The sequence below is a fragment of the Nasonia vitripennis genome (genome assembly GCF_009193385.2).
Source record: "Nasonia vitripennis strain AsymCx chromosome 3 unlocalized genomic scaffold, Nvit_psr_1.1 chr3_random0005, whole genome shotgun sequence".
In the NCBI taxonomy this organism is placed as follows: domain Eukaryota; kingdom Metazoa; phylum Arthropoda; class Insecta; order Hymenoptera; family Pteromalidae; genus Nasonia; species Nasonia vitripennis.
Genome location: NW_022279624.1, coordinates 3,121,033 through 3,193,121, shown reverse-complemented (window position 1 = coordinate 3,193,121; position 72,089 = coordinate 3,121,033). Strand labels below are relative to the sequence as shown.

General features: G+C 34.8%; 7 protein-coding genes and 1 long non-coding RNA gene across 9 annotated transcripts in view; 1 reads left to right on the top strand and 7 right to left on the bottom strand.

Annotated features, from left to right (window-relative positions):
* Positions 1–5,836: 5,836 nt before the first annotated feature.
* LOC116416717 (cell wall integrity and stress response component 3-like) lies at positions 5,837–7,237 on the bottom strand. Its single transcript, XM_031925933.1, has one exon. The coding sequence runs from the start codon at positions 7,235–7,237 to the stop codon at positions 5,837–5,839; it is 1,401 nt and encodes a 466-aa protein (XP_031781793.1).
* A 23,839-nt stretch (positions 7,238–31,076) lies between these two features.
* On the top strand, positions 31,077–32,784 carry LOC103315822 (protein ANTAGONIST OF LIKE HETEROCHROMATIN PROTEIN 1-like). Of its 2 annotated transcripts, none has more exons than XM_008206498.3 (3): positions 31,077–31,740; positions 31,817–31,954; positions 32,135–32,784. In XM_008206498.3, the coding sequence occupies exons 1-3, from the start codon at positions 31,538–31,540 to the stop codon at positions 32,337–32,339; spliced, it is 546 nt and encodes a 181-aa protein (XP_008204720.1). In that variant the 5' UTR covers positions 31,077–31,537; the 3' UTR covers positions 32,340–32,784. The 2 variants fall into 2 exon arrangements, with proteins under 2 accessions (XP_008204720.1, XP_016842997.1); XM_016987508.2 differs by having other exon boundaries at positions 32,029–32,784.
* Positions 32,785–32,909: 125 nt separating this feature from the next.
* On the bottom strand, positions 32,910–33,538 carry LOC116416700. Its single transcript, XR_004227044.1, has 2 exons — positions 33,431–33,538; positions 32,910–33,359 (listed from the first exon to the last, which is right to left on the bottom strand). It is a non-coding gene; the product is annotated as an uncharacterized LOC116416700 (long non-coding RNA).
* A 167-nt stretch (positions 33,539–33,705) lies between these two features.
* Positions 33,706–34,521, bottom strand: LOC107981497. Its single transcript, XM_031925862.1, has 3 exons — positions 34,378–34,521; positions 34,031–34,252; positions 33,706–33,959 (listed from the first exon to the last, which is right to left on the bottom strand). The coding sequence occupies exons 2-3, from the start codon at positions 34,248–34,250 to the stop codon at positions 33,736–33,738; spliced, it is 444 nt and encodes a 147-aa protein (XP_031781722.1). The 5' UTR covers positions 34,251–34,252; positions 34,378–34,521; the 3' UTR covers positions 33,706–33,735.
* A 414-nt stretch (positions 34,522–34,935) lies between these two features.
* Positions 34,936–45,182, bottom strand: LOC103315820. Its single transcript, XM_008206495.3, has 3 exons — positions 44,991–45,182; positions 44,582–44,920; positions 34,936–36,032 (listed from the first exon to the last, which is right to left on the bottom strand). Exons 2-3 carry the CDS (start codon positions 44,594–44,596, stop codon positions 35,688–35,690), a joined length of 360 nt encoding a protein of 119 aa, XP_008204717.1. The 5' UTR covers positions 44,597–44,920; positions 44,991–45,182; the 3' UTR covers positions 34,936–35,687.
* A 2,196-nt stretch (positions 45,183–47,378) lies between these two features.
* On the bottom strand, positions 47,379–50,465 carry LOC103315819. Its single transcript, XM_016987515.2, has 3 exons — positions 49,632–50,465; positions 47,734–49,496; positions 47,379–47,479 (listed from the first exon to the last, which is right to left on the bottom strand). Exon 2 carries the CDS (start codon positions 49,345–49,347, stop codon positions 47,779–47,781), a length of 1,569 nt encoding a protein of 522 aa, XP_016843004.1. The 5' UTR covers positions 49,348–49,496; positions 49,632–50,465; the 3' UTR covers positions 47,379–47,479; positions 47,734–47,778.
* Positions 50,466–52,607: 2,142 nt separating this feature from the next.
* Positions 52,608–57,149, bottom strand: LOC116416716. Its single transcript, XM_031925932.1, has 3 exons — positions 56,920–57,149; positions 52,903–53,100; positions 52,608–52,822 (listed from the first exon to the last, which is right to left on the bottom strand). The coding sequence occupies exons 1-3, from the start codon at positions 57,056–57,058 to the stop codon at positions 52,608–52,610; spliced, it is 552 nt and encodes a 183-aa protein (XP_031781792.1). The 5' UTR covers positions 57,059–57,149.
* Positions 57,150–65,186: 8,037 nt separating this feature from the next.
* The window catches only part of LOC107981500 (neuropeptide CCHamide-2), a 22,898-nt gene continuing 15,995 nt past the window's right edge, over positions 65,187–72,089 (bottom strand). The window contains exons 3-4 of the mRNA XM_031925835.1: positions 65,764–66,014; positions 65,187–65,326 (exon numbers count right to left, since the gene is read on the bottom strand). Coding sequence (XP_031781695.1) covers positions 65,276–65,326; positions 65,764–66,014 — 302 coding nt within the window. The 3' untranslated portion in view covers positions 65,187–65,275. The remainder of the gene's footprint in view (positions 65,327–65,763; positions 66,015–72,089) is intronic.

The window sequence follows — 72,089 nt, the reverse complement described above, 5'->3', positions numbered from 1 at the left end:
GAAACTTGATAGAAACGAATTCGGAGGTGTTTAGTGTTTGAATCATATGTTTTTAGAAAAATGTCCATGCAGAAGGCTGTGTGTGTATGCACGTATACCGTCATAATTCTGGAACTACGCAACCGATCGTAATAAAATTTGACATGCATATAGGTTTTCTGATTCTTAAATTAGGGAAATTTTATTTTTATGATTCTGACTATTACATGGCCCTATTATAGCCATTTTTCGCTTTTTGAAAAAATATTTTTGATTTTTTAATGATATAATTCATACAATATATTTAACAATAGTGTATCTATAAGAGCATAACATTGTCTAATTTTTCGTTTTTAGTCTGCGGCAGCTGAAAAATAGAAATTCTGAATTTTGGCCTTCAAAGATATGTCATACCTGATAATATGCTACATATAAACATTGTTTTACGTTTCTTACATTATACCTGAATATATGCAATAGTTTAATTCATTTTTTAAACCTTTTAGGAAAAATATAAACGAAAAATTGGATTTTTCATTTTTTGACAATTTAAGGTATATCCTTCCCCTTAAGCAGGCATTTGTCATTTGTATTGCCCGCCGGTCTATTTGCACGCTGTTTACTTTTTTCCCGCTGACAACTATTTTGTTCGCTGCCAACTTTTTTCGCCCGCCGGTAAAAAAACTGGTACCTTAACCGCTTAATAGGTATGAAAAACGCGAAAATCGGGCATGTGTTATAAGAGCATAACATTGTCTATTTTTTCCTGCAAGATTTTCTAGATTAATTGTTCCGTTCAATTTTTGGGAAAAAATGTATGACAATAAAAAATGATTACCAGAGAAAAAAGGCTTTATTTAAGTTAAAATTTTGGGAAAATATAGATCATTTGAACCCCGTTGTTGTGTAAGGAGTGAAGTTGCCTTAGATTACTAATAGTTTTATTCTGTAGTTATATTTATGTAGTTGATGAGTCGAATCGTTTGTCCAATTTTGTTAGTACTTATTTTAGATTTTAGTTTGTTTTGACTTTTTAATTTTAAATTGTAAATTATATTGCATATATTGTTGGTACATAATAATATTGTTTGATAGTTATTATTTTCCCTAATTATTAGTGATATATGTGCGTGTATGTATATCATTTGTTGAATTGCACAAGTGTTGCATGTATGCGTATCCTGCCTTCGATAAAGTGCTTCAATGGAATTATTAGATAAGTGATTTAATATGAATTAAAAACAAAATTTATTGTTTAAAACTTGTTCTATTCAGCATTTACTTTGTGGAAATTATTTTATTGTTGCAGGTTCTTCAATGTTTATGATGTTTGTAGCAGATGAATTTTTCTATCAGCCACTTGACTAGTAAAGTATATTATTTTTAATTTATTAAAATTATTATTTATCTTGTATATAAATGATTTTGTTGCATTTTATTGCAAAGTATAATGTCATTGATATTTCATTATAGTCAAAAATTGCATAAAAATTTGTTTACGGTTAAAATTATGATTAAAATTATGTTCTTATTTTAATTTTAACTATTATTATTCTTTTTTCAGTGCAATAATTATTGTTATTTATGATTGTTATAATTTGCTATGTATAATCTAGTTACAATTTAATTAATGTATACAATGCATAAATTACAATTTAGTAAAAGTATCTTGTTCAATATTTGTTTAAGAAGTCGATTCTCTGACGCAGTAACCATATAGCATTGAGTTAATGATATACATTTTTATTATTTATATGTATTTCTATAATTATGAGGCATAGTGTTACGTTCAGAGCAAGCAAGATTAAAGATGTATCGCTTTAGACTTTGTGCTTATATTATGCGGCAATGGTATATATGTGTGTTATACACATCTACACTTATGTCAGTGTTTAGGGGACGCAAGAGTATAATAAAAAATTCACCAATTCAAGATTTTAAGTTACATGCAAATATTAAATGTATATACATATATACATCCATGGTAATAAAAGCAATATAAGCGACTTGCTGTTGTCAGCCATAACAGGGCAGCACAAATTTCGTGTACGACATAACAAAGTAGTGGTTGACAAAGACAAGCCTCTACCGTTCACAAGCTTACAGAATACGGGCTATGCAATAATATATTGTAATGATGCGTGTGCTTTAAAAAAAAGGAGTGATAAGAAAGTATCAGGATTACATGATTCACGAACACAGAAGAAAGAGAAGGTTTAGTCAGAAGAGAGATAAAGGAAGTAGGAGAAAAAACTAAAAATTTAGTGTAGGCATGGTGTAGAGTTTAAGTGAAAAAAGTTTAGTCAAGCAAGTATGACATGTAATATGAGGTTTTTTCAAAAATTTAGGCTAGGCGTAGTGTAGAATATAGAATATTCAATATATATATATATATATATATATATATATATATATATATATATATATATATATAGTGAGATTGAGTGCAAAAAGTTCGTTCAATAGAGTATGAAGTGTAATATAAGATTATCTTGAAAATTTAGTCTAGGTGTTGTGCAGAATATCGTAGATTCAGTATATATAGTGAGTTTATGTGAGAAAAGTTGATTCAAGCAAGTATGACATGTAATATAAGGTTTTTTAAGAAATTTAGGCTAGGCGTAGTGTAGAATATTGTATATTCAGTACATATAGTGAGTGTAAGTGCAAAAAGTACGTTCAAGAAAGTATGAAATGTAATATAAGGTCACTTCGTATAAAAATTAGTAAAAGTATGCGTATATATACATGTTGATGAGTATGATAATATACAGTTACAGTGCAAGTGTTTAGTATAGTTAGAATGAAAACAATTAATATTTTCTTAAGATTTAAGGTTATGCGTTTTCTTAGAATATAGTATATTGAACATATATAGTCTTTCCACAAGTATTTCATAGAAGCGAGTGTGAGAAGTTTAGTTTTTCAAGAATTTAGTATGGGTATAGTAAAAAAATGTCAGTTTCTACCTTTATTGTTCTACAAAAGTATGTCTAAAAAGTTGCATATACATGTTGATCATGTAGAATATGGTATAGTTAATATACATAGTGATTTTGACTGATAAAAGTTGTTTTGAGCAAGTATGTTGTGTAATATAACGACACTTCTTATGAACATCAGGTCCTGCGCACGGACAAAATGTCAATTTTCGGAGAATGAGGCTTCGCTACTAGAAAGACTTTTTTCAATTCGGTATTTAGAATTTTCAAATAATGTGAATTTGTTCAGAATTTAATTTTCTACAAAATAGCCAGAATACTTTTATGAAAAAACCTTTTTATAAAAAATGGCTCAAAAAGAATTGAAAAAAATACACATTTTTGGTCAAATACAATAAGCGTTCGCCCTGGGTATAAGACGTTTCTTCGAAACTCTTTATACGGGGCGAGTGCCTGAAAAGTAACAAATTTTATATTAATATCCAGACAAATTTTTAAAATTATAGTTGTTTGTAAAATCCTACATTCATCTGGAAACTATATATGTTTAAAGCATATCTATCATGATAAAAGTGCCCTATGAGGCCCAAATCATAAGTAAGTCTGCGGTAGCTGAAAAATAGAAATTCTGAATTTTGGCCTTCAAAGATATGTCATACCTGATAATATGCTACATATAAACATTGTTTTACGTTTCTTACATTATACCTGAATATATGCAATAGTTTAATTCATTTTTTAAACCATTTAGGAAAAATATAAACAAAAAATTGGATTTTTCATTTTTTGACAATTTAAGGTATATCCTTCCCCTTAAGCAGGCATTTGTCATTTTTATTGCCCGCCGGTCTATTTGCACTCTGTTTACTTTTTTCCCGCTGACAACTATTTTGTTCGCTGCCAACTTTTTTCGCCCGCCGGTAAAAAAACTGGTACCTTAACCGCTTAATAGGTATGAAAAACGCGAAAATCGGGCATGTGTTACAAAAATACTACAGTGTGCGCCGAGGGCTAAGCAGGCATTTCGACCTCATGTAGATAGTAGCCTTTTTCTTTACTATTAACTAGTGGCCTTCAAGTCAGATGTGAAATAATAGTACATTATGCAACAAGTGAGTATAGTCGATGATTATTCCCGCGGGTGAGAGTTTACTGCCCGAGCGAAGCGAAAGCATTAAATTACCCGAGGAAATCATTGACTTTACTCTCGTGTTGCATATAGTGTATTATTCACGACTGAACTGTGTAGCCACTTTATTTCTTGAAAAGTGGGACCTACAAGAGCTAAATTGAATTAATCAATACAACTATTTTTAAATATTCAAAATTTTTTATTTTTTTTTATAATTTTTTACTTTTTAACGTTTTTCAAAATTTTTTTCAAATTTACAAAATTTTCCAAAATTTTGCAGGAATGAAGAATTGATTTCTCGCATTTTAAGGGGAAAAAAATAGGAGGAAATGAAATGCAACTTTAGTCCTGCTTTTCAGGAAATAAAGTGGCTATTATAGTTCAGTCGTGGACGGAGCGAAAATATTTTTCCCTCGGGTGATTACTGCTTTAAAAAATCTGATTCTTTCATCCCTTGTTCTATTATTGAATATTAATACTGAAACGGTCCATATGTATCTTTGTAGCCTTCTAAAATGCAGAAAACAGTACATGCGTTGCAAAATGTATAGTGTGCACCAGGGAGTCTAAGCGAGGTAGCACGAGCCAAAGACGAGTACTGCAAATTCCGCACTCGGTCTAAAAAAGCCCATTTTACGTCCTCGGTACACAATAAACTATTGATTGATAGTTTATTAGAGATTAGAAAATTTTTACATTTTTAAATTGAAAATCTCGACCAATTGCTTAAAATTCTTTTGAATTTTTTTAATAACATCTGCACCACAAATCAAAAGTTATTGATATGTACCCTCTTTTTGGAAATGCCAAAAACTGATAAACAAGTTACAATAAAAATTATTATATTATTTTGTTTGGCTGATTTAATATTTAGATCAAAAAGACCAATGCCAAGCATAACTTATAATGTATTTATTTATATTACTTAATAATGTTTACATTTTGCACTATTGTCATGTTAATATAACAATACGTATGAATTTATTTAAACATATAGCATAAAATAATGTAATAATAATTGATGACTTGGGTCGGTTATGTGGAATGAAGTGTAGGTAGTGTATACATCATTTTTTGTAAGAGGTTGCAGGGTAGGGCTATTTTAAATAAAGAAAATTAGAATACTAATGAAATTGAACTGATTTATAAGCAGAAATTATTAATAACTGTAAGCTTTGATTTGTAAGCAAACAAATATGTCGAAAATAGTACGTATTACTTTTCATGTTGATCAAAATTAAAATAAATATACGTAGCAAATGTGAGAGAGGTAATCCTTGTAAAAAAATCCATAAAATTCACGTTAACTGACGACGTTTCGTTGGTGTGGTATTCAACCTCATCAGATCTTTATTGACGAAAAAAATTATTACAATATATAAATAACATTGCACAAAGATTACAATAAATATAGTCATAGTTCTTAACCTCCTAACTATGAATTGCCTTCCTCTACTTCGCCAGAATTTTCACCAGCATTCTGTCCGAAAATGTTTCCACACTTCAAAGTATTCTGGAAAATTTCTGTCATAGATTCTGCTAATCCACCAGGAAATTTTACTGATTTCGGGCAATACAGCCTCAGCTTTCTATCAGAGCAATTTTGGAACGTTAACCGATGGTTTTAAAGAAATGTGTCAAGCGCTTTTTTAAACAGGATCTACAAATAGATTTAATTGTTATTAGATACTTTTTAATTTATAGACTGAATTGATACAATAAAATAAGAAAATATTGCCATGTTGCCAAACTTACCTAGGCATATTCAACACCTCTCCTTGACTCAATTGGAAATTTCCTTATAATAAAGTCCATGGATTAGTTGCATCCTGGATGTCACAACATTTTGGGGCGCAATGACTTGGGTGGGGACTATGGTCTTTGTAGTTCTTATTCCTCTTGACAATGGATTCATTACCACACGGCCCCTCCTGGCTACCGTATTTTTCCTATTATTAGCTTTGAGGGTGTTTGAAGCTACCGGGTGTTGTATCTTCTTTAAAGTTATAGGCTCACATGGTGATTTTGGAATGTCTTGTATCAATGTTTGCGCTTTCTCGACAATAGTCTTCCTGGTTCTTATTCCTCTCGCCAATGGATTTAATACCGCACGGCCCCGCCTGGCTACCGTGCTTTTCCTAATATTAGAGTTGAGGGTTTTTGAAGCTACCGGGTCTTGTATCTTCTTTATAGTTATAGGCTCACATGGTGGTTTTGGAATGTCTGGTATTGATGTTGGCGCTTTCTCGTCATCGCTCGAGCTAGAGTTACTACTATTTGAAGACTCGGAATCGTCGCTGCTTGAGTTCGAGCTAGAAGTCTTAGAACTGCTGCTACTGCTATTTGATGATGATGATGACGACGACGTAGAACAGGTGGAACATGTTGAACACGATGAACTCTTTGAACTGGTTGAACTGGTTGACCTGTTTGAACTGGTCGAACTGGTTGAACAGGTAGACACGTTCAAAGGGTCCTCGTGAGCTTCTTCGCTGTCAATCGTTCGACCACCGATAATAGACAACGGAAGGTCAACAGGCTCGGATGCTGGCTGCAGGATGACTTGTGCTGGTGAATTGTTGGCCATTGGTTGTTCGTCATGCTCTAACTGCTGAAGATCGTCACTGTCACTTGAAGATGCAGATAGGTTGAGTGGCTTGAACGGCGACTTTGCGATTTCACCGATTGATTTTGCTTCATTTTTCGGCAGCTCCAAGAAGTTAAAAAGTTTATCCGACTCCTTGTCTATCAATCTCCGTGCCAATTCCTTTTCCGGGTTCTTGTATACAAGCGCATCGAAATAATCAAGCGAGTGCTTGTCATCGGCGTCAACTTCCAAATAGCAGGGTGTAGGCGGCCGAATTACGTTATTTTCGCTGTCGACGTACCTTCCTCGTGGAATGCTCTTTTTGGAAGTGCTAGATCTAGAAGTTTCAGGAACAATTTCTCGAGGTCGTTTTGCCTTTGCCTCTACTTCTAATGAATTCCTCTTTCTCTTCTGACCTCCTTTTTTTATCGGCAATATTGGCGAAGATGAACGTTTCACTTCGACTTTTATTCCGCACTTATCTGGGCGTTTAGAAGATGTTAAACGTTTAAAGATGTTCGTGACCGCCAGATTTTTTGTGTTGTCCGGACCTGGCTGCTTAGGAAGGTGGTCGCTGTCCTGCTGAACTAATGCCATTTTATCTTCTCGATGATCGGTTGATTCAACTGAAAAAAAACTTTAGTGCAAATTAATAATCCTTAAAGCTAAACCTACCTAAAAAACTCCTACGTTAGGAAATCAACACTAAATTGATAATGAATATAACGACACTGTTTTGAATTGACTTGGCGTATCGTGCAGAGACTCGCTGTTACAAGTGTGTAGAGACGCTGTGCGCGTGAACTTAATCGGATGCACCTTTAGATTGTTGGAAACGAATTGATATACTCTGAACTTTTCTATAACAAGCTGACGACTATACTTTATTCTTCGAAAATGTGTACAGAAGCGTAGAGAACTACTGCTCAGCTTGACCGTTCGAATATAACTAACTTGAGCTAAAAATCGCCCAAGCTTGGTAAAAGTAGCCCTCTGGTGGAAGAGAGATGGATTACATGGCTTGCGCATGCGTTCAGTGTCGCCATCTGGAATAAGAGTGGGGGTATTCAGAGGGTACGCCTCAGATCGGCATACCTGCGTAAGGGACGCTAATGGCTGAGGGCGGAGTCGTTTGACTGATTGTTTTTATTTTGTAATGGGATACGGTACTAGGAATATTGTTGTAAATACTATAATAAAATTGTCTAGACATACGTCATAAGCTTCGAGATGCACAGATTATTAGGATAGTTTCGATAAGCTTAGGATTTTACCTCTGTAATTTTGCACGTGTATAAGTACTGAATGGAAATAGATACGAATAATCATAAACAAGCTTTCAAATTTCAACAGACTTTACTACTCGAATAAGCTAAAAATTTAAATATCTTTAGAAAATTATTGTTTTTACTTGCGCTAGTTAACAATTTTGTATTAAATACCTATGACACGTGTATGATTATAAAGTACGACTGAGTGATACTTACCAGACGAATCCTGGATAAGGTCTGAACGACTAGTTAGACACTAATCGGTCTTAAAAAGCTTTCTAGTATTAGGTCTACTGTAAATAAACAGGAAAGAGGCAAAAGACATGGACAGATAGCGCTGTAACGTCTTTGGCTTTTAAAGGAAAATCCAAAATTTAGAATTTTAATTCGCGTATTTAATATAAGTAAAAGATTATATAAAGTTTTTAAAGATTTCGATTGCTAATTTCAGACAATTTTTTTATTACATTATCTTATATATCATTTGATTAAATCATTTATTGATAGCTTTAATTTATAAAATTAGATTAAAATCTGAACAGTCCCGTTTTATTTGTATCACGTTCCTAATTGTTCTAACTCCACAGTTTAAAAGACGTCGTATTCTGACTATGATATGTATAACTATGTTTGATATCTTGGAATATACGATGATTTGTAAGCGACGGTCAGAGGAGCATCCGAACGACGCCGCCGCAACATTTAAGTGCCGCTGTAGTCAGGTCGCACACCGGGGATGTTAACAAAGCTTGCACGTGTATAGTATTTGTAGTATTTGTGGTATCAACAATTTTATTTCCTCCTAGGTAAATCTTTGTAATAGTAAAGTTTTCAGTTTAGATGAAACTTGATAGAAACGAATTCGGAGGTGTTTAGTGTTTGAATCATATGTTTTTAGAAAAATGTCCATGCAGAAGGCTGTGTGTGTATGCACGTATACCGTCATAATTCTGGAACTACGCAACCGATCGTAATAAAATTTGACATGCATATAGGTTTTCTGATTCTTAAATTAGGGAAATTTTATTTTTATGATTCTGACTATTACATGGCCCTATTATAGCCATTTTTCGCTTTTTGAAAAAATATTTTTGATTTTTTAATGATATAATTCATACAATATATTTAACAATAGTGTATCTATAAGAGCATAACATTGTCTAATTTTTCGTTTTTAGTCTGCGGCAGCTGAAAAATAGAAATTCTGAATTTTGGCCTTCAAAGATATGTCATACCTGATAATATGCTACATATAAACATTGTTTTACGTTTCTTACCATTATACCTGAATATATGCAATAGTTTAATTCATTTTTTAAACCTTTTAGGAAAAATATAAACGAAAAATTGGATTTTTCATTTTTTGACAATTTAAGGTATATCCTTCCCCTTAAGCAGGCATTTGTCATTTGTATTGCCCGCCGGTCTATTTGCACGCTGTTTACTTTTTTCCCGCTGACAACTATTTTGTTCGCTGCCAACTTTTTTCGCCCGCCGGTAAATAAACTGGTACCTTAACCGCTTAATAGGTATGAAAAACGCGAAAATCGGGCATGTGTTATAAGAGCATAACATTGTCTATTTTTTCCTGCAAGATTTTCTAGATTAATTGTTCCGTTCAATTTTTGGGAAAAAATGTATGACAATAAAAAATGATTACAAGAGAAAAAAGGCTTTATTTAAGTTAAAATTTTGGGAAAATATAGATCATTTGAACCCCGTTGTTGTGTAAGGAGTGAAGTTGCCTTAGATTACTAATAGTTTTATTCTGTAGTTATATTTATGTAGTTGATGAGTCGAATCGTTTGTCCAATTTTGTTAGTACTTATTTTAGATTTTAGTTTGTTTTGACTTTTTAATTTTAAATTGTAAATTATATTGCATATATTGTTGGTACATAATAATATTGTTTGATAGTTATTATTTTCCCTAATTATTAGTGATATATGTGCGTGTATGTATATCATTTGTTGAATTGCACAAGTGTTGCATGTATGCGTATCCTGCCTTCGATAAAGTGCTTCAATGGAATTATTAGATAAGTGATTTAATATGAATTAAAAACAAAATTTATTGTTTAAAACTTGTTCTATTCAGCATTTACTTTGTGGAAATTATTTTATTGTTGCAGGTTCTTCAATGTTTATGATGTTTGTAGCAGATGAATTTTTCTATCAGCCACTTGACTAGTAAAGTATATTATTTTTAATTTATTAAAATTATTATTTATCTTGTATATAAATGATTTTGTTGCATTTTATTGCAAAGTATAATGTCATTGATATTTCATTATAGTCAAAAATTGCATAAAAATTTGTTTACGGTTAAAATTATGATTAAAATTATGTTCTTATTTTAATTTTAACTATTATTATTCTTTTTTCAGTGCAATAATTATTGTTATTTATGATTGTTATAATTTGCTATGTATAATCTAGTTACAATTTAATTAATGTATACAATGCATAAATTACAATTTAGTAAAAGTATCTTGTTCAATATTTGTTTAAGAAGTCGATTCTCTGACGCAGTAACCATATAGCATTGAGTTAATGATATACATTTTTATTATTTATATGTATTTCTATAATTATGAGGCATAGTGTTACGTTCAGAGCAAGCAAGATTAAAGATGTATCGCTTTAGACTTTGTGCTTATATTATGCGGCAATGGTATATATGTGTGTTATACACATCTACACTTATGTCAGTGTTTAGGGGACGCAAGAGTATAATAAAAAATTCACCAATTCAAGATTTTAAGTTACATGCAAATATTAAATGTATATACATATATACATCCATGGTAATAAAAGCAATATAAGCGACTTGCTGTTGTCAGCCATAACAGGGCAGCACAAATTTCGTGTACGACATAACAAAGTAGTGGTTGACAAAGACAAGCCTCTACCGTTCACAAGCTTACAGAATACGGGCTATGCAATAATATATTGTAATGATGCGTGTGCTTTAAAAAAAAAGGAGTGATAAGAAAGTAACAGGATTACATGATTCACGAAGACAGAAGAAAGAGAAGGTTTAGTCAGAAGAGAGATAAAGGAAGTAGGAGAAAAAACTAAAAATTTAGTGTAGGCATGGTGTAGAGTTTAAGTGAAAAAAGTTTAGTCAAGCAAGTATGACATGTAATATGAGGTTTTTTCAAAAATTTAGGCTAGGCGTAGTGTAGAATATAGAATATTCAATATATATATATATATATATATATATATATATATATATATATATATATATATATATATAGTGAGATTGAGTGCAAAAAGTTCGTTCAATAGAGTATGAAGTGTAATATAAGATTATCTTGAAAATTTAGCCTAGGTGTTGTGCAGAATATCGTAGATTCAGTATATATAGTGAGTTTATGTGAAAAAAGTTGATTCAAGCAAGTATGACATGTAATATAAGGTTTTTTAAGAAATTTAGGCTAGGCGTAGTGTAGAATATTGTATATTCAGTACATATAGTGAGTGTAAGTGCAAAAAGTACGTTCAAGAAAGTATGAAGTGTATAATATAAGGTCACTTCGTATAAAAATTAGTAAAAGTATGCGTATATGGGGAAATCTACAGAAACTATGCAGTTGGAGTGCTCGAAAATCCGAAAAAAAAATTCGATGCTACATCGCCGCTACCACACTTTTCTTATACTTTGAGGTCTATAGAACACTGAAAAGGCGATGATCCTGCGATATCGACCTCGGCACAATGATTTCTGGGCGATTTAAATTTTTTTTCGTGAAATTTTCGTCTTAAAAGTTAATGAAAAGTAGCCATTGTTCAACGGCATGTACTAAAGCTCTGGGGGTGCAAACGGTAAATGCGTATTTATAGGATCGAAGTATGAGATACAATCTTCAATTTTAGCTCTGGTAAGTTAAAAATAGTTGCTCACATTCAAAATTGTCTTGGTCTGAAAATAGCGAAAAATCGAATTTTTCATAAAAAACACAAGGTAATTTTTTTTATTTTAAAATCCTAATAACTTTTTACTCGGGCGGTTGTCGTCACCCATCCCGCGCTTAAATTGAAGCTCCTTTCTTGTACTTTGATTTTACCAAATTAGATTAACATTTTATTTGTTGATTAGCTATATGTATGCTTATCAATTTCTTATGGAAATATGCTTATGCCTTTTTCGACCTTTTTGATTGTCACATATATAGCTATTCAACAAAGAGGGGTTTAATCTAAATTTTCAAAACCAAAGAACAAGATAAGATCTTCAATTTAAGCCCTGGACGATTAACAATGACAGCCCGAGTCAAAAGTTATCAGAATTTTAAAAATCGCAAAATCGCCGGTTTTCGTGAAAAATCAAAATATTTTTGATCCTGGTAGAGGCATTTTCAGTTTGCGCCTCCCAGTCATCGAGTACATGCCGTCGAACTTTGCATTTTACTAATTGCTCCAGGTGCCGTATCAGAAAGCTTTTTTTAAATAAAATTGTTTCATTGTAATAATTAATGTTTGTAATATGTAATTAAAAATTACAACAGTGAATTTATGCAAAATCAAATGAGTTGAAACGGCGGTATAAAAAACACCAACAAAAAAGGGACAGCGAGTTTGAATTTTTCCGCGCTTTTATTCGTTGGAGTTACGTCAGCACCAATGGTAACTACCGAGTTACCGACCGAGCGTTCGATTACGCTCAATATCGATTGAAAGTGTAACAGAAGGTTAGTATTGGTGCGAAGAAAGCTCAACGGACTTTTCCAAAGTTTTCCGAGTGAAATTACATATTTCTATAACTTGGGAATTAGACAAAGTAACAATTAGTTTATAAGTTAAAATAAAATGGAAACGCATAGTGCTGTTATTGTAGAAAAAAGTTCGTCAAACAGACTACAGATGTTAAAAGATTATGTTAAAAAAAAGCGTTTACTTGATAAGCAATGGAAAGAACAAGAAAAACTTAGATTCAAAGAAAAATTCAGCACAATGAAAAAACGCATTCGTGAACAGTAAGAATTATATTTAATGTTTACATAAAACATGAGGTGGGATTTTTTTTTCATGCCTGTAAACCGAATGAATAATAAGCGTGATTGACTAGCGGCGAAAAAGGATATTCCTTGCCGCTTTTACGTCATGCATAACCTGAAATGCATAATGCCCATTCGGTCTATAAAGTCGCATAAAAAGATCTTATCATGTCCTTAAAAAAATATGGTGTTTAATGCGGAAAGATGAGCTATTTCAGACTCGGGTGACAGGGGGAGGTGTGTTCAGCTTTTGACACCTTCGGCACCCTTAACTTTCACTCGTGTTAAATACATACACCCTCGCTGGAGAAAAGCTCACTTTCTCTGCTTGTTGCGCGACGTAGTGAGTCTATCTCGGATCATGATTCGGAACGTTACGCAGTCGCTGCCGCGTACTCATTGGCACTCCGCGCTCGCGCGCTGTTTGAAAAATATGTGGACCGAGGTACTGCGAGAGTCATACTACAGAATTACACACTGAGTTCTAATCTCATACATGAAAGTATGCGCTCTGGATCCCGGTCCGAGATAGACGATTGTTTAATTAAACAAAATATAAATTATGTATTCTTTAAACTAGATTAAAACCATTTATCCGTAGTAAAATACTGGTACAAGAATCACCAATAGAACCAAAAAATAAGATCACTGATCGGTAAGATCAATTATTACTTAAAATCTATTTACTTGTTTACTAACCGTATTCAAACATTGAATATACTGTTATTTTTTATAGATCTAGAATAAATACACGTAGCCAAACTAAAATTAATGCATTAGCCGACAATTTTGTAAATTTAAATTTATTGACTCAACAACAACAAACACGAAAAACAGAATTCAAATTAAATAGAAAATCACTCGATACGCAAAAGGAACTCGCAAAACAAAAATCTATAACAGAAAATTGGGGGAAAAAATACGATAAGCTTTTAAATAAATACATAACGACAAAGAGGTTATTAAGAAATAAAAAAAAGTACGTAATGTACTGTCAAACTTTTGTTAAGACATTGAAACAAAATTTTTTGCAACTTAAGGTACACAAGCACAAACAGCTTTTCTCGACCATAGTAAAAAAAACTCTTGATCGCAAACGTATTTTTTTATTTTTTAACGTGGCATTTGGAACTCGAAAGTTCATCGCGTCATCTACGCAAGCCTTCCACGCTGCCCTATCTTGTGTCAACCCCATCCAAGATGCACCTCTCCGATCGACACCCACCCGTCCTATTTCTACTAGATCCGCTTTTACGTTGTCCTCCCATCTACGTCTAGGTCTACCTAGAGGTCGCGTTACCATCGGCCTGCCCTTCATGACACGCGCTGCCGTACGGCCGTCTCCCATTCTCGCTACGTGCCCTGCCCATCCCAATACAATTGATAATTTGTACAGAAAATTTATAAATGAGACAAATATAACAATTTCTAGAGCTCTGTTTTATAGATTAAGACCGTTTTGGGTTGTTCAACAAAGAGTTTCCGCCAGAGACACGTGTTTATGTAAGGACCATGTAAATTTCAAAAATATGTTAGACACTCTTTATCGTTATAAAATTATTAAAGAGAAAAGTACTCAATCTTTTTCAGAGTCGATTTGTTGTGTAATTACAAAAAAAGAATGTATGTTTCGTACATGTAAGACTTGCGGAGATCGTCAAGTACCGTTAAGTGATTCTACTGCTATTGTACAGTACAAGACTTGGATTGTGGAACAAATTGAAAGGCCTGGCGCGAAAGGATTAATGTACAATGTCAAAGAAACTAAAGAAAAAACGATAAAAATTACGATTTCTGATTTAATAATAGCGTTTAACAAAATGATTCCTAAGTTTTTAATTCACTCTTACATATGTACTCACCAGTTCAAATTTTTCGAGTTTATAAAAAAAAATTTACATCAAAATGAAGTATATTTAGTTACAGATTTTTCGCAAAATTATTATTGTAAGTACAATGAAGAAGTTTCATTGGAAACGGGTAGGTTTTATTATAAAAATAATTTAAATGAAACTAAATTTCAATCGTTCTCTGTAATGTCAGATTGCCTACGACACGATGCATCGGGCGTGTGGGCTCTTTAAAATCCCGTATTCGATAGAATCAAAGAATTAGTATTAAAAGTGGAAGCCATTTTCAGTCTGATGGCCCTACTACACAGTATAAGAACAAAAAAAATTTTTATTTATTTAATTACTATTGCAAAAAATTAAATCTTAAAAGCGCCTCTTGGAATTATTCCGCAGTTGGGCATGGCAAAAGTGTATCGGATGGTATAGGTGGCACAATAAAAGAATCATGCGACAGATATGTAGCGTGTGGGAACAATGTGTTGTGCGCAAAGGATATGGTACATTTCGTAAATAAATCAAACTGTAAAGTCAATGTATTTTTTATCGAAGAAGACAGCATTAAAGCAATATATACAGTCATACCAGAACAATTAGAAACAATACAAGGAACGCTAAATGTGCATCAAGTTGTATGGTCTCACTTGTATCAAGATAGCTTATCTTTCCGAAATCTGTCTTGTTCGTCCTGCTATTCAATATTTGATTGTGATCATCACACCATAAATAATATAATTTATAGTACAGTTGAAAAAATGATCATAGATACACCATATAAATGCGTCAGTAGTTTTAAAGTTAATGATTGGGTTGCTGTGATTTATGATAAATGGTACCCAGGAATTATACAAAAAATTGATAACGATTATTTAATAATTAAATTTATGAATAGGAATAAAAAACTTTGTTTATGGCCAAAAAAAATCGATACACAGAATGTTCATCCAACACAAATTCTGTGTAAAATAACTGCTCCGTTAAAAAATACTATCGGGAAGAACAAATTCAGTATCAACGATAAAGAGTATAATGAAATCACGCTCATGTCTGAAAATTGTATTATGTACAATGTCTAAAATGTATTATGATTACGTTAGTGAAATAAAATATGCTCATTTAGATCATTATAGTTTTGAATTAACCTATAGACTATTACAGGATGCGTTTAATAATAAGTTCATACAAACGCCGACAACTTTTTCCCTGTTCATTCAAATTTTAACGAATTTTTTTTTTTAATTAAAACCCTACTTTGACGCCATTATAGCCATAGTTCGACGGCATGTACTCGATCTCTGGGAGGCGCAAACTGAAAATGCCTCTACCAGGATCAAAGTGCTGAAAAAGATCTTAAATTTTAGCCTTGGTAGGTTAAAAATGGTTGCTTGGGTAAAAAGTTGTCTACGTTTAAAAATTGCGAAAAATCAAAAATATTTTGATTTTTCACGAAAACCGGCGATTTTGCGATTTTTAAAATTCTGATAACTTTTGACTCGGGTTGTCATTGTTAATCGTCCAGGGCTTAAATTGAAGATCTTATCTTGTTCTTTGGTTTTGAAAATTTAGATTAAACCCCTCTTTGTTGAATAGCTATATATATGACAATCAAAAAGGTCGAAAAAGGCATAAGCATATTTCCATAAGAAATTGATAAGCATACATATAGCTAATCAACAAATAAAATGTTAATCTAATTTGGTAAAATCAAAGTACAAGAAAGGAGCTTCAATTTAAGTCCCGGATCGGTGACGACAACCGCCCGAGTAAAAAGTTATTAGGATTTTAAAATAAAAAAATTACCTTGTGTTTTTTATGAAAAATTTCGATTTTTCGCTATTTTCAGACCAAGACAACTTTGAATGTGAGCAATTATTTTTAACTTACCAGGGCTAAAATTGAAGATTTTATCTCATACTTCGATCCTATAAATACGCATTTACTGTTTGCACCCCCAGAGCTTGAGTACATGCCGTTGAACAATGGCTACTTTTCATGTATTTTTACGACGAAAATTTCACGAAAAAAAATTTAAATCTCCCAGAAATCATTGTGCCGAGGTCGATATCGCAGGATCATCGTCTTTTCAGTGTTCTATAGACCTCAATGGATAAGAAAAGTGTGGTAGCGGCGATGTAGCAGCGAATTTTTTTTTAGGATTTTCGAGCACTCTAACTGCATAGTTTCTGTAGATTTCCCCATATATACATGTTGATGAGTATGATAATATACAGTTACAGTGCAAGTGTTTAATATAGTTAGAATGAAAACAATTAATATTTTCTTAAGATTTAAGGTTATGCGGAGGGAAAAAATATCACACATACGTATATTGATATACATATGCTCAGTGATTTCTTAGAATATAGTATATTGATCATATATAGTCTTACTACAAGTATTTCATAGAAGCGTGAGAAGTTTAGTTTTTCAAGAATTTAGTATGGGTATAGTAAAAAAATGTCAGTTTCTACCTTTATTGTTCTACAAAAGTATGTCTAAAAAGTTGCATATACATGTTGATCATGTAGAATATGGTATAGTTAATATACATAGTGAATTTGACTGATAAAAGTTGTTTTGAGCAAGTATGTTGTGTAATATAAGGTCACTTCTTATGAACATCAGGTCCTGCGCACGGACAAAAAGTCAATTTTCGGAGAATGAGGCTTCGCTACTAGAAAGACTTTTTTCAATTCGGTATTTAGAATTTTCAAATAATGTGAATTTGTTCAGAATTTAATTTTCTACAAAATAGCCAGAATACTTTTATGAAAAAACCTTTTTATAAAAAATGGCTCAAAAAGAATTGAAAAAAATACACATTTTTGGTCAAATACAATAAGCGTTAGCCCTGGGTATAGACGTTTCTTCGAAACTCTTTATACGGGGCGAGTGCCTGAAAAGTAACAAATTTTATATTAATAACCAGACAACTTTTTAAAATTATAGTTGTTTGTAAAATCCTACATTCATCTGGAAACTATATATGTTTAAAGCATATCTATCATGATAAAAGTGCCCTATGAGGCCCAAATCATAAGTAAGTCTGCGGTAGCTGAAAAATAGAAATTCTGAATTTTGGCCTTCAAAGATATGTCATACCTGATAATATGCTACATATAAACATTGTTTTACGTTCCTTACATTATACCTGAATTATACAATAGTTTAATTCATTTTTTAAACCTTTTAGGAAAAATATAAACGAAAAATTAGATTTTTCATTTTTCGACAATTTAAGGTATATCCTTCCCCTTAAGCAGGCATTTGTCATTTTTATTGCCCGCCGGTCTATTTGCACGCTGTTTACTTTTTTGCCCGCTGACAACTATTTTGTTCGCTGCCAACTTTTTTTGCCCGCCGGTAAAAAAACTGGTACTTTACGACCGCTTAATAGGTATGAAAAACGCGAAAATCGGGCATGTGTTACAAAAATACTACAGTGTGCGCCGAGGGCTAAGCAGGCATTTCGACCTCATGTAGATAGTAGCCTTTTTATTTACTATTAACTAGTGGCCTTTCAGTCAGAAGTGAAATAATAGTACATTATGCAACAAGGGAGTAAAGTCGTTGATTATTCCCGCAGGTGAGAGTTTACTGCCCGAGCGAAGCGAAAGCATTAAATTACCCGAGGAAATCATTGACTTTACCCTCGTGTTGCATATAGTGTTTTATTCACGACTGAACTGTGTGGCCACTTTATTTCTTGAAAAGTGGGACCTACAAGAGCTAAATTGAATTAATCAATACAATTATTTTTAAATATTCAAAATTTTTTATTTTCTTTTATAATTTTTTACTTTTTAACGTTTTTCAAATTTTTTTTCAAATTTACCATATTTTCCAAAATTTTGCGGGAATGAAAAATTGATTTCTAGCATTTTAAGGGAAAAAAATAGGAGGAAATGAAATGCAACTTGAGTCCTGCTTTTCAGGAAATAAAGTGGCTATTATAGTTCAGTCGTGGACGGAGCGAAAATATTGTTCCCTCGGGTGATTACTGCTTTAAAAAATCTGATTCTTTCATCCCTTGTTCTATTATTGAATATTAATACTGAAAAGGTCCATATGTATCTTTGTAGCCTTCTAAAATGCAGAAAACAGTACATGCGTTGCAAAAAGTATAGTGTGCACCAGGGAGTCTAAGCGAGGTAGCACGAGCCAAAGACGAGTACTGCAAATTCCGCACTCGGTCTAAAAAAGCCCATTTTACGCCCTCGGTACACAATAAACTATTGATTGATAGTTTAGTAGAGATTAGAAAATTTTTACATTTTTAAATTGAAAATCTCGACCAATTGCTTAAAATTCTTTTGAATTTTTTTAATAACTTCTGCACCACAAATCAAAAGTTATTGATATGTACCCTCTTTTCGGAAATTCCAAAAACTGATAAACAAGTTACAATAAAAATTATTATATTATTTTGTTTGGCTGATTTAATATTTAGATCAAAAAGACCAATGCCAAGCATAACTTATAATGTATTTATTTATATTACTTAATAATGTTTACATTTTGCACTATTGTCATGTTAATATAACAATACGTATGAATTTATTTAAACATATAGCATAAAATAATGTAATAATAATTGATGACTTGGGTCGGTTATGTGGAATATAGTGTAGGTAGTGTATACATCATTTTTTGTAAGAGGTTGCAGGGTAGGGCTATTTTAAATAAAGAAAATTAGAATACTAATGAAATTGAACTTATTTATAAGCAGAAATTATTAATAACTGTAAGCTTTGATTTGTAAGCAAACAAATATGTCGAAAATAGTACGTATTACTTTTCATGTTGATCAAAATTAAAATAAATATACGTAACAAATGTGAGAGAGGTAATCCTTGTAAAAAAATCCATAAAATTCACGTTAACTGACGACGTTTCGTTGGTGTGGTATTCAACCTCATCAGATCTTTATTGACGAAAAAAATTATTACAATATATGAATAACATTGCACAATGATTACAATAAATATAGTCATAGTTCTTAACCTCCTAACTATGAATTGCCTTCCTCTACCTTCGCCAGAATTTTCACCAGCATTCTGTCCGAAAATGTTTCCACACTTCAAAGTATTCTGGAAAATTTCTGTCATAGATTCTGCTAATCCACCAGGAAATTTTACTGATTTCGGGCAATACAGCCTCAGCTTTCTATCAGAGCAATTTTGGAACGTTAACCGATGGTTTTAAAGAAATGTGTCAAGCGCTTTTTTAAACAGGATCTACAAATAGATTTAATTTTTATTAGATACTTTTTAATTTATATACTGAATTGATACAATAAAATAAGAAAATATTGCCATGTTTCCAAACTTACCTAGGCATATTCAACACCTCTCCTTGACTCAATTGGAAATTTCCTTATAATAAAGTCCATGGATTAGTTGCATCCTGGATGTCACAACATTTTGGGGCGCAATGACTTGGGTGGGGACTATGGTCTTTGTAGTTCTTATTCCTCTTGACAATGGATTCATTACCGCACGGCCCCTCCTGGCTACCGTATTTTTCCTATTATTAGCTTTGAGGGTGTTTGAAGCTACCGGGTGTTGTATCTTCTTTAAAGTTATAGGCTCACATGGTGATTTTGGAATGTCTTGTATCAATTTTTGCGCTTTCTCGACAATAGTCTTCGTGGTTCTTATTCCTCTCGCCAATGGATTTAATACCGCACGGCCCCGCCTGGCTACCGTGCTTTTCCTATTATTAGAGTTGAGGGTTTTTGAAGCTACCGGGTCTTGTATCTTCTTTATAGTTATTTATAGACTGAATTGATACAATAAAATAAGAAAATATTGCCATGTTGCCAAACTTACCTAGGCATATTCAACACCTCTCCTTGACTCAATTGGAAATTTCCTTATAATAAAGTCAATGGATTAGTTGCATCCTGGATGTCACAACATTTTGGGGCGCAATGACTTGGGTGGGGACTGTGGTCTTTGTAGTTCTTATTCCTCTTGACAATGGATTTTTGATTTCTTATATCTCTAAAACAATGTAGTCAAATGCTTCAAAATTTTATTTGGTGATTCACTATAAAAAAAGCTATCTGCTGTTAAAATTTTAAACAATTCCATCAAGCGGTTTTCAACTAAAGAGCTAAAATGTAAAAATCGTTTTCTTGAAAATTGCGCGAGCGACCTATCTAATGAATATCCTGCTGTTTTGATGGTTAGGTTGGTTAGGTACACATGTAAACATGCATGAATTTCTGTGAAAAAAATTGACGACAGTGTTCGTATTCTATAATAAGAAAACAGCGGGGTCTGCAAACTTTTGGACAATGAACTATCCAAAACTTTCATTAAATTGTGTATCAAAAATCGCCTCATACATTAGCTATCAGATATATAGATATATTAAATCAATATTTTATTTATTGGACTTATAAATTTAGTTGGAGGAAGCTACGTGCCAATGAATTGGCAGCGGTTTTTTCTACATACAATAAAGTAGAATATCTTACTTTCGTGTGGCTCATGATCTTTTACATCATCTGCAGAGGGATCCTTTTTTTTGTAGCATCATCGGTTTCTGGATTTTAAAAATTTAAATCACGATTTAAAATTCTATAACATTTCATTGATTCATAGAGTAGTTTGAATTAAAATTAAGAAAAGTTATGTATTTAAATAGAAATAACATGGTGGTGTCAATAATCCCCCTAAGGCCATTTCTGGCATTGGTTTTATTTCCGTAAAAGCTATTTCTTTGATTTATTTTACATGCAGTATTTCTAAATATAGATTACTTTAATAATATACTTTATAATTTTCTTTATTTTATGTACGATAACAAAACATCTTATAAATACAAGCTTATTAGCTTATCATTCCAAAAGTTTCATTAGATCACACAATTTATTTATAACAAGATTGTAACAGTATGTCATAACTGCAACAAAAATTGATGGCAAATTAAAATTTGTACTGTACGAAGCACATTCAGTTTATTGGTAAGGCAAAGTAGAGTAAATGTAAATATTTACTGATTATTAAATCTTTCGTGTATATTTCATTTTAAATATCCGTATTTTGTAACATTGCTGTCAAAAAGACATTTTTAAGTCGCTTACAAAGTTTACGAATACTTTGATTATCGATGGGAAATCTTAATAAATTTATTTATGATCAAAATTATTTAAAAAATATTAGATCAGACATTACCGTTAAAATAAATAATACGAATTCAATATTCTCTTACCATTTGGGTCTACTTGCATGGAGAAAGTTTCAGTTTCTATAAAACAAAACGAACGTAATATTATAATTATCTATAACTTTTATAAGAAACAAAACTGTCAATTTTCTATTATATAGATAACTTTTCCTTGAAAAATTTTGAATACTCGGAGGTAAAACGAAGATAAGTACTATTAAACCGTCTCATATATAATTTTATAACGAAAAGCGCATTAAACATACATGAAAATTAATTTTTATCCTTTATATTTGTATAACACAACAGAATAAAATTCTGGTACTATATTTACCATTTGTTAACTCCCTTAACTTTTCTTCTCCGCCGCCATTTCTTCTTGTAATTGTTTTAATTTTTGTCTACTTTTCTCGGCCTCTTCTTCCTGAAAAATAAAGAATTCAATTAAATATTTTATTTGATCCTATTCTATTTAAAAACAGGTAATCATTGTATGCGTTCTCTGTTTAATTCTTCGATTTTACGCGTGATCTCTATGTTTGAATTTCTAACATCAAAAAGTAAAATAGAGGAGATATAAAACGTGCGTAGCACGCTAAAATCGCTAGTGACATAAAAATATTAATAATAATTCAAGAAAATTCATGTAGTATTAATGCTCTTGAAAATGTAAATTATTTTTGTGTATTATTCTTTAGCATATAAATTAGTAATAAATATAAATAAAATATTTATTAATTTTTCTTCTAAACAGTCTAAAAACTAGTACGGATACAAATAATTTTAGAAAGCATTTAAAACCCATTTTATGCAACATTCAACTTTTAAGATACAATTATGTATGTTAAGTACATTAACATTAAGTACATTTACCTTTTTCTTCTCGTCGCTCATTTTTTTTTTCGTAACTGCAATGTAAAAATATCTCAGTTAGTACATTATTAAGAATATAAATTACTTTGTATAAATTAAAGTTTATCATTTAAAATAATAAAATTATAATAAAATTGTATGTACTATTTAGGTAAAGCAGGTTATATTCGCCAGATTATTCATAATTTAAACAGCAATTCTTCTTCGCGTTTACGGAAAAACGAATATCTTTATACATTAAATACATACAAATCTAATAAAGGAAAATCGATCGCATCGTTAATATTACATTACAGTTTCTCTAAATGGATTGAATAATTTTTATTTTAATATTGTCGGATAATATTGCTTACAATAATTTACTTTTCATTTCATAAAATAAAATCAATTACTTCTGTTATATCGACTAGACTATTTTTCATTTTTCTTTCTGAAGAGAATCAATAAAACATTTGAATTCAGTGGTTAATATCATGCATTCGTTATGCAATATTGTTATGAATCATATTTTAAATACTTTTTATTTTAACTAAACAACTTAACTCATTCATTTTATTGCACTGAGCTCAAACGCGTTATCATCAAATTAATTATTTTTTTATGTGACGGCACTTGACATTTATCTGCAATTTTTAATATTTCCTTACATAAAATAATAATTAGCTTCAGATGGAATAAACACTCACACGCATTTTCTTAATAATACCATTTCTTAAAAAATAAAACTTAAGTACTAAAAGTAATTAATTCTTTTAGTCATTTTATCCATTGAAAAGAGTGCTATCTTTATTTTAATGTAGCTAAAAATAAAGAAATGACAAATTTCTTAACTATTTAGGTTGACTAAAAGAATAAATGTACTATCTTTATTTGCAAAATCTGAAAAATGGTATGTTTATTTCGTTTTCATTATAAACTTTTTTCATTTAGCAACTACACTGCATTGTTTATACCTTTATCGCAGTAGATTAGTGTATTACATAAATTTAATATTTTTATTAATTCATTTTCAATGCATACATCAACTATACCATTTTATCAGATTACAATTTATAATGTGAACCATATATTTCATTTTACTACAATGAAAATACGGCTCCAAAAGTATTTTGGCTTCGATGGCAAGGCAGAGAATACGGCATGAACAATTTGAGTGTTTTGTTAATAGTAGTACCATTATGATACGGCTTTGAAAGCCTTGGCAGTAAGCCAAATGGATTTCATTTTGATACAATCAAAATGCGGTTTCAGAAACCGTGGTTAGTAAGCTTTTTAAATTTTATGTAGGCTAGTAAGCCTGCATTTCATTTTAATTTAATCAAAATACGGTTTCAGAAACCGTGGCTAGTAAGCCATTTAAATTTTACTTTATTATTAAAGTGCATCTTTGAAGCCTTGCCTATAGCAAGCAAAATTAATTTTATTTTGATGCTATAAATAAACCTTTAATAAATTTTTTTTTTGTATTCATTAATTGCCGTGACTGGAGAGCCAATTGAATTTCTTTTCATAATCTTTCATTTTATTAAAAAGTTAATAATGTGTAAAACCTGGGTTCTTTTTCGTTTGCATTCATTGAGTGGAACACAATTTGCAGATATATAATGTTGCAATATTTAAAGCAACGTCACCTGTTGTGCTGTGTTCAGTATTACGGATAGTGCGTTTTAAGCAGCCCTTGTGAACGAATCGTTCACATAAGACACACATAATTTCTGGTGGATCTTTATCATCAAAACAATACAAACAAATTTGTTTCATATTATCAGAATTGTTTATTAAAAAATGTGCAACTTCTTGTCTGTATTTGTCAGCATTGAAATTAATATCAAAATCAATTTTACGTCCTATACAATCCATATAATGCATGACGAATGCACCACAACTGTGACCATCTGTTTGCACTTTGCGTTTACTCGTACAGGGTACGTACGTCCATTCTATATCGTGCAAATTATTTTTTTGCTTTTGTAAAGGACTATTGAGATATTTTTTTAAATTTGTACAGCAAGCTACAGAATGTTCACTGATATTATGATTTTCTATAAATAATGGATCTATGTGAGTCAAGGTTTTATCGTTTACATTAATTACAAATAAACACCAATGATTGTTTAATGCATATGGCATCAATATTGTACCTTCAAAATATTTTTTTTTGAAGATTGAACATAAACCAATTACTTGGAATCATTGCATTACCGATACTTACTAACACATGCTTAGTTTGCTGCGTAGGAACTACAATTGCATTATTTCATTCCTTCTCATGAACCGCTCCAAAAGCATCGATAACATCCCCATCTATATACGTTTGATCATGTAAAGTTCTAAATTCTGTGGACCACAATTTGAATTCATGATTGGTTGTGTACAGTATAGGGGCCTGACCCTCCTCATCTCTTATTCTATAATCTCTTATAGGATGATTGTCTTTACTTTTATATCTCCCTACAGTGTACGCTATGTTTGAACGCATATAATATTCAATACTTGACAATAGACCATTACTCAATATTTCCATCATTAAATCGGATTCAAATATTGTTCCAAGATTTTGAAATTATGTTTCGAACTTTTTTAAATCGGAATCGTTATTAACATTAAAGTTCTTAGGCAAGCATCGAATCGAAATATCATTCTCGCAAAAATCTTGAACACTCACCTCTACAACATTATTTTCATTAATTTTACTATCAGATTTATTACTTTATCATTGTAAGGATGAGCAGTATCAACTGTTGAACCGTCAACACTATCTACCTGTTGGATATGATCATTATTAGTAATTTTAAGTTTTTTAACACGCGATTCATTTATTATATTTGAATTACCTCGCTTTCCTGTCAAACAATCAGGCATTCGTTCACTACCTATAAAATAATAATCATTCTTATCATCGATAAAATAATCATCATTATTAGTATCGGTCTCCTGCTTTACATTGTCCTTGACTTCATTTGAAAATTGATATTCCACAAAGTGATTCCATTGTTCGTTGATAACGTTTCTACAAGATTGATCGTTACAAGCCTTTATTTGAGCGTATGATTCGAAACATTCATTAAGATTTGGATGGTTTTTGTGAAATTGAACGCTTAAGGCATTGCTAGGATGAAAATAAAAAGGTTAAATTTTTGTTTTATATTTTCACAACATTCAATTAAAAACTTTCGACACATGTGACGGAATTCGTCCTTTAAAGAATTTACTTCCTCATTATTGGACACCTCAGCGCTAATTAAAAAATTCTCAGCATTTTGACCAATGTACATTTGATTTGAATCTTTGAATTGATCTTCATTGTTTGGATCAATATCTGGAATAGCTGTACTGTTAACATATTCCTCTTTCATATACATTCTTGTAATCAACGTAAACTTCAGTCATTTTATTATTTAATTCAGGTACAATCGCTTTTTCAGTTTGTAAATATTCATTAGCTCTAGTCAGTCGTGCTAACATTGCCTCTAAGAACAATAAGTAAAGGGTCATAAGAGGATCTTCAAACTGTTTTAAATTGCCTTCAGTTGATGTTTCGCTTTCAGACGATTGGCATTTTATTATTATCCATATTGTCTTCGTATTCTTTTCTATAAAATAAACGTAATGCACTTCTTCTACGAAGGATTCGGAGAATTGATAAATAAATCGAAAGCCAGCGAATTGGCGTGTACCTTAACATTACTAATGGGGGTAAACCTAGCTTTTCTTGCGCAACTTTCCAAGTATGCATTCTTCGAGAACTATCTGCGATATAATTGTAAGTTGATGTTAATAAATTAGTACATTCTGAAGGGAAGATTTTCATGGCATCACGAGCAATTAAATGCTCAAGATGACAAGCGCATTTCGTAATAGTAATGTTTGGCAATCGTTCTTTAAATTTCGATGAAACAGAATTACAACGTCCCATCATTAGATTACATGTATCTGAGCAAAAGCTTATTATATGTTCAAGTAGAATATCTGCTTTTTTGAAAGTGTTTACAACTTCATTGAATATATAATCCGCATCTGCTTTTGCTTTCTCATCCCCTTTGTATGTTCGTACTACATCCCATAATGAATCACACACTTTGTTCCGCTGAAGGTCAGTATATCGAACGATAATACATAAAGATGAATGTATAGAAATATCCGTTGATTCATCAATTAAAACCGAGAATTCTGTTTTTTTTCAAAATTTCCGTCAAACGTTCTTTTTGAGCTGGTGCTAAAATATCATGTACATGCATCATTGCTGTAGCTTTTTTTCTATCCAGTGAAATTTTCTTTATTATATCTGAATCACGAATGACATTTTGCAGTGTTTTCAATAATTCTTCTGAAAAAACGAAATAAAATATTACGATCTACTATCATTGCCACTAGCTGAATTTCTGCTATTGCAACGTTAGGATCAAATCGGCTTGTTGACGTAGATTCTCCAATATTGTACAAATGTTCTTCAGATTCTAAATGTTTATCAATGACACAAGCCATAGCTGTAATTTCCTTATCACAATGTATACATATAACTTTATTACTTGACATTGATGGTTTTATACACACGTACTTTTCCATAGAACTCTATTTTTCTAAATATTTTGGTGTACGTTCTTTTTTTGGGTTTGATTCTTTTGGAGTACTCTTCACATGAAAGTTGCTCATTATCAGGAGTACATACTTTACTTTTTTCATGTGAATCATGCTTTTCTACAATGACAGATACTTCCATAACACCGTTAACAGCACTTTCAACGTCGACTCCTGTCGTTTCTTTTTGACAGTTGTCGTTTTTAAGTTCACTTGCAATGCTATGTACCCTTAATCCGGAAGCTGTATTCCCTTCATTACCTGTGTCAGTCCTCGCCTCTTCTTTGTCCATGATAACCCTAAAATTCTCTACTACTTTTTGTTTTTTTAATTGGGATTCAGCATTAACTTGATGTAGTTTAGTCAGCGTGTGCCTTACCAAACTCGGTCTGTTAGGGTATATATCAGATTCACAAAATTTACAAGAAGCGCTAACACCATCCCTTGCTATCGTGATCCATGGTGAAAAAATTGGATCTTTCTCCCACTTCGCGCTAAAACGTCTCAGTATAAACCTCAATGTTCTGCCGAGTTGTGATAAGTTATATATATATATATATATATATATATATATATATGTGTGTGTGTGTGTAATAAAATACGTATAATTAATAGTAAATTTATTTAAAAATTATTTACACAAGAAAGGATGTATGTGGATGTACCTATAAATAGAAAAATAGACTAACCAATATATTTTTATTGTTAAATTTAAATTTTACTCTTGCTTCAAATTTATAATACATGTTTGTACTACAGCGAGAATGCGAACGTAGCTTTGTGTAAGTACTCGCTAAAAGATCACACAAGGCTGCAATTAAGTTCTCGCAAACGTATCAAACCATATTGTTTGATACACCGTGTGCGGAGCCCGATTTAGCATAAGCCTTCGTGACGCAGCGTGCGCGAAATCATGTTTGACACACGGAGAGTCATAAAATATATAATCTATCGTCATCAAGTATTTTATTTTATTATATTTAATGTAAGATACTTTGCTCGCATTTACTTGCTTCCGATGTGCAGACATATTTGTTAAATATTCTCGCACTCTAATTAAGGGCATTTGGGGTAGGTGGGATTGAGCATTTAAGTTTTAAAAATCACCCTCGCTTCCACTCGTCTTCCTCCGATAAGCCGACGTATTTGTTAAATAAATATTCTTGAACCGTAATTGGGGGCGCGCGGAGTAGATGGCATTAAGCGATTAGATTTGAAAAATTACCAATGTATTTTTTTTATTAAACTCGCTGCACATGAGATAGAAGGGTTAAGGCGTTTTCTTTTTACATTATTCGTTCTCAGTCACTCGTTTTCCTCCGATGTGCCGACCTATTTGTTGAATAAATATTTTCGCGCTTTAATTAAGGACATCTGGGGTAGGTAGGGTTAAGTATTTTGGTTTTAAAAATTACCCTCGCTTCCACTCTCCTTCCTCCGATGTGCCGACCTATTTGTTCAATAAATATTCTCGCGCTCTAATAAAGGACGTCTGGGGTAGATGAGGTTAAGCATTGGTTTTAAAAATTACCCTCGCTCCCGCTCGCCTTCCTTTGATGTGCCGACCTATTTGTTAAATAAATAATCTCGCGCTCTAATTAAGTGCGTCTGGGGTGGATAGAGTTAAGCATTTAGTGGTGTATTCGACTAGGAGAGCCAGCACCGGTACAAAAGTCCGGTCCACGTTCGAAATTCCGATGCTGTGCTGTTGCTATAGAATCGTTACACGTCAGCTGATCAGGTTTGTTCTTGCAGTTGTAACCTCTTAACGTTACTTAATACATAGATATGGTTTTCAATTAATATACGTAATAGTTAATAAATCTTTTTATGTAAATCTCTAAATCTAAGACCTAATAACACTAGGTTAGATAATTTTTTATTGTCTTTCAAGAGATGAAAGTAGTGATGATGAAAATGACAAGATAAAGTCGAAGAATTCCTTGAATAAATGATATGTGACCTGTATGGGTCGAAAATTTAGTCTGCTTCTCTTGAAAACCCCCCCTTTACGAGGTGTCGATGAAAAACGGATTCCTAACCTCAAAATTGAAAAAATGTGACATGTATAGGTCGAAAATTTAGTCTGCTTCTCTTGAAAACCCCCCTTTACGAGGTGTCGATGAAAAACGGATTCCTAACGTCAAAATTAAAAAACTGACTTTACAACCTGAAGGGAAGTTATATTGAATAATTATTATATGTAAATATATTGAAAAATGTTATCCTGTTTATAGTTGGAAACCCGGTAACGATTTTACCAGGGTAAAAGTTCATTTTTCTTAACTGCAGTTCATTATTTTTTATCTCATATTTATTACGATGGTGATGATATCAAGCTTAACTAATTAGGAAATATTGTTGATAATTTACTACTGCAATAGTGCAAAATGTCTTTTTTAACAAAAATAAACTTTATAGGAATCTTTCATAGCATTTAGTGCTTGTCGTTTACTATTTCATAAAAATTTTTAATTTTACCTTTCATCGGTGATAATGGGCAAAATATGAAATCAGCTAATGGCAAAGATAACATCATGAATCTTATTCTTCAACTTATTCTTTAACTGCTGACATTTCCAAAAAGTGTAATAATCAGTAACTTTTAATCAATAGTTCAGAAGCTATTCGAAAATTTTCATCATTCAAAATTCAAATGCACGACATAATGCCTAAAATTATTAAAATTTTTCTTGGTGGCTTTTAAACTATCAATCAAACGTTAATGATTATTACGCTTTTTGGAAATATCAGCAGTTAAAGAATAAGTTGAAATAAGATTCATGATGTTATCTTTGCAATTGGCTGATTTCATATTTTACTCATAATAACCGATGCCAGATAAAATTTGAAATGTGTATGTATTAGTTATCGACAAGTGACAGTGATATTTTAATGAGTTCATATTCAATCTATTTGTGTTAAACCTTTTATTTATATTGTTACAATGGTTTTGATCAAACTGTATATAAATTTTGCCTTTCCTCATTTGAAAAATTGTAATTTTTAGTTTATGTAGGGAACATGTATAGTAAACCAGTTCCTTTGAAGAAGTTTTCTACTCTCAATGACCATTCCGATAAGATTTAACTTTGTTAGACTTTTCTTAATAGTACAAAATCAAACCAAATCAATCAATCAATGTGTAGGAAAAAAAGTAACATAAAACGCGAAAAACAAATAGCTGATCAACCGCAATAAAGATGTCACGAAATCCTTTTTATCCCGACGGCAACGCATTTTTCTCGCGAATTTAGTATTCAAATGAACCTGATCGTATATTGTGTTGATCGCTGTATACATCTTTATACGTATATGTATACGAGCTTCGCAATATTAAAATATCAACGGTATAAAACATTAAAAATGTGTGACAATCAACTCACTTTACAATCAAATAAAAGCGTTGCAACTCAGGTTAGGACTCTCAGGGTTTCGGCCTCTCCGTCGATCCTCAGAAGAATCCTTATTATTCTTAGGCACGTGGCTGACAATTAATGAATAAATAATACTGAGAGAAATAAGGGAGACAAAGAAAAAACGGTTTGCTTCTACAAGTATTGAGCTGTCCAGGAAAAATGCCTCGCGAGTCGCGGTACTGCCGATTTGTTCGCGCTGAAATGGAGGAACGAGCGATCGAGCGGGAAAGTTACTAGCGCCATGAATTTAACGACGTGAACATAGCCGCAAGGTAGCAAAAATGTACCTACGCTCTGAATATAATCAAGAGCTAACATTTTGAAATCCTCGAAGCCCATCACTCTTCGTACTCCTTACACTCTAGTCTCCCTACTTTCCCTCTTCAGGGTGTGTTCCGGATCGGAGTACGTCAGTTTATAGTAATTTAAGTTGGCACCTATTGACTAACGGAGAATCATTCCGAATATCGACGGCAGTCAAATAATGGCAGAGTTAACTGTTTCGATATGGGTGATGCAGAAATTAGGAAACACTTTTTATTAAAGATTAAAAATTGTGCTTAACGTTACTTAATTTTAACGCAAAAATATTTCACTCTTTATTCAGTTCTTAATCGTACGTCAGTTTATAATAATTTGACTTGGTACTTGTTGACAAACGCATCGTCTTTTCGGAGTATTCATTTTAGAGGTTATGTTTATGTGTTGCTTTTTACATTAAAAATATTATGGATAATCAAAGACTTGCTATACTTATAACAGTTGATGAAATTATAAGTTCTTCAAGTAATAGTGACAGTGATTTAGATATTAATGATAATATTTTTAATAACAATAATCATCGCTGTATACACAGGATTCCTCGAATACGAAATTTCATAGAAAATGTAATTGCAAGATACGATGATCAACAGTTTCAAGAACATTTTAGGTGTGAAAATTTACTTAAATATTAACATTTTTTCTTGAATGTTGTTTTCATTCTGATTCAAAATTTTATTTGGAAGATTACTACGTTCTACATTCAACTACGTATTGTATTTAATAAGAGCTGATTTGGAAAGTGAATGGGGGAATATAACAGTAGATGCTGAGAAACAATTATATGTTGCACTATATATTCTTGGCACTCTGGATTCATACAGGTTATTAATTTAAGTGTATTTAGTAAAATTATATTTAGTAAAAATATTTATTTTTTTTTTTTAAATTTTAACAGATCTGTTACTACTAAATTTGATATTGGAAAGGCAACTGCATGGAGGGCAGTAAAACGTATTAACAGTAGTAGCAAAGAATACTTCTACATAATTTAAAAATTTCAGGTTGTTTGCAACGATAAATTGGAGTTTATCCATTGCTATGCTGGACTACCTGGTTCTGTACATGATATGCGTGTATTTAGGTATTCAGGACTTCAACAGAGATGCAATGAACAATATTTTCCACACAGTACTCATTTATTGGGGGATTCAGCCTATACTTTACAAAAGCATATCATGGTTCCCTATCAAGATAATGGACATTTAACAGTTGAACAAACTTATTTCAACACTACACTTTCTAGCACACGCATGATGTTAGAACGCTATATAGGATTTCTGAAAGGACGTTGGAGATTTTTCTTAAATAAGCTACCCATGAAAAGAACTGATTTAATTCCCTATTATATTGTATGGATTTGTGTTTTGCATAATATTTGTTTGAAAAAAGACGATACATTCGAGTATCCAATAATTATACCAAGTACAATAGATGCAAATGTGGGACCAATGGAAGCTCCTAATAATTTAAAACAGGAAGGTAGAAACGACAACGTATCACAGAAGATATTTTGAATTAAAATGATCTTGGAATAAATTGATCTTTTAATTAAAATTGTATAATGTATAAATTTCATTAGTATTGTAAACAAGATAAATTGATGTAAAATATACTGATAATAACAATATTTAATAAATCATTTTCTTAAGTATTCACACAGTCTTTATGTAATTTGACATGCTACGGTTGCCGGCAACAAATATAAACTTTTTTAAGATTTAAATGACTGAAAATGCCATTTTTTTAAAGATACTATAATGATTGGCAAAAATAGCATTTTTTATGAATTATCCATTTATTGTATTCATGTTTGCTTACAGATATGCAATGTAGGTTTTATAACAATACCTACCGACTAATTAGTATTAAACTTTATAAAAATATACTTATTAACAAAAGTAGGAACAATGTAGCCTTTCGAAATGGCTTATCCACGCTTCATTATTGTATTTATCGACTATTAATAAACTATATATCGAACAATCGTTTTCGAAACTGTCATTACAATGACATAAAATGTCGCTATAGATCGTTTTACCTTATATCTAATAATAATCGAAAAAAAGCAATTATCTACTTCGGTTGTAACGAGTGCACTAAATTACCGAAAAGTTCCAATTTCTTTTCTCTATATTATGCAGTGGCTTCTCTTCATAAATTTGTTGTCTTCTGCACAATCATTCATGTACTTGATAGTTGCTTCTTGTACAGCTAACTTTTGACGTTCTGTTGAAAAATATTATGGTCATTTTAATACGTTTATGAATTATTTAATTGTACATTTTTTCAGAACTTACTACAAGTTTGATTTGATTCTGATGGTTGATCCATATCATCCATTGATACATTAGAACCAGCAATGGACAATGGCTTAACCCATGGTTTCTTCGCGAAAAGATTTTCCAACAACTATATCAGAATCATGAATCATAATTATAATTAGTTATTCAGAAAATTAAATTTATATCTTATAATTAAAATATACGCGAGATTTTATAATCATACAAATTTCACTTAATAAAATATTGTTGTTAACTGGTATACAAGAAAACACAAATATACTCGCCTCAAACTCATCACACGTCTTCCTATCATTACCACTTTATGAATTGTGATCCACAATGACCTTGTATTTTCTTTTCAAGCTGTCTAATTTGAACTTACATTGATTAGAAGTAAAGGTATAACCTTTCAACTTCAACTGATTAGAGATTATTATCCAAAATTTCCTATGCGTTATCTTTCCTTCACGTAATTTTGATTCATATTCTTTGTATAAAGATAAAAGAAGCTTTGTTTGATTTTTATCCCACGTACAACGAGAATCTAAAAAGGAATTTTCAATATATTAACATGTATTAAAAGTCTATAAGTTAATATCTACATGCAATCATTACCTTTGTTGCACATGCTCAAGTCCAAGTTTTCGGTATCTTCTACATTTTCTTCGTTGTCACAATCGTTACTATCGACTGGTTCAACTATATTATTGTTTGAAGTTGAAGCATGTGCAGAATACGTGGATTGAGCTGTCAAATTGGTTGAAGTTGAAGTATGCCTTCCTTTTTCCTGGTTTTTGGTTTTATAATTTTCTAACAGCTGTGCTGCATACAACATATCTGGTATATTAAAACAAAAAATAAATTAGTTTCTGTAGAAAAAACATTTATAATATAACATAATTTATATATATATATATATATATATATATATATGTATGTAATGTGACTATTATTATTCTTACCACTACCAGCACGTTCATATTCAGTCTTCGTAACTAACAAATTATACTGTTTGTCATCGTTGCCATCAATAAGTTTTAATTGAAATAACTGTTCTGCTTCACGAAGTGATCCATGTTTTCACAATCAAACGAACTTGTGAAGTTCGATAATAATTACATTCCATCTAGTTCGAAGATATTACTATGTAGTTCACCTACCTGCCGCGAGATGTCACAACCTTTAGCGAGACAGAATGAGAAAATTTTGTCGTAGCCTCCCCTCCCTGCGGCCATGACCGCTCTCGCGCCGTCTCGCGCAGCTCCTCATGTTTTAGAGTTGTTGTATAATTTATAAGAATGCAGGGTGGGTTAATTGAGGGTGTGAATTAATATCTTCGAACTAGATGGAATATAATTATTATCGAACACAAGTTCGTTTGATTACGAAATTATATTCCATCTAGTTCTCGATATTACTATGTAGTGGTTTAAAGCATTATAAATTATGCAACTAGAAGCTGGATTACTTTTGAATCATTTAATTTGAAAGACTTTATTAGAAAAATATAAACGGTACATCAGTTTGAGGACGCTTAATCTAAGTACACCATGAAAAATAATATAGTTAATGCAATCAAGAAAAAAGAACATTTTTTTTTTAACTTTGTTTAGCGTCAAGTATAGCAGTAGCGAAATCTTGTGCGGTTGTGTTTACAATGGGCCTATCATAAAACTTAGCGAATGTTTGTGAATTTGCGGTCCAGCCTGCTGTTCGCCTGACCGTGTCTATGTCTATGCCCTGAGCTTTAGCTTTAGAAGTGGCTGCACCTCTGATTGAGTGTGCACCAAAGATGCTGAGGTCGATGTTGCTGTCTTCTAGCACGGCTTTTGCCCATCTGCTGATTGTCTGTGCGCATACAACTTTGTGTGGTTTCCTAGTTGCGATAAAAAGTTTGTCGGTTTCTGTTCTGAGTCCATCAGACCTTTCAAGGTAGACTTGTAGTGTTGTATCCACACAAATCTTCGTGTTTTGGGTGTAGAGTGGTAGCCAGAGTACTGGCTGATGTTTTCCTGATGCCGAGGTCTTAATTGTATCGGAGATGCGTATCATCATGCCGTTGGGTAGTATTGAAATATCTTTTCACTTGATGCTAGCGATAGTTTGGGCCCTGTGCCCTGTGCACAGTAGTATGAGCATGACTGTCTTCTGGGTAAGAAGGGCGAAGGGAACTTCGTTCGGTGGATCGATTGTTTCCAGGTGTTTGAGCACCTCTGACACGTCCCATGTAAAATCGTACTTTGGCTTCGGAGGGCGAAGCTTTGATGTCCCCTTAACGAATCTGGAGATACTGGGGTCTGCTCCTATCGTTTTTTGAGATTAGTGATAAGGCACATCTTGTTGAGTTTATCGAGCCGTATTTTGCCCCTTTCTCGTATTCTTTCGTTATATATGACAGAACGGATGTGGTGTCTGGCTCAAACGCATCGAGGTTGTTTTCTTTGCAGTGATCGAACCAGGACTTGAGTGCAGAATTGTACTGGCATTGCGTAGATTTCGACAGCGATGCTGTGATTTCGTCTACCGTCTTTGCGGGAATGTTTCTCCTCAGGAAAGCTATCCTGATACTGTTGCGGCTATCAGCGACAACCGGTCTGCTTTCGGGTGGATCTTTGTCCTGCAAGGAGATAAAAGTAGATCAGTACTTGGTACCATCTTGATTTTCTTCACTGTGAGTGCGAGATGTAATGGGTACCATGGCTGGCTAGGCCAGTCTGGTACTAGAATAATGCCTGTGGCCTGTTCCCTTCGTATTTTCGTTAATGTTTTTAAAATTAATGAAAATGCGCACATGTACTGCAATCACGCGTTTGTGCATACACACGCTTACGCAAACCAATACATTCGCTCACATAAACGCGCCCACGCACAGCCACACGTTCGCTCATATACACACGCTTATGCTAACAAGCCGGCCTCTCTTCCTGGCAAAAACAAATCAAATAATACACGCGTCCAAACACAGTCACACGTTCGCTCATGGTTCGCTCACGGCTCACAAACAGAAGCACACATACACACCACGCACAGCGACGCATTCGCTTGCGATAAGCCAGTACAGAGAGGCAGGCCTCTCCACGTGGCTTTTAAAACAACCGCACACAGACACCCATGCACACCCCCGCATTGAATCACACATGCACGCTTATACACAACCTCGTTTGCGCCCGTGATAAGCCATTACGAAGAGGCCGGCCTCTCCCCCTGCCTCGCTAAAAAAGCTCACATACACACGCACCCACGCACAGCCACACATTCGTTCATGGTTCGCTCACGGCTCGCAAACAAAAGCACACATACAAACCGCGCATAGCCACGCATTCGCTCGCGATTTGCTAGTTCAGAGAGGCTGGCCTCTCTACGTGGCTTGTAAAACAAACGCACACACACCCCTGCACACCCCCGCATTAAATCACACACGCACGCTTATTCACACTTCCCGATTTGCCCACGATAAGACAGTACGAACAGGCCGGCCTCTTCCACTGCTTCGCGAAAAAAAGCTCACGTATATACTCTCCCACGTACAGCCACACGTTCCCTCATGGTTCGCTCACGGCTTGCAAACAGGAGCACACATACACACCATGCAGTTTTAAAAGGGCTGCATCTCTTCCTGCCTTGCGAACAAAAACTTACTTCTACACTCACTTACGCCACCTCCACATTCGGTCATATACACCCCCGCATTTGCTTACATTTATACGCACAGGCACACAAACTAGTTGCTTTCCCTAGCTTGCAAATGAAAAAAACACATACAGGCGCCTACGCACAGCCACGCATTCGGTCACATGTAGATCCGACGCATTCGCCCACAGTAAGCCAGTACAGAGGCCAGTCTCTTCTATTACCCGAAAAATCACTCTCACATACACCTGCACATTAGCTTGCGCACAAAGGTAGGTCTCTTTTATTACACGAAAAATCTGTCTTATATACACAAACGCGTTAGCTCGCGCACATAAATCGGTCTCTTTCCAGATTTCTTTTTTGTCATTCTATATAATATGAAAAATCACTGCGTTTCCTATATCTCTCAAAAAAAAACTTTTTTCAAAAGTGAAAATCTTGGCAAGAAAAAGACGCAGCACTAATAAACGTAGTGAAATCTCTAAATATTAAAATGTCAAGTAAATGTTTTTTGCTATACGCATTAAGATATAAAATTAAACTTAAAATTAGTTTTCCCAAAAAATGATATCTTAATGCGTATAGCAAAAAACATTTACTTGACATTTTAATATTTAGAGATTTCACTACGTTTATTAGTCTTTTTCTTGCCAAGATTTTCACTTTTGAAAAAAGTTTTGTTTTTTTTTGAGAGATTTCACATCTTTTACAAAGCATATTCTTCTTGCTATTGCACTTCATTAAATCTTGATCTATTCGATAGACAACAAGCTACTATTGGTTCAGACATTGATCGCATCGCGCATATAATCGTATAGCAATATATGCATATATACGTATAGCATTACATGCATATTATAATCGCGTGTCGACGAGTAGCAGACGAATGTCGGTAAAGTAGATTAACTACTGTAACCACTGGTGTATAATACCAAATATACTCACCGGAAGTCACGTGACTGGAGGAGACGAAAATATCGGGAGAGGATGGAAACTCTGAACGAAATGAAATACACCGAGCAAATTTTCAACTTGCAATATTAAGTTAATAACTTAATATTCTTGAATGAACCTTTTATACATGAAAAATTAGGATAATATATTTAAGTAAATACCAACAGATTGCGCATACGCGCAATAATAATGATTTAAATGCAATCGAGATTTTTTTTAAGGTTAGGAACACCTAATTTCAAAGTATATAGGGTCGCGCCGTCGACAAATCGTACTTCGTACTTTTTCTTGCCAAAGCGGCGCTATCGCGCCCCTTGATAAAGTTAGAAAATTTTGTTATTATTGTAGTGATGGCAGGTAGGAACCGTTATTCGCGCTGCTACATCTGCGATAGTCGACTCCGTCTACAAAACATGAACCATATTTATGGGGAAGAACGCCGAGAGATATGTGAATTGGCAATTGGACGACGAGATGGGTTTAATAGAGCTCCTCAAGATGTGGGACCCGATACTCGGGTATGTTTTCCTTGCTATGAAAGTATCAGAAGAGAAATTCAAATTATCAATGAAAATCCAATGAGCGTGAGGCTGAATGTCTTAACACAAACAAGAAACAATTCATATTTCATTTGCAACAATGCAGATAATATACACAGACTATCAGACGATTGTAAAGTTGAGGCGTTTATTCAGTGCAACATATTCTTTAACCCATTAAAGCCCATGCCCAGACTGGTTGAGATAGCGACAAACAAACTGTGCTATCCTTTGCATAAGTGAAAAATAAAATATACGTATTTTTTCTTATGTCATTTGCAATTCTTTATAACAAATTATTTAAACAAATTACAAAAAAATTTATAATTTTCAAAATCTGAATGCGGGAATCGATTCTGGAGGTAAAATCGAGACGAAAACCTATATAACACTTTTTTGTCAGAGTTCAATTTGTTAGTGTAATGTAGGAATAAACAATTGCATGTTGGGGAGAAAAAGTGACCATGTCAAGTCCCAAGCAAAATCTATCTGGAATAGCAAAAAACAAACTGTGCCATCCTTTGCATAGCTGAAAAATAAAATATACTTATTTTATCTTATGTCATTTGCAATTGTTTATAACCAATTATTTAAACAAATTACAAAAAAATTCATAATTTTCAAAATCTGAATGCGGAAATCGATTCTGGGGGTAAAATTGAGACGAAAACCCATACAACACTTTTCTGTCAGAGGCCAATTAGTTATTGTAATGTAGGAAGAAACATTCGGCCTCCTGAGAGTGTTTCAAAAAATCGTATAGAATGAAGCTAATTATTGTATTTATCCATCAATATTCACATGAATTATTGTAAATATGTTCGGTGGGATTGAATTATTGTTCATTGCCGTGTCCTACTTTATGACTTTTGCAAACAGGTATAGAACATTTCTCACAATACCATTCCGTTCTTGTCCGACATGTTGAAATTCCACATTTCCTAAGACTTCCATGTTTCATCACGTGTTCTTGGGATGAAGGTTCACTCTGTTTCTGTCGTTTGGGGGGACGATAACTTGTCAATATAATATTCACAAACATCTTGAACAATATCTTTGGAACCTTCAACTAAATCAGAATCTTCAACTAAATCTCTAAAGTAGATCTCTAATTCTCCGTTTCGGCATTATCAGTGACGTTACCAATGTAGAACAAAATAAAATCTAAAAGTTTTCCGAAATTATTATTTCAAAGAATAGATCCAATGTATGAATGTTTTCAACCGTTAGCCCCCCACTCAAACGTGATCTCTAACACGGAAGGATTTGCGAAATGAAATAAACTTATCCAATTACAGTATAAGATCTCAAAATTTATCAGTAAAAAATACTGATATGATTCCACATACCATGCAAGAGAATGAAAACACTTATTTGTCAATAGTTTATTTCTACATAAAGATAACAAATTGAACTCTGACAAAAAAGTGTTATATAGGTTTTCGTCTCAATTTTACCTCCAGAATCGATTCCCGCATTCAGATTTTGAAAATTATGAATTTTTTTGTAATTTGTTTAAATAATTTGTTATAAACAATTGCAAATGACATAAGAAAAAATACGTATATTTTATTTTTCACTTATGCAAAGGAAAGCACAGTTTGTTTGTCGCTATCTCAACCAGTCTTAGCATGGGCTTTAATGGGTTAATGAGACCGTACGGTCATGTAATCATCATTTGGATGAGCGTGGCTACATTTTACGTCCTTTGTTGCGTGGCTTGCGGTGCATAAATAGGCATATTATTATTCGGAGACCGTATCTGCAGATTTTCTTGGAGAAAATGAGAAATGCTTCGTTGCAAAATAAGAGAATTAGTGATGTTAACGATTTCACAGATGAAGAAGTTCACACACTGACGAGCCTATCGAAAGATCAGTACAATGAACTCTTCAATTATTGCGACAGAGTACCTGCTGGACAAGTCTCTAGAAAAGATTTACTCATGTTTTTGTGCAAGCTACGACAAGGACTCTCGGATGAATTTCTTACACTACTATTTCAGTACAATGATAGACGAGCTACAAGCGCTGCTGTTGCGAAAGTAAGAGAATCGTTGATGTTACGCTTTGTCCCAGAAAATATTGGACTAAACGCAATTACGAGAGATGAGTATATTCGGCAACACGTTACAGAATTTACTAATGTAATGTACAATCCAGAACCTGCTAACCCTGTAGCCATTACATACGTAGATGGGACGTACATCTACTGCCACAAAAGCAGTAACTTTAGATCTTTGCGACAATCATTTTGTCGGCATAAAGGACGGCATCTGGTGAAACCAGCGCTTATGGTCGCTCCAGATGGCTATATTCTGGATATTCATGGTCCTTATTTCTCGGATTCTCAAAATAACAACGCAGCCATGCTTCGAAACGAATACTTTAACGATGAAGATATCAACAACTGGTTCCGCGAAGGAGATATAATCATTATTGATAGAGGTTATAGAGATGTAGTACCATTATTGGAAGATCATGGATTGCGTTGCAGAATGCCTCCCTTATTGGAACCCGGACAACGCCAACTATCAACAGAAGATGCAAACGAAGCTCGTTTAATCACAAAAACAAGATGGATTGTGGAAGCAAGGAATGGACACATCAAGACAATATTTAAATACTTAAATAATGTCCAACAGATTAATGTACTTCCCAACAATGGTGATTTTTATCGAATCTCTGGTGCAATTATAAACAGGTAAATTACTCATCCCGTCAGTAAATTAGAAGCATTATGTAACAAAATTATCATTACCTATAACATAAATTAGGTTTTACCCATTAATAATAATGCAAAACGTCAATGCTGCGATTGCTAGACAGATGCAAGAAAGAGCACTGCAAGAGAACAATATACACGTAGAGTTGAAGCTGAGAATCTAGTCAATCGACAAGCTCAAAGGTGTGTATTTTCTAATGTAATCTGCAATAAGATGCGTTGCCTGTGGAGATAAATCAGTACGAAGAGGCCGGCCTCCCCCCCTGCCTTGCCGAAAAGCTCACATACACACGCACCCACGCACAGCCACACGTTCGCTCATGGTTCACTCACGGCTCACGAACAGAAACACACATACACACCACGCACAGCCACGCATTCGCTCGCGATTTGCCAGTTCAGAGAGGCTGCCCTCTCTACGTGGCTTTTTAGACAACTGCACATACACACACACATACACACTTATGCACACCCCCGCGTTAAATCACACATGCACGCTTATACACACTCCCACATTTGCCCGTGATAAACGAGTACAGAAAAGTTTCATCTTTACTAGGCTTTCGCAAAAACGCACACAAACACAACCATGCACACCTCTACTTTTGCCTGCACCACGCACAGTTACGCATCCACTTCTATATACGCGTTCGTGCACACCCCTGCATGCATTCGCCAGTACAGAGAGGCCTGCTTAATCATACTAGAGGCTGCATAAATCGTACTTTACAGCACAGTGTGTATAAGAGCCCAAGTGTAGCGAATGCGTTTAAAGCCATGCTATGAAAAATGACTTACATGACGTGTGTCGTACATTCTTTTTATAGCACCGCGTGGCATAAATCCGCATTTATTTCACGCCTATCCATGGCATAAGTAGTCCTTTATTGCACCGTGCATATCACGGTGCTAACCTCACGGTGCAAAAAAGGACTGCTAATGCCACGGATAGGCGTGACAGCGGATTTATGCTAGTCAGTGCTATAAAATATCGTACGATACACGCGTCATAAGTCGATCTTCATGGCACGGCGTTAAGCGCACTCGCTACGCTCGGGCGCTTACACACGCCGTGCCATAAAGTACGACTTATTCCACTAGTATCGTAATGTACAATAATTTCATGTCAGTATATTAATTCTAAAATTATATTTTTATAGAAACAACTTGCGGATGGATACGATGTCTTTATTTCAATAAAAGAGTTGTCATCAATAGAGGAAAAATGGATTAAGAACAGCAAGGAAATGATCAGAAGTTTAATGAAATTAATTATTGGAAAATCTCAATTAAAGCTTATGACGCCCACGGGTAGAAATAACTATAGAAAAATACCAGAAACACTATACAACGCCGTTTTCTGTAAGATGTGCATTAAATTAATTGACTTACTGATTATTGACTTGCTAAATAATAACTATTAAATATAACTTGTTATTTCAGATTACGTTAACGGAAAAGTTGAGGTAGAACACCGGCTCTCACCATTAGACTATCGCAGATGTCTTACTCTAATGTGCAATGGGTTGAGAAATCCTAAAAACTAATGCAATTCTGTTGATAGCTTTCAAAATTCATGGATCTAATTTAATAAATTTTGAAGAAAGACGATCTGGCGACTTAGAATCAAAAAATTCGATTATAATACCTGTGTTTTTAACGTCTGTTCTTTCTGGTCCTTATATTAATACCGAAATACATGTAGGTAGATACACAGGACAAGGAGTAGACAAAAGCTCGGAGAGAAGTGCCATCAAATAAATTATAAATCAATTTTCGAAATTGCGTGTTATTAGGCTGCACTGTCGGCGGCTTTACAACCCTTTTCAGTGATCTAAAATCTTTATGAATATATCGACGGCTGAGTGGTGAAACGCCCTATCTCGGCTGCTACTTAAAATTATATAGTATTTAATTTGATTGAGTTAGTGATATCACAGGTAAATAGATAAGGATATAAACAATGTTCTGAAACCTGTGGGTACCGGAAAACACTCCTTCTGAACTGCTGCCCAGTCCTCACACTCTGCATATTTACCTGCCCAGGAACACGTCTAATACACTCTCAAAACGCTAAACAAATAATAGAAGAACGTCCATACCTCGAATTGTATTTCATTAAACTTTGAAGCAATGCAGTACAGCAAATGTCATCGTACAGCTAACAGTTATTATATTACACGAGACGTTAAAAACGCGGACTTGATCCCTTGACATTTAAATCAGCTAAAAACAAACAAGCCCGTACTACAGAGATGACTTCATACATTGGCGTATACGGTCTCGATCTTAATCCTATTGGCAGCTGTATCGCAACAAAGAGTCCAAGACTCCGCCGTAGCTTGGATACTCATTCACCGTAAACCCAATATTTTCGTTCGACGTACGAATAACCTATACGGAAACTTTTTATTCGATACCATGAAACCTACTCTGCAAATGAATTTTAAGCCACAGTCGCTCAGCTGTAGCGCAACTTGCTCTAAAAATTGTTTGCCTTGCGCACATTACTGTGCTTCGGGGTAACCGCGTATACTTGTACCTATGCATAATCTACTGCCAATCTTCAAAATTTCCAAAATTCAAAATTTCAGAAACAAAAGAAGTAGTCCTTTAAGAGACAAGCTTTTTTTCATTAAAAATTCATTTATCCTGCATAGATGACTTTTATACACATACGTTTTGCGATACTGTGTGCTATATCTTATGTGTGTCAACTATTTAAGTATCCTAGAAAATCACTAAAAATATAGCACACAGTATCGTACGAAGTATCGCGCACAGTATCGCACACAGTATCGCACACAGTATCGCGCATAGTATCGTACAAAGTATCGCACAAAGTATCGCACACAGGATCGCGCACAGTATCGCACACAATATCGCGTACAGTATCCCACACAGTATCGCCCAAAGTATCGATATTTGTAGAAGTATTCAGAAGCCTGTAATAGGAGAACCGGCAAGCTCTGCAGATGTTGTTGCTGAAACACGGCGCCGACGTGCAAGCTCTTTTGTTTTACAACCTTTTTTTCACTACGAATTTATTTATTCTACAAACATGACGTTATACTCATACGTTTTGCGATACTGTGTGCGATATCTTATGCCAACTATGTAAATACCGCAGAGAATCACTAAAAATATAGCAGAAATACTCTGGAATATTTCTCTATCCTCGCAAAATATTTGGGCGGCGGAGGAAGAAGCCCTGTTGGTTTAAGCTTTTTATGTCCGAGGGGCTGAGTCACGCGCGCCCCTGCCCTGCCGTGACGCCACGCTCCTTGAGCTAGCTCGTGCAGTTTACGAGACTGACCTTGTGCAGCTGCATCGAGTCCAACTGGCTCTTGATAGCTGACTACTTGATGGCCTTGCTCGTCTCGAGCCCTTTCTCGGTCGACATCCGTAATAGGTTAGGAGAGCAGCTTGCTTTGATCGATCCTGTTGCACCTCTAGGCGGCGAGGCGGTCTGCACGGCTTCGTACCTCTCCATGATACGAGCGAGGCTCCCGTTGTTCAGGTTCGTTGCAGTTCGGGCATTAGACTCTTCGATAATCGTGAAGTCGCGGCGCTCCTCCTAGTGAACCTCGCAGAGCTTGCGCTTCTCGGACAAGCCGTTGCATTAGTCGCCGGCTAGAGTCGTCGCGAGAAACTTCTGCAGGTGATGCGCGAGCCAGTAATAAGTAATCAATCAAGTATCATATGATTTTAATATAATTACTTACACGCGCTTGCTTGTTCCTACATCCATCATCCGCATTGCAATTCTTAGTATTAGCGCACTGCACACTTCAACGTTACTTCTTGAAACTTCTCGAGACTCCGGGATTACTCTTTAAGGTTGCCGGATTACTTACAGTGACTGCGCGCGAATTCTTGCTGCCGATAGAGAATAATACACATTAATAGGGGGTTAAGTAAACAACAACTATAACCTGTTGCGCCTGGAGATCGTCTGAAGTTATGCGCCGGCCTTTCTAACTTTCGCCAAAATCGGCGCATAAAATCATTATTTTCTCGAAAGCGGTGGATTTCTGAGACGGGCCCATGGGGACTTTTATTCACGGAACCGATAGCTACAACTTGGTTATATTTATGTCTAAATTTACCGGGACCCAATTTCCCTATCATTTTCGCCGGGGTCCTTTGGCGAAGCGAGTACCGCCCATTTTATTGATGTACGCGATAGCTGTTGCGTTGTCAACCCTGGTAGAAACGATCAGCATATCATACCCATAATATGCCAAATTTTATGGGCCGTGGCCATAATATTTCGATCGATATGGCAGTAAACCCTGTTACCTGGCGACATATTATAGGTATAATATGCTGATCATATGGTCTATGCAGAATATTATTTGTATTAATCTTTCTTTATTATATTATGATCTCATTTTACAAAAAATGCAATATTTTTACAAATAGCAACATTCTGCACTCTGCTTGAGAATATGAACTAATGAAAAATAATAATAAATATTTTATAAATAATGCTTTTGGTATAATTATTCAGTTTCGAAGATAAAATATAAGAAATTGATGTTTTAAGCTGTCCACTTCTTGACGTTGCTTAGGACATCACTGAGAGATGAAATCAGATCCTCTGGCTTAGTCGCAAATGAATTTTTACTCCTTACTCTAGTTATTATAGCTGCAAAAATGTTATTATTTAAACAATTCACATAAACGCAAAAATTTAGGTATTGGAGTCAAACTTACCATCCATAAGATTGCAGAGTACCGTAAACTTAAATTTTTTTTTGTTTTGTCAGTAGTCACTCTGACCGCAGTAAACTTTAAAGCTTTGTTAATATTCTCTTTAACATTTTGACCATTGATCTAGTTATGCTTAAATTTTTATCCATAGAAGCTAAGAGCTCTTTGTACTGCAACAAATAGTTAATTGTTATATATAAAATTGTTCATTTTTATATTATAATTCATGCATAACATGTCAACTTACAATATCACTTCTAAGGAAGGTGTTCGATTGTAACTTTTCATCAAATTCAAGGAACTCATCCATCGTTTCAAGAGGTAATTTGAGATTATATTTTTTATCAAAACTCACTTCAGTATTACTGTTTGTAATCTTCTTATCAATTAGAAAATTTGTGATGTCATCGATTCTTTGTGTCTTATGAATAGCAGTAGCTTTTAATTCTTCTTGTGCGGACCTTATTTCATCCATATTAATCTTGAGTTGCATCATACCTGCTATGACAGCTGTTTCGAAATCTAAAGTACCGTATAGAATTTATAAATAATATTCATTATGAGTGTAGTTATAAAAATAATTCAATTACTCACCTGAATTACATTTGATATTATTCATATCCAAAATAGGAACATCTAAAAATTGACTTATTTTATTACTAATATCTAAAGGATCTTCTTTTTTTGATTGTTTACTAACTTTTTCTTTTGGGCCAGACATATCTGCAATTAAATCCTCTAATTGATCGTTGAAAAAATTAGAATCTGGGCTACGTGGAGGAGAACTTTGAGATGTTCCTGGTTCTATGTAACCAAAAAATATTATTGCATAGAATCAATATTTGATAAGTAATTTTATAATAATCTTATTCAGGTATACCTGCAGAATCATTTGGATTATGACTTGAAATATTCCCAGGTTCACTGTCAGATTGTATTTCTGTGTCATTGGTTTCTAATGTCTTATTGTTCGTTTCTTTTTCTTCTGCTGGCGATGAAAACTTAGACATCATCTTCTGTGACTCACTTAACAGCTTTGCTCGCTTGACACCATTCATAACTTCTTTTTTCATCTCAGTAGCACTTTCTTCGGAATCAAGCGATACATGTGCTCTTGTACTGCAAGATCATCTGTCTTTTTCAAAGCTTCAGTGTAATCCTTTAAACAAAATTGAATAAATATTCACTTTTGGAATGCAACATTAAATAAGAAACTAAATAATGCAACATTAAATAAGAATATGTAGGCCAATCATCTGGTGCATCCGCATTTATCTTAATTAAATTATTAAGTAGAGTAAGACTCTCTCCTTCGTACGGAGGTCCCATATACTTAGTTACACATCTATTGTTTTCGAACGCCAACCATTTGCTGGACACAATGTCAATACTCTCTACCTTACGCTTTGGTCCTATATGAATACATTGAACCAAACTGAATTTCTTCAGTTTTTTTGTTTTTGTTTTAATTTCTCCTTCACTTTCACTGTCTGTCATGCTGCAAACCAAAAATTCAAAGTAAAAAAATTGATTTTGGAGGTTATGCATACACACAATGTTGGACTAGAAACTATGTGTAATAAATAACGAAAATTTGTAATCCACAATAATTACATGTAATCGTAGTGTTGAATAATACAAATAAACGTATTCCACTAAGAACTTTAGAAAAAACACGCAAGAATTCCAAAATCAACAATGACTTTTTTCCAAAGACTTCAAAAGATTTCAAATTATGCATAATTTACATACCTTATTAAGAATATATTGTAGAATAGAGAGTTTTGAAAGGCACGGTTAGTGCAGTAGAGGGACAACACACAAGTTGACTGGTTCTATTGATGAAAAGTTTGCTTGTAGTTTCACAAATTTTTGCTCAACATTCTCCAAAGGAATAACTGAAGTGATATGGCTTATTCGACTTACTTGCCATATATTTAATGTACTGGAATCACATGGATGATGGAAAAGTGATTCCTTCTTCAAATATTGTTTAACTTCTATGGAAACTACGTCTTCTGTGCAGTTAAATTGACAAATTTCAGCTACACTTTTATCTCTAAGTAAAACAGTGTTATTTGGATGTGTGGAAGATAGTATCATTCCCTTATATTTGATTTTGAAAACTTTCTTTTTCTTATATCCGAGAATTTCCAGTTGAGGTGGAACACTTCCTACTTTTTTAGCAAAAGTTTGCTTCTCTTGTAATCTTCGACAATACTGCGCAAGCAAGTGTTTTGGTGATCTTAATGCAGCACTAATACTTCCCAAGTATGACTCAAATGCAAAAGCACTAAGCTCGCTCAAAGAACACCTTGTATTTTCAACATCATCAGGAAGGTGAATAAGGTTGTGCACATTAAGTGAAACAAATGTTGATCCATATAAAGTTGAAGTATCTTTTACAAACTTTCTTAAATAGTTTCTTGCATCAACAATATCGAGATTCTTATTTTCAGTAGACAATAATCGACATGCTACTGTCAATAACATGAAGTGGTTGTACAAATCTTCGGAAAATAATTTCTTGAGAACAACTGGAGCAGCATATAATAAAAAAAATTTGAACTCAACAGCCTTGAAGTTGGCGAAGTGGTCACTTGATCTCATTTTTCGAGGAAATTCAAGAGGAATATCTCCATTAATCATAGTTGTTCTACGAGTCAGTTCAGTTTTTAGCGATGAGCTCAATCGAACTTTACGTCTTGAAGAAGATAACAAATACTCGAGTAATCTTTTTGTACATCCAAGGTACAACAAATGCATTGGGTCGAGTATAAATTGTGAAATAAGATTTAAAGCTGGTTGAACTGCACACAAAGGAAAAACATCATTGTGATGATCTGGATCAGTAAATGTTCTGAAGTCTTCTTCTGTTCTTTTCTCTGCATCAATATTTAAAAATACTGTAACACTGTCCATTCTCTGTCCCAAGCCGTTGCAGCGTTCACATCTATGAAAAGCCATATGACTTACAGAGCACTTAATAAATGATCTGGCTGGCGAATCACAAGAAAAAAATTTAACCTTGGGGCTGAATAATACACTGTTTATAATCAAGCCATTCTTTAATAAGTCATTTAACTCGCGTACAAATTTTGATAAATATTCTGTAACATATTTTGGTTTACCATTCCCAGAATATACGGCTGCACTAAAAGGTTCATACAGATCTAATTTTCTATACACCTTGCATAAAATAGGCCAAATGGTTGCTGCGCTAGATTTGAACGGTGACATGCCATCAATATTTATCATTATTTCTAAATCATTAGTTTCATGTAGTCTGACATCTATTTGCTTTATCAACTGATCTCTAATTCCAAAGTATATGAATTCTCCATCGGAACCATTATAAACTTTCATAGGTTCTACCTTATCTAAGTTCACTTCACATTTAAGTAGTGTTTTTGTGCACTTAGGTAGGGATGGTAGAAGACGTCTTCTTAAAATTTTAAGGAGTTCGTCCACATGCTTATGTGGTATGTTTTTAGAGACTACCCAAGTTTGGAGATCTGCAATTTCATCAAATTCTTGTAAATAACCAGTCGATTGTTTATCATCACAAGTATCACAACTATCACAACTATCATCACTATCACAACATTCACTAAAACTGTCATAACTGTTATTAATACTGTTGTACGTACCCCAATCAGATTAGAGGTTATAGTAATCCACACCAGAACAGTCGGTTAGATTTTCATTCAAATTACTTTCTATTGATGATTCTGCTGACTCTCTTGAAATATTTTGGTCGTCACTTAACTGTTGAACTGCTTCATCTAACTTTTGCTGTTTTATTCTGTTGTTGTAAATATCTTTTCGGTTACGCTTCATTTTTCACTCCACGTATATTTACAAATTCACATTACATATAACTGACAAACTTTCTTTAATTATTATTTGTACAACACGTAAGTACAGTAAATATACGTTATTTCTCGAATGAAATAAACTCAGCAGATTACCTCAGCAGCTCGAACCTCTAACGGTTCTACAACACGCAATTGTATTGTATGTGTTGTGTACTATAAGGTATGTACATGTATACGTATGTATACGTGTACTCTGCGCGCGCAGCCGACGCGATACTTATAGGAGCTTGCTCCAAAATGTGATTTGGATTGCGTGACCTTGACTGTGGTAAATAGCTTTAGCCAATAAGTTAATAATTTTACCTTAGTAACATAAATGTAAAGTTTATTTGAAGGTTACGGTTCAATTAACCCAATAGAGTGTACGAAATATTATCGCCTGATTATGGGTACGATATGGCGACTGGGTGGCCACGAAATATGCCGAACAGTTGGTTTCGCGCCCATAAGTTATGGCGTATTTTCTACCAGGGAACGCGTAGCAGAATTTGACAGTTTTTGAGGTGTGACGCGAGTTTCTCGAGAGCGATCTTGACTGTGACCAGCTCTTTATGATTTATGTGTAACGCTTTTTCGTTTCCGCGCCAGAACCCGAATATGCTATCGTCGTTATCTGTAGCCCCCCAGCCGGAGTCCGATGCGTCCGTGAATATCGTCGTGTCGAATTCGGTGGATCTTATTTTCCCAACCGAGGTTTTTATGCTTTTCATCCACCATGCTAGTTCCTCTTTGACGTGCATAGGTATTGCTATTCTGGCAGAGTAGTTGTGATCGTGGAATGTGAGCGCGATGAGTTTGTGTTGCTCTAGCTTCTTTGTGTATGTCCAGCCGTACTCTATCGCTGGGCACGCTGCAATTAACTTTCCAATGACTCTAGCGAATTCGGTAATAGTGCAAGATGATTTGTCTAGTAGGGATTGCAAGAAATTTGTTACGTTTTTTCTTTTGCGTTCCGGCAATTCTAAGGTGTACGATTTCGAATTTATTATAATTCCTAAGAATTCACAGGATTGCGAGGGTGCGTTGCTACTCTTACTGTGGTTGATAAGGAAACCTATCTGGGATAGAAGTTGTATGACGGAGTTTCTGGTTTTTTCGCAGTTATCTGCATCCTTAGCAATGACTACGATGTCGTCTAGATATACGACTAGTGTAATGCCCATAGATCTTAGATGTTTTGTGGGGACTTTCATTACCTTGGTAAAAATATATGGTGCTAAGCATAGCCCGAATGGCAGACAGGTAAATTGGTAATTAGAGCCGTTAAATGTGAAACGAAGGAGTCTTCTGCTACTTTTATATATGGGTATCATATAAAAAGCATCTTGTAGATCTATGGTGCTCATGAAGCAATCGGGTGAGATTAGGTTTATGGCTGTACGAAGATCTTCGATTTTGAAATGAGTCGCAATAATGTATTTATTTAGTTTTTTTAAATTTAGGATAAACCTGTCTGTACCATTTTTCTTTGGTCGCAAGAAGAAAGGAGATAAAACTTGATCCGCGCATGGCTTGCAGACCGCGACCGCTTTTTTGTTTATAAGTTTATCAATCGCGATTCTGTATCTATAAAAATCTTTGTCTTGTGGTTTGACTGTAGCGACGACGGGTTGTACCGGTTTCCCTATAAGTGGAATTTTATAGCCTCGCACGGCATTTAGAATATAGTTATCGGAGGTTAGATTTTCCCATTCGTCAGTAAAGCGTTTCAGGCGCCCTGCAATGCTTACTTTTATTTCCTCCTCGGTAGTGAGCTATCCCTCTTCGATGATTTGGACTTCGTGTTGAAATATTGTTGCTTGCTCTTGAACGATATTTTCTCCTTCGACTGGTTGTATGGAGTTCTGCTCTGTGACGATTGCCATCTCCGATTCGTGTTCGACGGTGGCCACCGATGCTGTTGTCCCCCGTATAAAAAGGTTTCTTAAACGTTTTCTTTGGTTGTTGTTTGATGTCCTCTTTGAATTTTGTCATGGCTTTCGATTCCTTCACACGTTCGGTGAGGTTGGTTGCATATAGGTGCTCGTTTATCTCCGACGTCTTCATGATATCTGCCACTTGATGGCTGAGGTCCGGGATGTAAACGTTAGCTCTTCTAGCTATCGAGATAGCGTGATGTGTATGTATCGACAACTTTAGCGCATCGTTGAGTAGTTTGGTCACATCATATTTGTCGCAGTCTTCTTGCATTATCGCTGTTATAGCGAGACTCATAGCCGTGAGTTGAGAGCCGATTACTTTTTGTATGTTGGCCAGGTCTGTGTCCCTCTTAGCGCACCTCGAGGACAGAGCAGATTTAATTTCGGTATTCAATATCTTGGCGTCAAACTCTGGGGTTACGGCGTATTCCTTCTATAATTCATCCCTGAGTTCTCTTTTAAGTCCCTTGTTGATGAGTGCCTTCCAGGCAGCCACCAGCGCGTTGTCGATCGGAGGGTTGTCGTCTTCTTCCTCGGAATTCTGGATGCCCAGTATTTCGAGTACGCCTTCATCCATATTCGGTGCGTCCATTTCTTCCTTCATCCTTTTGAAACGTTCTTGAAACTCCACCCATTTCTCGTAATCCCCGGGGCCGATTTTTCTTTTTGCCATCTCGTACTGATGATTGAAAAGCTCTTCCTGACCTGGGGCACTGTCTCACCGAAGGTGTAGACGCTCGCGCACAACGAAGCGATATGAGGAGCTGCGCGAGAGCGGTCATGGCCGCAGGGAGGGGAAGCTACGACAAAATTTTCTCATTCTGTCTCGCTAAAGGTTGTGAAATCTCGCGGCAGGTAGATGAACTACATAGTAATATCGAGAACTAGATGGAATATAATCTGATGTTGAAAGAATGTTACTACTTTGTTTGTCGATTATAGCTTTCGAATTCGACGGTGAGCTGGTTAAAGTCAAATCATGCCTTTGTTTCTCCTTGTTTTTTGTTTTATGATTTTCTAAAAGCTCTGCTGCATACAACACATCTGGCATTTAGAAAAAGAGAAAACAATTAGTTTCTGTATAAAGAACAAGTATAATATAAAATATATATGATATAACTTACTATTTGTGGCACGTTCATAATCAGTCTTTGAAACTAACAAAATGTACTGTTTGTTATTGTCATTACCATCACATAAATGCAATTCAACTAAGTCTTGTACACACGATGATCCATGCTCTGAGGTTGAAAGAGCGTTTGTACTTTGTTTGTGAATTGCATTTTTGTGAGACATTAAAAGTTGTCGAGCAAATGTTTTATCTAGAACAGAGATTTTTATTTTTTTTACGTGGCATTTGGAACTCGAAAGTTCATCGCCTCATCTACGCAAGCCTTCCACGCTGCCCTATCTTGTGTCAACCCCACCCAAGATGCACCTCTCCGATCGACACCCACCCGTCCTATTTCTACTAGATCCGCTTTTACGTTGTCCTCCCATCTACGTCTAGGTCTACCTAGAGGTCGCGTTACCATCGGTCTGCCCTTCATGACACGCGCTGCCGTATGGTCGTCTCCCATTCTCGCTACGTGCCCTGCCCATCCCAATCTGCGCGATTTTATTATTCTGTTAATATTTGGTGACGCGTACAGATTGTGTAACTCATAATTGTGTAGTCTCCTCCATTCCCCGGTTTCCTCATCTTTCTTCGGCCCGTATATTTTTCGCAAATACCCTAAAACGGTTGTCCGCCTGCTTAGTGAGAGCCCACGTTTCGCACCCGTACAGAACCACCGGCAGTATTATTGTCCTGTATATTCTTATTTTAACGTTTTTAAACAACAGCCTCGACTTGAGTAAATTACTCACGGCGTAGAAGCAAGCATTACCCGAATGGAGTCTCTTATTTATTTCGACATTAATCTCGTTTCTATCATTTATGGTCGTACCTAGATACCTGAATTCGCTAACCTTTTCAAAAGTAAAATTCCCAACTCTGAGATCTTCCTCCCCTCTGCAGATGCCTAGCTTATCCACAATCATGTACTTTATTTTTGATTCATCACTTCTAACCCTGTATACTCCACCGCTTTTATGAGGATTTCCGCGTTTCTTGCTACCGTTTCCCTACAATCCCCCAGTATATACAAATCATCTGCGTAGCCTATTATCTGCGTTGTTCCATTAAGCGTTGCGCCCAGCTGGCTAACCTGCATTTTTCTAACGGCATACTCTAACGTTAAGTTGAACAGCACCGTAGAGAGCCCTTGTTTTAAACCATCGCGTATCATGAAGGGTTCTGATACATTACCGCCTACTGGGACCTTTCCCGTGCTTCCATTCAGACATATTTGAATTAATCTCACGAGTTTTTTCGGTACACCGAGAAGTACTAGAATTTGATACATTTTGCTTCGCTTAATAGAGTCGTACGCTTTTTTAAAATCTATAAATAGTTGGTGTATGGTTTCGCAAAATTCCCACTTTTTCTATAACAACTGTCTTATGGTAAACATTTGATCGCTCGTCGATCTGTTGCGCCGAAATCCGCACTGATAATCTCCTACTATATCTTCCGCGAATGGAGTGAGTCTAGCTTGTATTACTTTTGACAGAACTTTGTAGCACGTTGCTAAAAGTGAAATACCCCTATAGTTATTGCAGTCTGTCTTATCCCCCTTTTTAAAAATCGGTATAATGATAGATTCCTTCCAATTTTCGGGTATTATTTCATTTTTCCAGATAGCACATACTAGTTTATAGATTTTGAAAGTGAGCTCGACGTCCCCATATTTGAGTAACTCGGCTGGTATAGAGTCATTTCCCGCGGCTTTGTTGTTTTTTAGTTTTTTAATCGCGGCCTCTACTTCTTGGTAGCTCGGTTCCTCCACGTGGAGTTCAGCAGTGTGAATTTCGTCCCCTAATTCTTCGCTATTTTCGTGCACGTTTAATAATTTATCGAAATAATTTTTCCACAGCGACATTAAGTCGTTGTCATTTGTTACGAGGTCCTCGTTTTCGTCCTTCATCAATTGCGCTCTACTCCTAAACCCTTTCTGATGGCGTTAATCCCTCTGTACATTTCACGGGGGTTATTTTCCTTACTGTTAGTTTCTATTCTGCTAATAAGATTCTTTTGATACTCCCGCTTCTTATTTCTGTAGATCGCGCTTGACTGTTTCCTTACGTTAGAATACTCTTCTACGGTCCTATCGCTTCTATTTTGTAAGCTACCTAATTTAGCCTTTTTGCGCCTTTCAAACCAGAGTTCGCACTCTTCGTCAAACCATGGTTTGCTCTTTGGCTTTTTCTTTTTACCCAGTACTTTGCTCGCGGCCTCTTTTACCGTTTTTTCGATGTCCCTCCATAAGATATTCGGTTCGTCATTCCCCTCCGGCGATGAGTTTGCTTCTTCAAGTGCCTGAAACCTGTTATTAATTTCTATCTGGTACCTAATTCGCTCTGTTCTATCTCGTAGCTTCTCAATATCGAAGCTTTCTACCTTGTTTACTCGCTTACTATTTTGATTCGCTACTAGTCTAGCTCTTAATTTGGCTACTACTAGGAAGTGGTCCGAGTCGCTATCTGCCCCTCTGTAAGCCCTTACGTCGAGAACGTTAGTATGACGTCTTTTTTCAATGAGGAAATGATCAATTTGGTTCTGTGTGGTCCCATCCGGCGATGTCCACGTTGCCTTGTGTATGTCCTTGTGCTTAAAACACGTAGTTTTGATTATAAGATCTTTTGCCGCCGCGAAATTTATGACCCTAATACGGTTATCATTGCTGGCTTCGTGCAGGCTTTCCTTCCCTATAGTAGGCCTAAACATTTCTTCCCTACCTATTTTAGCATTGAAATCGCCTAATACTATTCTTGTGTCGTAAGACTCGAACTGGTCGATTACCTGCTCTAAAGTTTCGTAATAGAGATCCTTAGCTTCTTCTTCTTTGTCCTCCGTAGGACAGTGTACATTAATAAATACATATCTATACCATTCACCTTCGATAATGATGTACGAGAGCCTATCATTGACGCATTTGAAACTTTTAACCGAATGTATGATGCTTTTGCTTACGAGAAATCCGGTGCCCAGAGATCCCCCACTCCCGGCCCCATACAGGTACGTGAAGTTACCCGATGCTAGTACTCCGCTATCTGGCCACCGCGATTCCTGTATTGCTACCAAATCTAGATTATACCTATCAGCTTCCTTTACGAGTTCTTTAAACGCGCCTGCTCTGTATAGACTGCGAACATTCCAAGTTCCGATCCTTAAGTCCCTTTTGGTTCGGATTTGATTTTTTTGAGCCATGATAGTATTTTAAACCCGGATCCTGTTCCGATCGCAGGTGAGTCCACCGTTCTAGAGGTGATAACCCCCATACCTCTCTAGAACTAAGTATGAGAGCTTTCAGACCTTGACGAGGACAATGTCAACTCGTCGTCAGACACACTACGGTTTCATTCTCGCATCCTAACACCCCCCTGCATGGCAGCACGCCTTCGCTGGCATCGTTACCGCGTAAGACCAGGTGACGAATCATTCTACACATCCCCTTTCGGGGCAGTTGTCATCGCTCCCGCATCCTCCTCGGCAGCAGGATTTTTGCCCATTTTTTGTAATGTGTGATGAAAGAGATAGATTCAGAGATAAGAGATAATGTGAAGTGTTTTTTTGTTGTGGTGCTTGCGTAGTGTTTCTAGATGAATGCGTTCGACAGTATGGGCTCATCACACCCACGCCTGTTCCTATCGGCTGTCCGCGGCTGCTTATTCAATTTATCCGCAGCTAACCTCCTTCTCAGGGGCTGTTCCTCTATCCGCAACCTAAGGATGCGCTGTGTAGTGGTGATAGGCACCCACCCGTCCGATCTGGACGACAACGCCCAAGACCCGCTTAGGGTAGCGGCATTGTAACAGAGAACAACAGAGATAATAAGAGAAAAAGAATAAGTTACTTTCTCTACTGGCATTTATCAATGTGAAACATGATAAATATTAATTTATCATGTTTCTATAACCTAATATTTTCAATATCAATATCAATATATATTTATTAATTTAATAATGTGTCTATAATAAACATAAATAAATATTTATCGAACTTATAATATATAATAATATAAGAATCTTTAAAATACCTTTTATAGCTTTAGCATATTTTGCTCTTGAGACATTGAAAGTGTAAATTTCTCCTGAGTCATCTTCAATACGCAATGGAACTGTATCATCTACTTGTGACATTAATTTCAATATACTATCAACACTTAACCTTTTCATAATTAGGAAGTTAGCACTGAATGAACAGTGAATCTTTTTCCGTTAAATAACAAAATAATGTTAGCTAATATCATCTAGCCCACCTCTGAATTTTCGCCGTAGTCATTAGCTCTCTGCCAATTCTGCCATATTTGACTGCCGTCGATATTCGGAACGATTCTCCTTTAGTCAATTGGTACAAACTTAAATTACTATAAACTACCATACTCCGATCCGGAACACACCCTCAATAGCCTCAGGGCTCTCTTCGAGGTCCGCGCTCTGGGCTTATAGGTCCAACACTCACTCTTTTAAAAAAACCACTGCCAATTCATTGGCACGTAACTTCCACCTACTAAATTTATAGGTCCAATAAATAAAATATTGTTTAGAGGAAGCAAAAGTTTTGAGAAAAATCGGTTTTTACGTTTTAACTCTTTATTTGAGAACCATTCGACGAAATCGTTTAAAATTTTAGCAGTAGACAGCTTTTTTATGGTAAATCAACACATAAAATTTTAAAGCAATTCACTACATTGTTTTAGAGATATAAGGAATCAAAAACTTTAAAAAAAAAAATTGAAATTTTGATATGTTTAGAACCATAGGGGTTTGAAAGCTGCGCAATGAACTTAGCCAAAACACATAAAATATCTACATTTTTCCAAAATCCCAAGTTTAATAAGGCCTTTTTACGCTCGTGTTAAGGCAAAAAAAATCATTTTTTTTAGTTTTTAATTTATTACTGAAAAAATAAGTGGTCAAATCACTTGAAATTTTAATGGGATATAGTTTGACACGTAACCCATCGTCATGATTTTTTCGTGAGGTTACGATGTTTAGTTTCAGAAATATGAATTTTAAAAAAATCACCTTTTTTATTTTATCTATCGAACAAAGCGGTCGATCCCGAGGACCAAACAAGGAACAACAATTGTTTATTGTTAATAGATGTGTTAAATTTTGTTCTTGAAATGAAATAATTGTGCATGATAATGCAAAGAAGTCAAGCAAAAGAAGAAGAAAGGATGTATCCGAGTCATTTGATTGTAAAAAAACTTCATCTAAATAAGAATTAATTATTTATTTCCCTATATAAAAAAGCCATGACCGCATGTTGTGAAGCCAGATAGACATTATGTGATTGGCTCATAGAGTTAGGGCGCGCAACACGAGCTGTTCAAAATCTAGTATCTATTATCTAGCAGGAGGTTGGAAGAACGCCTTATCTCAGAGTGAGCTCGTAATAAAGACTTTTTTGTCTTATTTTTTTCGGTGGTATTGTGCGTGTTAAATATAGTAAAATTACAGAATATCAATCGCATAAAATTGCATTGCATTCAATTATTTAATCGTTAATTATTAAATTAATTTAATTATATCAAATATGACCTCACGCCGAGATACGTTGTTCTTCCACTCAGCCGTCGATTTGTTCTCTCCCATAAACAATATTTGAAAGAAAGATTTTTCATATCAATCCTAGTAAATTTTTTTAATTCATAGCTTAATTAAAGAAAGTAATATGTTTTGTAAAACCAGTATAATCAATTACTGAATGCTCAGTTGTAAATTCATAAAATTTAAACTTAAATACAAGCTGCAGGCTTTTTAAAAAATATGCTTTTTTGACAGAATACAACAACCGCAAGAGGCTTCCTACAGATTTAACTGAGTTAGATTCTGATATTTAGCTAAATCCATATCATCCAGCAGAAGAAAGAACAAGTAGAGAGGTGAATTTTATTAAATAGAAATAGTCAACGAATAATATTTCTTTATACAAATTACTACAATTAATATTTTTAGATTGTTATTTCACAGAGTCGTGGACGTGGACGCGGCAGTTGAGGTGGAAGGGGACGAGGCCGTGGAAGACGCGGTTATGATGAATGTAATCATGATCACCATGCTAAGGAAGTCGATGAAAGCCATAGACCTGGTTGTTGCCTTGCTGGTAGCTCTACTGTCAATGGTAGCCTTACTAATGAGTCTACTGCTGATAATTCTGGTAGCTCTACTGCTGGCAGTAAAGCTAGCAGCAAAACTAGTACTCACAAAGAAAGTATCCCCACCGTTACTGAAAATGCAAGTGTCGCTACCCATACTACTGGACCCACTGAGATTGTTACTACTGTCAATAAACCTATCATTGTTGGCAATTTAAGTGGCCCTGTGAATGGCACTAACGCTTCTAACATTGTTGGAACTGCTGGTATGTCCGCTGATTCTCTTGCTGCTGGTAATGGAAGTGTCTCCGCTGCTGGCGATGTCAACGTGGCTGCCAAAACTGCTGCTGGGACCCCAGCTAATGTCTTGAATAAAGCTAAAAGTGTACCCGCTAATGCAGCAGGTGAAAGCAATAGTAATGAAAATACTGATAATCAACAAAACGCTGCTCGAGCTGGTAAGGGTTACGGTACTGCTGGCCCTGATACTGCTGCAAAAGACAATCACTCACGGCCAAACAGACAGCAATTTCATGCAAAAGATAAGTGGTACAATAGACCATACAAACGTTCCTACACGTGGACCAAAGATGAGAATGAGTTAACGAAGGATATTAAAAATTTGAAAAATGTAAGTTAATATTATACATTTTGTAGTATATGAAACGGATATTATTTTACTCCTGTTTTCAGATAATATATGAGTTGAATAAGCGAGTGAAGACGCAGGAGTCTGTTACATCGACAACAGGGTCAGCTGCCAATGCAGCAATAGTAGCAACCGCATCAACAGGACGATCCATGGGTTCATCTCCAAATCCATAGATGATGCAGATGCCAACGTAACAGAGGCCAGCTCCGCAGATGGCAACACACCACCGTGGTCTGCCACACAGATGCCAGTTCAGCCTATGCAACCACCCATGCAGCCAGGCACGCAAGGGCAAATATCACAAGCTGCAGCACACGCAGCGATGTTTCAAATGTTTACTCCCCAACAGCCTGATGGATATCTCAATCCTTATGGGAGATTTTTTTAATATTCTTTTCTAAAACTTATTTACTTTATTTTTGAAATATGTTTGTGTTTTTGAAAGTTTTCTAACTACCTAGTTGTCTAATCGACAATATTTCGATAGTTACTGCATTTAATTTTTTGTTTGTACGTCGTATTTTTCTATTGATATTAAATTAAAACAAAATGTATACTGTAATCTTAGTAAATACTGAACTACTATTTTAAATAATGAAAGACTAAGCTTATATAATAAAGGCGTATTAGTGCACGCACGATTCTTTTACAGTAAAAGATTTTCCGAGTGGCGTCTAACGCGAGATTGCAAAGATAGTTTTCTGTAAAAAGGACCAACAATTGCTTTAATATTTTTAAAGATAGGGTGTTGAAGTTAAAATAATTGTAGCTTATTTGTATGTAAAATGCAATAAAAAAGTTAATGATGTGAATTTTAATATTTATTTATTTTAAATAGGGCTACTTCTTAAATCTGCATTAAACTGTAGAGCAGTAAACTCACTATTTTACTGTGTATTATGACTCAAATCGTAAACACAGTTTACGATTTGAGTCATAATTCGTAAAAAATTGCACCAAATGTATAAAAAATAAATTATTATTGGAAAGAAAGGAAAAATACAAAAAGAACATTGTAAAACAAGATCAAATAATAAGACCAATAGCGATACGCCGAAGTTATTAGTTATTATTTTAAGAACTAGATGTTATATAACGAAAAAAGTCGTTTCAACAAATTTATTATGTAATACAATTCTTTTAAACCAAATATAAGTTTTGAATTATTGATTGACTTCATGGCGGTTTAGAAATAAAATGTGATTTTCCGTCGTAACTGTTTACAATTTTTCTTATTAATTGATGAACGTGGAAATCGTCAGATTTTAACTTTTATCGGTTCACAAAGAAAAAAGGGAGAAAAATATTTGTTCTTTCGTGTAATAAACTGCAATTCTGAGCAATGAACAATGAGTTATCTCTTACACCCATTAAAGTGCGTTACAGTCATTGCCTAAAGTAATTGATGATCGATGGATCACCCCGCAATCAAAAAATTTAATAATTAGTAAAGCACTACAGTGAATGGTTCAGAAATAATCCATTGGCTTAGATAACTACAATTAAACATCGTGGAAACTGCAAATGTTAACACACATGGTATGGTATGACCCATTGCGCCGGAGATACTTCCCTATATTATGGCACTAATCCGATCGCAATCACAGCAGTAAATTCAAAAATAAACTATCCCAGATGAACAAAAAGTACTCATAATTATACATCGCCGATCTACAACACTCGTACCAAGTGGTCGGCAGTAGATTATAAAAAATACAGAAATTCTTCGTGGGCAAGAGTATGCTTTTATCGTATTCGTTGCCCTTTGAGTTTATTCTTGTAATTTCGATTTAAAACCACATAAAAAAAGTCTCAGAGATAAAGCAGCTTTTTTTTAAAAACTCACCTTGCGTTTGTCAACGAGATTTCCTAAATTGACCGCGGAGAAAGAGGTTACACTCTCGGTGACGCGTCAGCTATCGCGTCCGACGCATTAGAAAACCCCGTTACAAAATGGAATTTGTGCGAATTTGTTCTCGGAAACCCCGTTACACCCCGTACAGTTTATTCTTGCAATTCCAATTTAAAACGGCATAAAATATACTGTATTAGAGATAAAGTAGCTTTATATCTCTTACAACAAAAATACAAATTATTTTATCCTTTTCAACCGAAATATGTGTTCCGTAAAGAGGTTTGAATCTACGGAGGCAAGGGCGAGCTTTCTTTGCATTTGTTGTTCTTGCCCCCGTATACAGTTGATTATGATCCTTTTGACGTAAAATCTTTTTTATGAAATTGAAAGTATGTACATCCGTGCTAGCGATAATTGATCATAAACTGATTATATAAAGAATATCAAAAAGTGATACACTGAAATAAAAGTGATAAAATAAATAAATTTTATCATTTTTTAATGATGCGTCAGCAATCCTTGGCTTGCGGTGTAAAATTCACAAGTAGTGCCACCTACACGCGACAGTACTATACCAGTTATTTTCATGGCTCCAGTCGGCTCACTCACCTTGTGCCGTATTTCTCGTTGTTTGCTGCTATTGTTTATTTATCAAGACCTTTGAGTGTTCATACTGTTATTCTATCATATAAGGATTTTGCGGTCACAAAGGTTTGTAGTGTGCAGTGCGTTAGTTCATCAATAACATTGAAAGATAGATCAGACTGGTTGCTGTGGTGTAATAAATGGTAGTTTATTAATAGAGTGGCTTAAGAGCCAGTCGTAGTCGGCAGTGCGTCCGCTCAGCTCGGAGTCTTACAGGCAAGAGGGAGAGTATAGTACAGTGTCGCATAGTCAGACTCCACGGAGGTGAGTATACAGCATAGTATGCGCTTAGAGTATATACGCGAGGCATGCGCACTATGCTCGCGTTCGATCGAGCTTGTCTCGTTGCACCAAATCGTCGTCAACCAGTAAATGGCGCGACAAGTACCGTTTTAAGTATTACGACTGTAAAAATTCACATATTACAACAGTGACTTCGTTTCATCTCATTAAATACGACGTTAATTGCTTGTATGGAAATTACTAATTATTCATATCAATGCAGAGAATTCGCGCTCACAAAGAGTTTATTTGCTTAATGCCTTATTCTTTTTTTATAGCTTAAAATACTAGTATAGTAGGAACCGATATGTCCGACATTTTGTGTACGATATACCCTTAATTGCAGACATACCCTTTGTATATAGTTGAACACATTTGTTCTACCTCTGTTCTATTTTCCATCGAAATATTTGATTCTAACAATGCTACGGTGTTCGATACCATAATCAGCGTTACATAGTTCTGAGAAAACCGATTCATCTTCGAATGATTTTAAAATTTAATCAAAGTCCTTTGATCTGTAACGGTTTAACTTTCCCCAAGAGACTGGATAGTCAGTCGGTTCCAGGATCTGGATAGGGGAAAGGAGCAAAAAAAGAGTCTGTTTTTATATTCTCAACAATAACAAAATATATTTCTTAGTTGAACAATAGCATTTGGAATCAGTTGTTAAATCCCGGCTGAAACAGAAATCAATTATGCGTCTCGTTAAAAATACTTCGCCTTTACAAGTAGAATTGTTTAAACTAACGCGGTTAACAATTTACAAAAATATATACGCGATTTCGTTACAAGAATGATTCGGTGTACGCGGCTGCGGTGTATCGGTTCGGTGGGGGTATGACGGGTCGGTGGCGGATTTTGAGGTTAGGAATTGATTCGGTACGGTGGAGTCGTCTGCGCACGGCTACGCCGATCCGAATGTGTCGTGTAACAAAGATTCCGATCGCTCTGTGTGCGCACAGTAATGGCGGGGATAGTGTCACGGTGTTTTGAGGTTATCCCTCGGATTTGTAGAGTCGTGAGCGCACGGCTTCACAAATCTTCGTCGCTCGTCTCGTTCTTCTCTTTATCCTGTGTGCACACAGAGATAAAACGAGTAGTGAGATGTCGGCGTAAGCTGTCTTTGTTGGTTAGGAATTTACCTTTGTTTCACCAGGACGTGAGCGCACGACCGGGCGAATCGCCGGTGGAACTATTGTTACTCCCTCAACCATGTCGGCTCACAGTGGTAGAGAGAGGCAGCAATGTGTCGTATTGTAGACTCGGTGTCGTTCGGATGTTCCGGGTTGCCTCGTGTGCTCACGATGGCAATTCGGAGTTTCGGGTTTCGGTTCGTCTACCAAATCGTCACGTGGGCTATAATATGTATACTGTAAATATTTATTAGAATGTAAAATATCGTTTAATGTATGCCTATGACTCTTCTTTTAATCATCATACATCTCTTGAAGAAAGCATACTGCTAATAAATTAGAGGTAGTGTTTTTTTTTATTTGTATTTCAAACAATTGGATTAACTATCGATACATACAGTTTCATAATTTTGTACATGAAATTTTTGAAGGGAATAAATACATTTAAATTGCCATTGTTCGAATTTTTAAATAAGTATGTTTTTAATTTTTAAACAATTTCATTAAATAAAATTTATTTTTAAGTCCCTACATTCATGTAGAAATTACACATTAAAACGACATAAGCACATTTAAAGTAGATCTAGAAATGTAAAAGCCAAAATGGCTCATTAATGCCCAGAACCAAAGAAAGCTTATGATAACTCAAACAATGAAAATTATGAATTTCAGCCTTTGAAGACATGTTGTACTCGATATATGACATATGCAATAAAAATGTATCATGATTTTTAAAGTGTACTTTAATGTAAACTATAATTTAATTTTTTTCAATCAACTTAAGACAAATGTGGAATCTTTGATAGAATTTGTTCTATTTCCTAGCCAGGACTGACAAGTAACAGACCATGAATTGCCATTTATGACGTTTAATGGTATGTTACTGGCTGGTCTTGGCTAAGGAATAGATTGATTTCTACCAGGGATAAAATTCAGTTTTGTATTTTTCGATTAATCAAGGCGTATCCATTTCCTTATTAACTAGACAAAAATTATTAGATATATGAAACAGCATTTTCATTGTTATTATATTTTATTGATTTACTTATATACATTTCTATACGATCAATCGTAAAATTCAACTATTTTCTAATCAGGATATTCGTGAGAACATTTAATATGTTAATTTCAGCTCATCAAAAATTAAATTGTCATAAGTGCGGCAAACATTTGTGTATATATATATATATATATATATATATATATATATATAAAACAAATTTGAAGTAACACTACTGATTAAATTGACTTTTACTAATTTCAGTAATCAAACGACGATATTGGTATATTGTACTTTTTATTCTAAATCCGTAATGCGATACGATATAACTTACTGTTAAAACTAATAAATGTTTAGCTATAGAATTATAAACTCTTTTTTAATAAAATAGCTTATGCAATGTATACTATCTCATTAAAAGTCCATACCTTTTAAAAACTTACAAAATAACAGCTTTTAATTAATTCTGTTTATCAACATAACAATTTTATTCATATACTAAATTTGTTATATGCTGAAGTAGTGTACCTTGTCTGATTACAAACAAAAGAACAATTTATTGTGAAATGATAATCACTTATAACAAATTTAAAAATATAAGACACTAAGAAATTAAAAATGTAAGGAAAGTTTCTGTCAAATTATTTATTAATCATTTAAGAATTCTTTTTTTCTAATAACGTCGTATTTATAAGGATTTACATTTTTGTATTATTGTTTCATTTTTGAGATTCAGAGTAAGCCATGTAAGGACGACGGTACGGCACCAGCTGTAACATAAAATGGTTAATTCGTTACTCGATAATATAAGATTTGTTTGAATTTTATGTATAATTAATCGAATTGATTCTGTAGCGAAGCATATTGCCATAAACTTGTATTTGATCAAAATATGCTATTTATATGTACTTTTCTCGTTGACGCAACGTAATGTTTAAAGTGATTTATTTTATATTTATCAAATCAAATCTGTATATTACCTTATTGGCAGTTATTTATTGATTAAATAATTAATATAGCCGAAATAAGCCGTAGAATGAGCTAATCAATCGTTAAAATATCAGTTAAATTTTGAAATAGTAATTCAATCATCAAATCCTTTTTTAATCATTTTTACTATGACTAAATGATTAATTTATTAGATTATTTTTTGTGAATTTCATGAAAATATGAGGGGGTTTATTCATAAAAATTTGAAATAATTCACCAGTTTTCTGATGAACAAAGACCAAGAATTTGTATTTGGACGTTCATGTATCGAATGGATCGAGCGTTGCTCCTGTCGGTTGTATCCCTGCGACGGAACAAGAGCCACACTCTCGGCATTTGACCTTGACAAATCGTAGTCATTTTGTTGAGTTCCTTCTTTATTTCTTGCCAGATCCAAGTCAACTGATTCGGAGTATGAGCGTTTTCCATGTCCTCCGTAGCAGGAATGTCCAAAAGCGGAACAACCACCTGCAGTAGTGTAAAAAAACGTTCTATTACACAATGTCCATCTTTTGAACGAAATATTAATATTTTTTTACATTTATAAAGCTTTAAATATTTCTGTGGCTGACAGGCAATAGTACATTTTAATACGGGTGTGAAAGGTGATTATTTACCTCATGTAACGTTTTTTGCACGAGCGAACACTGAGAGAAAAGAAACATTGCAACAAACATACATTTTAACTGTTAACATAGGCATGTTCGATTTGAGCCAATATACGTATGTTAATAGTTAACGTAGCTATGTTATATGTCAAATAGCTGTATGATAATAGTTAACATATGGCTGGCCTTTACGATTTTTCATAGACTTTATGAACTAATCAGATAAAAATTATTAGAAAACACTCTTGTATGAATTTTATTAATGCTGAGTAACTTTGCAGTGATATAATGTCAAAATTCAAAATTTTGTCTTTCATCGGCCTTTTTGGTCTGAATACCAGCTCTGATAGTTCTAAAGATAAAATAATGAGTGTGATTCCAACTGATTCAGCAGCCTCTAGCATTTCCAAAAAGGTATATATCAACTAGTTAAAGTTTATCACTATTACTTCAAAAGTTATTGGAAAAATTCAGTAGTGTGTTAAACATCATATCGTAATCATTCATTTTTCAGATTTGAATTTTTCCAATAACTTTTGAACTAATAGTGATAAACTAGTTGATATATACCTTTTTGAAAATGCCAGAGGCTGCTGAATCAGTTGGAATCACACTTATTATTTTATCTCTAGAACTGTCAGATCTGATTTTTAGACCCAAAAAGCCGATGAAAGACAACATTTTGAATTTTGACATTATATAATTCCAAAGGCACTTTGCATGCTTCCTTAGGTATATTCAGTTGCTTTCGTTCTATTATTAATGATTTATTGATTGTTCATGATAAATAAACCTTCAAGAATATTTTTTGTATGAAAGAGGATGACGGATTTTGAGGTTAGGCGGTACAAGAGAAACGCCATCTGCACGCAACACTACGCACGATAGCCATGAAATTCATATGTTAACTATTAACATACAGATATTTCCCGCGATATTTTGTATGTATACTATAGAAATCTATAGTATACATACAAACTGCTTTTGTTTCGTATAGAATATTTGTAAGAAGTACATGAGTATATTAGCAATCATTGCTCCTAACGTGTGTACATGTTTACGGCAATGATATCTTTCACAGTGAATTATCGAGTACGGACGCGATTCGGTACAACCCTGTGGAAAATATATACCTGGATATCGAGATGGATTTTTCATATGGATAATCTATATGGATTCATGTGGATTCAATATGGATTTATGTGGATTCCATGTGGATATTCCATATGGATATCCAGATGGATATCCACATAAATCCATATGGAATCCACATGAATCCATATAGATTATCCACCTGGATATCCAGCTATATATTTTCAACAGGGAAGTTAATTCATACATTCAGTGTACATACATATCCACGCGCCAATATGACCGAGTTATAAATTCGCTGCTTCGTGCTATTTTGTAAAAGAATCGAGTTATGTCCTTATGCCGGGATCTATAGACTTGTTCACACTGCGGTTCTCGCTCGCGAAACGCGCATTGCAAGACTTATGGCGAGGCGAGAATAAGCTTTTAATAGTATATTGTGTACCAAGGGCGTAAAGTGGGCTTGTTTAGGCCGAGTGTGGATTTTGCAGTACGAGTCAAGGCGAGTTAGCCCGAGCCGAAGGCGAGGGCGTTTACGAGCCGCAGACGAGTACTGCAAAATCCACGAGGCCAAAAAGCCCACTTAGCCCTTGGTGCACACCATATTTTATGTAACGCGCGGACGTATTTTCGCGTTTTTTCGTACGTGTTAAGAGGGACTGATGTGACTATTTTTTGACACGGCAACCATGCTCTTGTCTTGTTCAAACATTATATAAAATAAATAAATAATGCAAATTTATCAAAATCAACTTTTTTTTAAAATTACAAAAAAAAAATTTGCGGGCAATAAAGACTTTTTAGCGGGCAATAAAGGCCATTATTGCCCGCTGTTTGAATATGCGGGCAATAAAGGTTTTTATTGCCCGCTAAAATAACTTTTTTGCCCGCCGGTCAAAAAAGAGTCACTTTAGTCCCTATTAATAGGTACGAAAAACGCGAAAATCGTTCGCGTGTTACATAAAATAATTTAAAAATTGTACTTCGAGCCTAGAAGTCTGTAACTACAAAACTAAAGGACATAAGTCTAGAAATAGCCTTTAGAATGTCTGGAATTGGATTTAGAAGGCAATATTTTGTTTTCGATCAACAAAACTAAGTCCTAGAGAAGCTACTATCACATAAAAACTCATTTTGAAATGGACTTATGTCGTTACGTCTGGAACAAAATCAGAAAACCGGTCTTATGGACTTATTTCTTGGGTGTATGGTAGCTTTAGGGCAACCTTTTAGCAACTCCGGAAATTTTCACATAAAGGGGTATTATTTGAAGATATGAAATCCACAGTTGTTTTGATTTTCGTGAAAAGTGGACTTATGTCATTTTGCCTGTCAGCCACATATTTCTTAACGATGAACACAATATCATAAGTCGTTGTAAAAAGTTTTTATTGATGAATGTTGTTCCGGGTTAAAAACGGGCTTTTATGAGGGCCAAGATGTTCCGGATTAAAAGGGGGCCTTTATGAGGGCCAAGCGCTACACGGTAATCGAGGCGTGTGCCGCTAAGCGTGGCTGTCCGACGGGGCGAGGCGCGCTAATGGCCGGCCGTATGGAAGGTCCGAGCCGGGAAAAACTCAGAGGCCCGCAATTGAAAAGGGACCGGTCATAAAGCGCGTCCCGAAAGAAAAGCCGCTCGGAAAGCACAGTGCGTAAACGACGCAGACAGCGCTGGGGTTTTTTGGTCGGGACCGCTCGGACGATAGCTAGTAAAATCGCTCGATGCGAACGTGCGGCAACGCACGACGACGGCTTTAACAGATCCAAGCGTCTTTCCAGAAAACTTGCTTTCCCGAAATTGGCGATGAGCATAGCGGCTCAAAAAGTGCGATATGCGATGTGCGGGTTTGCGTGTTAGATTTGCGTGTTACACGTAAGTGTAAGTATGGATGTATGCATGAATGAACCGTAAGTCGACCCGCAGAATTGAATGCTGAGGTAATACGCGCTCTCTCACATAGCACGGACGCAAGCCGATCGAACTCCACGAGGCTTATTGACCTCACGAGGGAGCTAAGCTCTCGGTGCCCAATGCAGGTCCGCCTAATGCTCGGGAGTCCGACGAGGCTTTAGACCTCAAGAGGGAGCAGAGGCTCCCGGTGCCAAATGTAGCCACCTGACGGCGTCGCGATAGGGCGCGAGTACGAAGATGGCGTGCCGTTGCTCCGGCCGTGTCCGGAGGTCGTAAAGAGGGCGGCGTTGACTAGGGGGCGAGAGTGGGGGTCACGCAACGAGATTCTTAGCACGAAGCTACGACCACCCCCGCGCAGTCCTCCAAGCAGGACAAGGAGGGAGAAACGACCCTGTAGAGGGGGAAGAGCAGGGCCCAGCTCGGCGGAAAATTCAAACGAACCGACACTTCGTTCGCAGCTCTCGTAAAGATTAGTACCTTGTATTAGTGAACGCATAATGAGACTTATTCTGTACCGAAATAAATTGAATATACGGACTCCAAGTTTTAGCCAAACTCCACACACACATCATGAGAAATAACCATGTAACATAATGGCTGCTTCTAAAACTCTATAATTCAGCGGAAGCTTCAAAAACCTTATACTTCAGAGGCTGTTTTAAAACCTTTCTAATACTCAAGGAGCATTTAAAAAATCGCCTTAGCAGAAAACCATTTTCCTTGGTCCGTGTTAATCAAATGGACACCAAACAAACTGTACACATGAATACCCTACACTATAACGTATTTCGTACTCTAACCTAAAATACGCGTATTTAAGTAACTTACTTTACGGTGTAAACTGTATTATTTATCAATATGATTTTTGATTATTGACGATATAGCATTATGAATGCATGATTGATGCTGCAAATAAAGTTTATCTGACTTTTTCTTGCAATTGAAAAGTTTCACCAGCGGTGGCCAGCCGTTACCAAAATCATTGGCCAGAATTAGAATAATTGGCCAAGCAATGGTGAAATATTGGTGAACGTTTTTACCAGGGTACAACCTATAGTTTATTCATTCTGTAACACTCACTGTTACTTAAAATGTATATAACTTCACTACATGGTAAATCAGACAGTTCTACAAAGGGTAAATTGTAGGACATCGAGACATTTCCATTTGTTAATGAGCATTTTAATAGGATAACGTCGCTAAAAACACTGTTTTTCTATTACATTTAACTTATTAAATAAAGCTTGCGAATGAAAAACCGAGTCTTTAGCGCCGTAGTGTTAAGTTTAATCATTCTACCAAGGAAAATTTCGATCGGACATGTAGTTTTTCAAAAAGTTTGGAAATAGAAAATACCCCGTGGTGGATTTCGAAGCCTGAGCCCCGACATGCCTTAAAAGTCTAAGAGTATTGTTTGCTTCTAAAGATACAGGGAGTTTTATCGAAGTGGATATTACACAAACAAGCAATAACTGCGTCAAACATTTCGGTTTCATGCTTTGACACTGTGTTTTCATATCTGTTGAGATCCTTATTTGATACACTCTTGGAACGAAAGCACAAGAAACATAAGATCTACAAGGGGCATAAGGAAACTCGTTTCTTTCCAGTGCTGCAGCGATTTTTCTCGTATTTTCATTTCGCAGCGAAATTAAAGCAAAATCATGCTTCCAGCAGCCGGGCAAGAACGCAGCTAATGCAATTTTCTCAAACGAACCACAGAAGATGAATTGTAGGTAGGGGACGAGCGATATTATCGTCCTGCCATCATTTGATTATAAAGAGACCAATTTATCGATCGGTGAATGCACTTATACAAGATTCTGCCTTTAATCGATTTATTTTTTCTTGTTTTTTTTTCTTAATTTCATGCTAATGAGCACACAAACCTTTTTAGAAGTTAGGGTACTCCTAGACAACGTGTTTGTTTGTTTGAAATTAGTTTCCAAGCTAATCATAAAGAAGCATTGTTCGCCAATTTACTGTGAGAGCCTAACCATTTTAGGACTTCGTGATCAAATTCCAATCGAAAAAAACTTGTTTTTATTTTACGCAGATACTCAAGAAATTGACAAAAAATTTGTATTAAAAAGCTGATAAAATCTAATATATTTAGTGATATAAAACATATTGCATATGTGATACGACATATGTTTAGATACTAATTATTAAGACCATATAAGTAAAGTATAGTATTTTTTAAATATTCAAAGGCTAGTACATTTGTATAATATATAATATACAATCAAGAACTATCTAGCCACTTACTATGAGTAAATAGTTCACTTATCATGGATGAGTATTAGCATTTTGACTTTACTAGGTGTATTTAAGCGCGCTTCGCGCGTGCTACATTTCAAGGTTGGAATTTTCAAATTTAGCGATGTTAAAACAATCAATCATGGTAAATTTTTGGCTTTAATTTTCCGGTAGCACTTTTTTAAAGAGGAATAGAGTACATTATCAATAATTTTCACAGAAAAGGAAAGAATATGCTGCACGCATGCAAGAGTTGTGTTTATACAGCTCTTGAATGGCTGATCGATTCTCGATATGCGTCACTAAAACGATCAAGTAAAGGATTAGAGATGCCATATAAAAAACGTGAGATCAGACATTAGTAGTAAATGAAACCGTTTTGCGCTTACAATTTGCAGACGATCAATAGCATACTCTAAATCGAAGGTGTGCGGCAGCGCCACTATGGTGAGTATAAAATGTAAAAAACTAATGCGACGACTTCGGATATAGCATCTGCGATCCTATAATACTTTGAAAACAATGGTTTCTAACCTAGTCATAATTTTGTCCAACCCCTTAACGTATGCAAAATGATTTAAACAATAAGATTACTTCGAGAGAAAAGCTGATTTGAATATTTATCCCTGCCACTACTTCTACCTGAATGCTTTGACTTTAGTCAAAGTAGAA

What these genes read in the sequence shown, in the direction of transcription:
- LOC103315822 (XM_008206498.3), top strand. Translation starts at nt 31,538, where the DNA reads ATGGATAATCAAAGACTTGCTATACTTATAACAGTTGATGAAATTATA. An exon ending in CAGTTTCAAGAACATTTTAG is followed by an intron (nt 31,741 to 31,816) that starts GTGTGAAAATTT and finishes TTTATTTGGAAG; the next exon opens with ATTACTACGTTCTACATTCA. An exon ending in GGCACTCTGGATTCATACAG is followed by an intron (nt 31,955 to 32,134) that starts GTTATTAATTTA and finishes TAAAAATTTCAG; the next exon opens with GTTGTTTGCAACGATAAATT.
- LOC103315819 (XM_016987515.2), bottom strand. Translation starts at nt 49,347, where the DNA reads ATGAAAGTTTATAATGGTTCCGATGGAGAATTCATATACTTTGGAATT.
- LOC107981497 (XM_031925862.1), bottom strand. Translation starts at nt 34,250, where the DNA reads ATGTTGTATGCAGCACAGCTGTTAGAAAATTATAAAACCAAAAACCAG. An exon ending in CTTGAGCATGTGCAACAAAG is followed by an intron (nt 33,960 to 34,030) that starts GTAATGATTGCA and finishes ATTCCTTTTTAG; the next exon opens with ATTCTCGTTGTACGTGGGAT.
- LOC116416717 (XM_031925933.1), bottom strand. Translation starts at nt 7,237, where the DNA reads ATGGCATTAGTTCAGCAGGACAGCGACCACCTTCCTAAGCAGCCAGGT.
- LOC116416716 (XM_031925932.1), bottom strand. Translation starts at nt 57,058, where the DNA reads ATGAAAAGGTTAAGTGTTGATAGTATATTGAAATTAATGTCACAAGTA. An exon ending in ATATGCTAAAGCTATAAAAG is followed by an intron (nt 53,101 to 56,919) that starts GTATTTTAAAGA and finishes TCTCTGTTCTAG; the next exon opens with ATAAAACATTTGCTCGACAA. An exon ending in TTATGAACGTGCCACAAATA is followed by an intron (nt 52,823 to 52,902) that starts GTAAGTTATATC and finishes TCTAAATGCCAG; the next exon opens with ATGTGTTGTATGCAGCAGAG.